This window comes from Hesperophylax consimilis, chromosome 20 (genome assembly GCF_061612785.1).
Source record: "Hesperophylax consimilis isolate HC1 chromosome 20, BYU_Hcon_1.0, whole genome shotgun sequence".
Lineage (NCBI taxonomy): Eukaryota > Metazoa > Arthropoda > Insecta > Trichoptera > Limnephilidae > Hesperophylax > Hesperophylax consimilis.
Window position 1 is genome coordinate 27,693,297 of NC_142855.1, and position 64,609 is coordinate 27,757,905.

General features: G+C 34.9%; 3 protein-coding genes across 3 annotated transcripts; all 3 read right to left on the minus strand.

Annotated features, from left to right (window-relative positions):
• Positions 1 to 6: 6 nt before the first annotated feature.
• On the minus strand, positions 7 to 7,328 carry LOC149414480 (salivary endonuclease-like). Its single transcript, XM_089643819.1, has 6 exons — positions 7,024 to 7,328; positions 4,881 to 5,065; positions 4,277 to 4,568; positions 3,623 to 3,876; positions 1,509 to 1,664; positions 7 to 794 (listed from the first exon to the last, which is right to left on the minus strand). The coding sequence occupies exons 1-6, from the start codon at positions 7,265 to 7,267 to the stop codon at positions 543 to 545; spliced, it is 1,383 nt and encodes a 460-aa protein (XP_089499945.1). The 5' UTR covers positions 7,268 to 7,328; the 3' UTR covers positions 7 to 542.
• Positions 7,329 to 20,603: 13,275 nt separating this feature from the next.
• Positions 20,604 to 26,051, minus strand: LOC149414481 (post-GPI attachment to proteins factor 6-like). Its single transcript, XM_089644191.1, has 4 exons — positions 26,036 to 26,051; positions 24,428 to 24,670; positions 21,955 to 23,082; positions 20,604 to 21,334 (listed from the first exon to the last, which is right to left on the minus strand). The coding sequence occupies exons 1-4, from the start codon at positions 26,049 to 26,051 to the stop codon at positions 20,604 to 20,606; spliced, it is 2,118 nt and encodes a 705-aa protein (XP_089500317.1).
• Positions 26,052 to 34,426: 8,375 nt separating this feature from the next.
• LOC149414482 (ionotropic receptor coreceptor Ir8a-like) lies at positions 34,427 to 54,306 on the minus strand. Its single transcript, XM_089644193.1, has 5 exons — positions 54,130 to 54,306; positions 52,655 to 52,776; positions 48,838 to 49,041; positions 35,040 to 35,263; positions 34,427 to 34,722 (listed from the first exon to the last, which is right to left on the minus strand). Exons 1-5 carry the CDS (start codon positions 54,184 to 54,186, stop codon positions 34,427 to 34,429), a joined length of 903 nt encoding a protein of 300 aa, XP_089500319.1. The 5' UTR covers positions 54,187 to 54,306.
• Between the last annotated feature and the right edge of the window lie 10,303 nt (positions 54,307 to 64,609).

The following is a 64,609-nucleotide window of genomic DNA, read 5'->3' on the forward strand; positions in this document are numbered from 1 at the left end:
GCTTTTTATTGTTAAGAATTCAAGATTATAAAAAATATTTACATTGATATCAGATCAGGTGGTCAATGTTAGAATTTGTAGTAGAAAAAGCCTAATAATGAAAGTTTAGGTTAGGTTGTTCCAACCTTAGGTCAGGTTGCGCAGATGTCCACTTTAAGAGTCCAATGACAGCGGTGATGTCAAGAAACAATGCTAAATACCCACGTAAGAATTCTGCCAGTTGGAAGTGGAGTTTGATTAGGTTGGGTTTCACAAATGTTAGGTTGGGTTGCACAAATCTTAGGTTAGATTTCGCAAACCTCAGGTCGGGTTGAACAGGCGTCTACGAGATAAAGTGTGCCGTTAGCGGTAAAGGCGAGCAGCCTTATGTCTGAGTTAGTTGATTATGCACCGGATGCTGAAGATTGAACCCTCGTCGGTATTCTACCAGTTATAGTTAGGTCGTGTTACACAAATATTAAGTTAGATTGCACAAATCTTAGGTTGAGTTGCAAAAATCTTAGGTTAGGTTTCACAAATCTGAAGTCAGTTTGCACAGACGTCTAGGAGAAAAGTCCGCCGTTAGCGGTGAAGGCGGGCAGGCGGGTGACGACCGCCCTGAAGTCCGCGATATTGCAGCAGATACTGAAGCCCATGCCCACGTTGGTGTTCTGCCAGTTGAGCCAACTGAATGCGGTATTGCCGGCGCACCGGTCGGTGCAGAACGCCAGAGCTCGCGCCTCGGCAAGAGTCACGTGCGGGTTGTTCAGTCCCAGGAAGGCGGTGGCCTTGCCGGTGCTGGGCTCGTGTACTACCTGCAAGTGAGAAGTAGCTTTTAATGTGATGGTGAAATGTTTCGTAGTCAATTGACTGTAATGTGTGTTATCTCGGAAGCCAGGTGCTGATGAATATCAACTACAGTTACTAAATGAAACAGCAATATCAGAACTCTGTCATTTAGATTGTTGCCTGTATCTAGATTGCTGTAGACTGCACTGGATTGTTCAGGATACTGTTGGGGTGACACAGAGATGAATCATCATTGTTCCCGCATAGCCTGCCAAACGTTCAATGGATGCTGGTTAATTGAAAATGGCCTCGCGCACTCCTTTCCACAAATTTCTACCCGGAGCTAACTCATTCGGATTTCGCGGGGACCTGTCGTCCTGCTCACCGCTAGCGGACTCTCCAAACATCCTCAGACATGACAACATGATCAAGGTTCTTCAATGCTATCACACATTCTGCCCTCCTTGCTTTAGCCCCATCATAGCCCTGATGGTTGACAAGGGTCCATGCTCATCAGACGTGACAATTTTTGTTTATATTATATTATAATGCATAGGCCCAGGCAGACGATGTCCTGCCACAGACAGCCTAAAATTAAAAATTGTAGTTGTATGTGTTTTTGGATGAGAAATCTAAAAAATATATATGTTGAGAATTATTTTTTTTTAACTTGACATCAGCACCAATTATCGGGTCCAAAATTTTCACATCTTTATAGAGAGAGATGTGAAATATCTTACCTTGTAGTACCACAGCGGCACAGGGATCTTATTTCCTGAAGGACTGAGGTAAAGGTTCCTTGCAGTTCCACTGTTGTCCTTCAGTTGAAGGATGCCCCAGGTGCCGGTGTAGACCTTAGTCCTTGCGTTTGCAGCCCCAATACGCAATCTCAAGTTCTGAAACATTATGATAGCGACGTTAATGCATTACTTGCGAGATTCTCGTTTTTACATCTCGGCTTTTTGATTTGGTAACTAATTCTACAAATTTATTAAAAAAAATCGTAGGAACCACATTTTTTAGTATATTAAATTTGTTTCGTGCAAGATAACCATCTATTATCCGTCGATTTACCTTGAAAAAAAACGAAAAACCGAAAGACATAAATAAATTATACGTATTATTTTTTAGAAAATTTAGAGTAAGTTCAGCGAGTAGTTTTTGTTTTTTATTATTGTTCCAGCTGTTTCGGCTTTCAAGGCCATTTTTAAACTGTGCTTATAACCACGTTTAGACGACTTATTTATATGGTTCAATTTTACCCCCTACCAATTTAAAATGATTTATTACCGGTTAAACCGATTTACTGATAAAATAATTGTGACAATAGATTTCATATTCTGTGAGGTAATTTGAAGTCTGTTTTCCACACAGTAATGTTATGTTTATTGTTTAATAATGATGTATCTGCTATTAATGTATTTAAATGTGTTATATTGTTTAGGGTTTGTGAAAATACAAAGAAGCGGGGAGTAAATAATTTTCTTTACTTTTTAACTAACGTAATATTAGGGTCATTGGTTCTTTTATTGATTTCTAATTGTCTAGTAAATTTAAACTATTGCCCTTTCTTTCTATATGTAAGGGTTTTAGTTCACTGTTGTCAAGCGGGACGTGATTATTCACTAAAAGACGTTCTGCGAATTTTGAAAAAGTGCTTTTATTATTATTACAAGCACAGAAAAAAATAATGTAAAGGCCTATGAAAACTGCTTTTAAGTTCAAAATCTCCTACTTACGAACCCATTTTCGGTTATGATTTTATTGTATAATGTGGCAAATTAAGTTATTTATAAAATGATTGAAAAAAAAATTAAATATTTATTCCTGAACATCCACAAAATAAAATAAAATGCACTTTTTGGCCATGTTTTTTTCTTGCATAAATCAAAACAGGCGGATGGTGTTAAGCGGGAATTTAAACCTTATCACCATCGACGTAAGGGTTGTTATTGATAGCGGCTCAATTTAAAATATTACACAACGTAGTGCATCGCCTTAAAACAGCGAATGATTTGAGACTAGACTATGTTGTTGTTTTTTAAGTTATTGATTGAATATAGAATTTCCAATATAATCTCCTTGTAAGTATGATTAAAATCTGTAATGATGGATGGCAGCTTAAGATTATTCTTTGAATAAAGTGTATTTCGAGATAGCGTAACGATGGCATGTTTGGTGGGTGTGATTTAAACATAGCGTGCTTACTTTGTGACTACGGGTCGCACAGATTAAATAAAATAACTTAATCTTTGATCTTACGTGATAGAAAATGACTGCGGCCTTCAAACATCTGCAGAAACGGGCGGTGCGTTTGAAATATTCCCCATCTTAACAAACGAATTGCTATCTTTAGGGCATAGGCTTCAGGTGGAGAAAATTCTGTACCTGTTCTACCATTATTTCGATGGAAGATGCTCCGAGGAACTGCGTCATTGATCCCGTCAGCACCAGTGCAAAGTCTGGATATACGATAAACGCTCGTAAACGTTTGTACACTGTTAACATTAAATTGTCACACGAGAACGGGTCGTTTGTTCAACCAAAACCTCTATTTTCACTAAGGAAAACGGCTGCGTGGCCTTCTTTATGCAAAACTTAAATTTCAATATTACCAACATACCCAACAAAATAAAAATAAAATGTTTGACTAAAAGGTATTGCAAATATCTAATACCGATATGTCCTACCTTATTTATTTGTATTTTAAGTTATCAAATTAAGGCTAAGAAATAATTACTTATTAGTATTACGTCATCATATTTTTAAATGAAAATTATTTAAAAAAATATATTTGCCTCATTTTACTAAAGACAGGTAACGTAAAGCTCCATCTTGGATACAGGAAGGTTACCTGTTCCAGAGTGTTCCAGTTGCCTCCGTTGAACGGTTGCCACTGCGGAGCCACGTTAACAAAGGTAAAGGTCGCTCTCTGCGCCGGAGAGAACACATAGTCGGTCTTGGCGGCGAGATGTCCTCGAGCAAGGAAGTAGGTGGTATTGATGTACTTGTTGGCGGCCCCAGAGCCAAGGATTGTGTCGAACGCGGCCTTCTGTGAGACCTGGGTATACAACGTGTCCACACTCAGGCCGGGGTAGAAGGCGCCCTCTATGAAAAAAGAAGACAAAGTCATTTGAAAAGGTTTCCACTGAGTGAATACAAAAACAAAAACAAAAGACTTTGTGAGGTCTGCGAAAACCTAGTTTCCTATTGAGATTTTATAAGATCAGCTGTTCTGACAAGGTTAAGGCCAAAGAGAACAGACCGTCTCCAAAAGGGTCTCTGGAGGTCTAGCACGGACGATGGTCAATACCATATTCAGGAAATCCGTCATCTATCAGTATTAAAATTCCGAAGTACGATTGTTCAATTCGAAGCCAATCACTCAACTCATATTCCAGTTATTAATGCGAGCACTCAAGTCGTCAAAAAAACCCACACAGCATCCCAAAATATGACGCAAGCTGTGTGGGGAACTAATGCAAAATATGATGTTTTTTTAACTCACGTGAGAAGGAAGGTCTATCTACACCAGACATGTATACAGCGTTATCGGGGTTCTGGTCGTAAAGCACATAGAACACCTCTGCCTTGGTCTCGTGGAAGCAGATAGTCATGATGGTGTGCGCCTTGCCTGCGGCGGTCAGACCCACAGTGATGATGGTGCCTCCGTCCACGCAGCTGCTCCCCTTGACCTCGGTGGGCTTGGAGTGTGCTGTACAGGCCACAGTGGAGAAACCGATCGTGCCGGAGAGCCAGCTAGACGCTGAGAAGGAAGTTCCTCCGGTGCAGACGAGATTCTGAAAATAAAATCGAGTTATAGTTTTTGGAGATAAAGCTACAAACAGGGTCGGCCCTAGAACAAACGCTAGTAAAAGAGCGCTGTATTAGATATTAAGTACACGTAGAAAATGATTATTGATAGGTTTCTTGATAAACTTTTAGTAAAAACGAATGTATTATTAAACAAAGTAAATATATCATCTATCATTAGCGCAATCCCTAATACGATATGAAATAACAAATTTTAGCTTAGATCAAAATTTACTTATTATTTAATTTATACCTAACATTAAGATAAACCAAAAAAATAAAATAAAAAAACTTCTCACGGCTTCTACTGGCTTGCTGGTCGTTGAGGAATGGCTCAAGGTACTACTGGGGCAAGCCATGGTGACCACCTGTCCGTCGGAGAAGGCGATACTGCCAGAGTTGCCCGAGGGGGCCAGCAGGGCTCCACCAGTTGCGTACACGGGCTGTGGTTCTGTCAGAGACGACACAGTCACTGAACAGGAGGCTAAAACAGAAAATACATACATAATTAACTCCACACTTGATCATCTGATTAAATTAAAGATTTCCTCGCTAAAGTAGGGGATTTGCGGATACTTATGATCAAAGAAAATAGTTAGGTGCCCTGGAGATGTGCTTCTGGTGAAGAATTCATTCGTAACCTCTCTAGTTCCCTCATAGAATACAGTACAATTTGTGCTGGATGGTGGACGCGAACGTCAACATTTCAAATACGATTCACCTTTTTTCTATATCCAGCAGCGATATCATCCCCAAAACAACAGTAAAACTTCTCGGTGTCAATTAAAATTTGGATTTTTCGTATAAAAGTCAAATAATTAGCACCTAAGACAACTCTAGTCTGTCTGAAGAAACCTTCCTACAGAGGCAACAAAACTACTTATTAACTCTTACGAAGTCTCACGTCTCGATTACTGCAACGAAATTTATTCCAGCCTTCCAAAATATCAAACTGACGAACTTCAATAAATGTTTAATACAGCAGCACGGTTCATAACCGGGGTTTCAAAATATTCGCACATTTCAGAACCCCTTCGTTATCTTCACTGGCTCAAGTGCCCTGAAATAATCTAGTACAAATTGTGCTGGATGGTGTTTAAATCCATCAATGAAATGGGCCCACCCTACATCTCTGAACGTCTATGTGTTCCGGAAAACACTGTTCTGTGGCAGTTAAATCTTAAATCACAACGTCATCAGTTGAATACTAAGTTTGGAGATCGCGCTTTCAGAATATCTGGGCCGGTCTTAAAGACGGTGTCAAAAAGTCAGAGAATTTGTGTGTACTGTGTATATTTCTAAAAACTGTTTTTAAAGTGTGATAAAATACACTTTCAAATTGTATAATTATAAATACCTACACAATTTTTGAAATATTCAAATTCTGAATGAAAACAAGAAAAAGTTTTAAAAATTAACGTTGTCGCGTCTAAATACTGATCTAAAATTACTGATAATAAAAAAAACAACATTTTAAAAAAAATTCTCAAATTGCGGTCGGAACTTTTGGTTTGATAGAGCTTTACATTTTTATTATTATGTGGTTAATTTGTGTATTTGAATTTAAAGCTTGGTGTTTTCTCGTTTTACAGTTCATATTTTTATCTGTGACGGTAAGGAAGATACAAAAATTTCTATTGTTCCATAATATGTGTTGTTTAAAAAATCGAACAAATTGACTGTACGGGTACTACTTGCTTGTTCTCAAATGAACCTGAGTAGTTAAAAATTGACCCAGTTTTCAGGTAAACTAGAACTCACAACCTCCAAACATTACTACAAACCAGTCAAAACCCCGAGCGACGCCGGGACCACGTCACCTCATACAATACAAATCTGCTAAGTATTAATATCATTGTTAATAATCAATAATTGGATTAATCTCCGTATTTAAAATGTCGGGTATCTCCAATTTTAATCAATTGAGATGATAAAAAATATGTGATAAAGTTAAATATAGCAATAATATCGTTTATTAATACTTTTATCAAAATAATCTCATATTAAAAAACATCTCCTCTATTTTTTTTGTTTGTATTGCTTAGTTACATAACTGCGGGGATTTGATCTACTGTTTACAAAAAAACATCTTCTCTTATTCTTGCTTTATTTTGTTTGATTTTCTTAGTTACATAGCTGCGGGGATTTGAAATATTGCTAGCATTGAACTAGTGGATGCATGGAACATACTTCCACAATATGTCCTCCATTCTACCAATATAAATCTATTGAAAGCTCTGTTGGATTCTTATTTGGAGGGAAGAAAGGATTGACTTATTTTCAATGGCAATAACTTAATTACTGTTAAACTTTTTGTGAAATCAGATATGAGTGTATCAACAGGATGCTGCTTGCTCATTAAATTATAATAAAAACCGGACAACGCCGGGGAATATAGCTAGTTACAATATAACGTAGTTTAAAGCAATAAAAATAACTGACCTCTCGAATCAACTTCATCCTGAATAATGGTATTTTTCAGAGTCAATTCCGTCTTCTTTTGTAGCCAGAAGTCCAAATAGTCCTCAAATTCGTCTTCAGACAGTCCGAAAGCTAAGTCCGCTGGAGTCGGCAGTTGCTGGAAGTCCAGAGTGTGCCAGCCGAGAGCCTTGACAGTCTCAGGAACCTCGTATGCATTACACGCCACCAAAAAGGTAAAAAAAATTACACAATTCTTCGTCCACATTTTTTTTGCTTCACCGTGGACCGTTTTGAAAATTGATATGATCCGAAAACCAAAAGGCGCAGATTTAGACGTTTACAAAATAGGTGATTTTAGTTTATTTTCTATTTTGAAACCGTGGAAGTCGGATTCACAATGATATAAATTGATATTGTAGCAGTTTTATATGTTTTGCTTTGAAAATTTGTTATCTTGTTATAATTGTTATCAAATAAATAAAAAGTAATATGTTTTGGAGTGGATTTTATTCAACTTTCTAATTTGGATTGTTATTCATAAATCTGTAATTTTTTTGAAATGTTGCAAACGGCGCAAACAAAAAATTGTCCAATGAAGCGATTTTAACCGCCCACAATGGAGTTCTGTTGCCTACCCTGTTTACCTTTACCCTGATGTATAGCAATGAGGCATGGAACTGCCTCGAAAGTAGATTGAATGCTGTAAAAATGATATCCCTGAGACGTATATGTGTAAAACCAGTGAGAAATGTGGCTTATGTAAGCGTAGTAAGAAAGATATGCTTAAATGGTTTGGACATGTAGATCGAATGAACGAAAAAAGGAGAAAATATGTGACGAGAATGTGAAAGGTAGAAGAAGTTGGAGACGCCCAAGGAAGACATGGAACGATCAAGTTAACCAGATACTTGAGTCTGGCCATGTCAAGAGTCGGAATAACGGAAGAGTATGTATGAGTGTGAATGAAGCAAGTAGTGTGTGCCACCGATCCTTTCTTTCTGCCTACCCCTGCATAAGAAACGGCGTGATTATCTACACTAGCGACGATCGGGGACGCACGATGAAGACATGGCAGGATCAAGTGAACCAAAACTTGAGTCGTGTCATGTCAAGAGTAAGAGGAATTATAGAAGAGTATATGTGGAACGATTTATTAATGTGAACAAGAAAAGAAGTGTGTTCCTAGATCGAGATATTTGGCCTCTCTGCTCACCCCTGTTACTTAGTTACTCAATTTTGTTTCACATTAAATCAAAAGCACACGAACGCCCTTGAGGAAAATAATTCCCTTCAGTGCCTGTGACATATTTAGGAATGCTGTGTGAAGTGTCTTTTGGGAGAGAGCAAGGAGTGAACATAGGTCTTGAAATGGCCCATATTGTAGGAGGAAGAAAACACAACCGAGCTGTTGAACTCAAGAACGAGTCGTAGAAAAGACCATTTTTCGTGTGAAACATGTCAACCGTGATGTCATGTCAAAAAATGTTGGGCAACAATCAGATCTGAATAGCCAGGTACATCCCAACCATCATCTTCCTCCCCTTTCTGTCCAGTTAATTCATATATACTGATACTATATATGTATCGCCTTGTAAAAAACGTTCATAATAAACAACCCGATCTGAGGTAGATACGAATGGAGACTAAAAATTATAAATTATTTAATACTTTCAGTAAAGCTTTTGTGTGAAGACACCGTTTAAAAAAAGAGGATTTTTTTAAATGTACCTAAAATTATAAACTCCTTCCGATGTGAGCCAACCATTGATAATAGAAAGAAAGGAGATGCGCCATATTATATGGCGGACTAGCAAGTGCTCTCAGTTATCTCCTTGGTGAAAGACCACCATTCTGAATCAAAAGTTCATTGAAATGGCTTTATTCGTGTTTGTTGACCAGATCTGAATAGACAGGTACTTTCTGACCTTCCTCTTCCCCATCTCAACGAATTAATAGGTTTTCTGATAAACTTTCAGTAAAATACGAATGTATTAAAAATACTAATATTTTGAAAATTCAATATTTGCAAATGCAGATGCATTCATGTGTTCCCATACATAGGAAATTACTAAAAGTGTATCAGGAAACGGCCTGCAATCCTGATTTTAACAGGATTACAAATAATTTGAAGAGATTTTCAATAAATTTGCATTACTCATTTTTCTCCGTGCAGTCTGCCTTGCTTCAGAAGTTTAAAATAAAATATAGCCATGTTTATTGACTGAGATCTGATTTGCCAGGTACTTCACAACCTTTATCTTCCCCTCTCCCTCTCTTCACTCCATCAGCCGACGTGACCTTCATTCATTAGTAATTAATTAAATCGATTATGTTCCGATACGCATTGGTTTTCCACGTGAAATGAAGCCATCTGATTGTGTGTTCGTGTGATGCTCTGTTATCTCTTAAATATTTTTTTTTAACATATTTATGTTAGAAATATTCTATTTTAACTCGACTATTTATTTTACCGAACATCATAATAACCAGTGATTGGTTTTTCAGAAAATTACGTGATAGATTACAAGATCTAGAAGCAGACAATCTATGCCAGTAGCGCACCCAGGGGCTTTTCATCTCCCAAAATAAAATAAAAATATAATTATAATAATAATCCAGTTTTTCAAGAAGAAAAGGTGTAGATCAAAAAAAGTATACTTCATTTTCCCCATTTTTTTCATAAAATAATTACATTCTATAATCTTTGGTAACAAATGTAAATGTAGGTATATTATAAAATTACATGTATACGAAATATTTATTTATTTATTTTACTCCTATTAAGGCTTTTACATACATATATTACAATATTTAATCCGTCGCATAGGAGTGTGATATTGGGACGTTGATATAGAATTGCTACAATAATATGGTAGATACTGTCTTGTAACCGACCTGCTTGGAGTATGAAAAGAGATTACATGTAATAAATCAGGGGTATCAAACATTGCATTAATGATTTTATACAAACAGGTTAAATCGGAAATGATTCTACGATCAGATAATTTTATTAAATTTTATGAACAAATGATGTTATCGTAATTAAGGTTTTCTCTAGGAATGCCCATTTTAAAATTTACGTATCTTAAAAATTTATTTAGGATTCTTTCAATCACATGTGAATGAACCTTATAATTTGGGGACCAAACTGTGGAATTGTATTCTATATGACTCCTTACTAGTGACATATATAATGTTTTTACAGTATTGACATTGTTGAAATCATTAAATACCCTTAAAATAAATCCCAACATTTTCAAAGCTTTATATATAATATAATCAATCTACGAGGATACATAAAAATTAATGTTTATTTTTTCGTTTGTCCCCTATAGACTAAATAATTACTGTACCGCTGACGCTGAAAATAATGTTGTTATTAGTGTCAGGAGTGCTTAGAGAATGATAGCAGAAGTCGGGGACGCCCGAGGAAAACTGGAATAGGAGAGGGCACCTGGAATGAGACAGTCCAAACCATATTAGAAATAAAGATAAAACTAAATAAATGATAGAGTTAATACCTTTTTTAAGACAGTGTCAGGAACTCATCCATTCCTTAAAGAAGGGTCCCTTTTAAAATAGCCAATGTTGAACACTGATAGTAAAAATGTATAAAGAATTAATTGAATTTATATCGGTGTTGCCAGAATTGTCGTTGAGCGAATGTGGTTCTAGTTTTAGGGCATGTATCCCAGGTTTGATGAAAAGCGGGTGTTTGTTTGATTTCGTGGAAAAACAAGCAGGTTATTTTTCAGTATTTAGCACAAGCTTGGCTTAGTAAATAACTGGCTTACAATAATAACTTACAAGGAGACTAAAAGTAAGCTTGGTTAAAATTACAAAAAAAAACTTTAATTTTTAAGTGCCAAAATTCAGGTTGCGCCTCTGATTTATACTATTTTAAAAGTAAATCAAATTTAACTCAGGTTTCAAATGAACTGATAAGATTTGAATTTCTCCTTACTTTATAGCTTGTACCCATATTCTTAAGATACTCGGCAACTAATAATTACTGTGTTATAATTTAGTGTGCACAGCATGACTTAGATAAGCTTAATGGAAGTCGAATGTTTGAAAGATGTACGTGAGATATTATAGTATTGGTACAAAACCTGTGCCTTGTGGAACACCGTTAATCGTGAGCTTGGGACAATTATAATGAGAGTTGGGAATTGTGAATTTTTCATACTTACCAAAAGAAATACATAATGCTTGACAAAATTTTTAACACATCTTACTTATACTGATAGTTTAACTCTCTGAAATAAATCTAAAAGAATAACACATGTAACAAAAGTTGAGTAATACTTAATATGAACTAACTGACATGTACCCGGCGTTGCTTGATTTTTTCTTCTTTCAATAAATATAATATCTACGTATTATATAAATATATATATATATATATACCTAACTAACCATCACGCCGTTTCCCCGCAGGAGTAGGCAGAGAGGACGGTCCGCCTAACAACTCGGTCTTACATAGTCTCATACATACTCTTCTATTGTTCTCACTCTTGACATGGCTCGACTCAAGTATCTGATTCATTTGGTCGTGCCATGTCTTCCTCGGGCGTCTCCCACTTCTGCTACCATTCACATTTTCATCGTATATTCTCCTTACACTCCTTTCTTCGCTTATTCGCTCTACATGCCCAAACCATCTAAGCGTCCCTTTCTTGATCTTACTCATTACGCTTACATCAGCCTTGCACTCTTTGCGGATCTCCACATTTCTCACACGATCATACATGGTTTTACCACACATACGCCTCATGGATCTCATTTCAACAGCATTCAATCTACTTTCATCCTTTCTTTGCCAGTTCCATGCCTCCCTTCCATAAATCAGGGTAGGTACCAGCACTCCATTATGGACTGCTAACTTCGCTTCTTTGGACATTTTTTCGTTAGCGCCAACTGCGTTCAGTCCTCCATTAATGGAGTTACCTAGTGAAAACCCTATCAAACTCCATTGTATAGTACAAAGCACACAAACAGACAGACGCCGATAGTGACTTAGTTTTATACTATGTAGAGATTAACCAAGTATCGTTGGGTTATTACTCATTTGGGCAATCGGTTCTTGAAGTGATCTATTTCATTATGAATTTATCCACGTTGAATGAATTGAACCTCACAATTGCTTAAAAGGTGTGAAATGGTAACACGAATATAGCTAAAAGGAAAATGAAAGAAAGTTTAAAAAGGCACAATGGTCCAAGTTCCTTTAGTTTAACCAAATGGTGTTAAAAAAAATGTTACAATAATGATTCTACTATCCTACATAATATTTTAAGACAATTTTATGTACATTTTACTTTCGCTTAACATTTTGAAAGGAATTTTATTTCTGAACATTAATTATCAAAATCGTTCGATTCCTAGTTGTAACCGTTATCTTTTTATGTTCTGTGTCTAGTTATGTTTCATGTTTTGTTTAGATTCATCAATGACGGGTATAACCTTCAAAATAAGTTAAAATAAAAAGTGATTCCTGAGTAAAAATTATGTGCGTTAAAAATTTAAATTATGTTAGACCATAGTGGATGGTATATACTACAGTGTACTAACTCACTATTTGACTTAGTTCTCTAGTGATTTAAGAGAAAATTATATACTATTTTTATTTTAATAAACTAATAAAGTACTTACTAGTACAGCAAAAATATTATCATTAGTTTTACTAGAAATATATATTTTTTTTTATTTCAAATTTGAAAAAAATATTTTTTTACATAGATGAGGGAATTCTAGTTCAATTATATATTATGTAAGTACAGGGTGCGCCAGAGAAACTTACTTATTTGAAAAAATTCCCGACCGTTGAGTTGGGCAGGTAGAGGGGCGGGAGGGGGCGCATCTGGAGGGGGACGTCCCCAAGTTTGTTTCCCATTTTCGTCAGTTGCCATTATGCTGTGGTCTAGAGAGCAGCGGGCCTTCGCCGTAGAGAACTTCTTTTGTAACGGTCGCTCAGTAGTTGCTACGCAACGTGCCTTTCGCGCTCGCTTCGAATGATTTTTCATGGATTTGACTCCATGTGATTTTTTTATGGGGTTATTTGAAATCCCTTATTTATGTCGATCGACCACGGACCATAGATCACCTGAAGAACAACATTCGCGATGCTATTGCCAATATTCCGATTGATATGCTGAGAAGAGTGGACGAGAACTTCAAAAAACGATTTAACCAGTGTATGCGCGATTAGGGTCGCCATTTAAAAGATGTAATTTTTAAGACAGTATGAAAAAAACTTGGTACATTGCATTTTCAAATAAAAAAAGAATTACAACAGTAACTACAGTGCTTTTGTTTTTATTGAACTTTCAAATAAGTGAGTTTTTCTGGCGCACCCTGTATTAAAGTAAATAAATTATTAAGAAACCACACAAGATTTAAACAATATTACTTCTAGATGTAAGTAGTGAACGTATTTTGGATTTAAGGTGAAATTCCTGAATATTTTCGGTATTTTTTAAATTTAATGGAAGGTAATTAAAATAAATTATGCCTAGATAAAGATAGGTATTTTGAATGAACTTAGTGTTAAATTTTGGGATTTTAATAGTTTTCTGGTATCTTGCTGATGTATTGAATTGCAAGTTATGAGTATTTGACTGTATTTCTTTGTAAATTTGAAGTATTGAATATTTTTGATACATTTTGTCTACTGTAGGAACTTTGAAAATTGAAAAAAGGATTTCGGTAGAAATCTTTGAACTACTTGAAGTGGGTTCAAAATGTTATTATATGTTCCTCCCCAACCAATAATACCATATTGTAATATAGATTGAACAATCGCATACACTCTTTTTAGGTTTTCTAGTCTAAGAATATTTCTCAGTCTTATAAATATATAAATACATTTCCTTATCCCTTTGACGAGTTCACAAATATGTGTTTTCCATTTAAAATGTTGATCTATATATACACCAAGATATTTGATTTTGGATGTTGGACTAAGGATAGGACAAGTTTGATTGCAGTTAGTTCTGCTACATTTGCGTTGGTGTATTATAATGTTTAACTGTCTTTTAAGATGTCTTCTTTAAAAACTAGTATTTACCTTATTTTTTTGTGTTATTTTAAAACTTTTGCATATTTCATGATTTAGTTTCTTGATTTGCATCTCTACAGTTACTCTTTTAAAATAACTTAAATTTATATTTGATATTGTATCTCCACAACCATAGAAATGAGATAAAAATACTTATAATACCCACACTCAGGCTTCGCCTTCGTGGGATTTTTTTTTTAATTATGAACATTTATTTCAATATTTTTTATACATTTTTAAATATTTTATGTAACCATGTATGTATAGAAAAAAAAATCAATAATAAATAAAAAAAATAAAAAAAACTCTTGTTCTGATTTAAATTTATTGATTGAAAATGGGATAAATTTTGTTTTTTCTGTGTTTAAGGAGAGAAGATTTTTATTGAACCAATTGCACATCATTTCAGAGTGGAAGATACTCTCAGTATCGCCCTGGTGTAAGACCACCATTCAGAATTGAAACGTTGCTTGAAATGGCTTTAGCCGTGTTTGGTGACCAGATCTGAATAGCCAGGTACTTCCCCACCTTCCTCTTCCCCATCTCCCTCCCCTCCCCAATACCCTCAGCCTCACATCATACCCCAATTGGGGATGCCATAGTCTCACTGGCTCCAGACGGGAGCAGTTGGGACTCTTGTGCGGTAATACTGTAAAAAAAAAAAAAAATCATTGTATAGGTTATATATGTTCTTATTTGTTTGATGTTAATACCATCATACGGGAATAAATTTCTCTAGTTAAGGGTATTAAAAAAAATTCTATTAAATAATATGTAACCATGTTACATTGTATATTTTATGATGCATTTTCATTTGAGTTTATTTCTTGGCTATTTTATATTTAATTGTCAGTTTTACGACCTTATGATTTATTGATTTTGGAGGGTGACAGATTTCGCTATAAGTTCAAAGCGTTTTATAGAACTCGTATTGTTCGCCATACAATCCCATACATACCTGTCACACCTAAAATATGATATTTATACGCGTGGCGAAGATATGCGCTGTGATCTGCTAGCCAGGGCTATATTTTAAAATTATACGATTTGTTAAGGGGCCAGAACAATTAACGGAGCGCCGTAATTACGCTACTGTCATTTGTCAAAGTGACAGATCCCATTTAAAGTAATAATTTTCGGCTGCATTTCCCTATTGATCTGACAAAAATATGTGCGCATAATAAAGCGTAATGTGTCTGAGGATTAAAAAAAATGTTATGAAACAATATTTCATAACTATAGAAATATACTGAATTATTAGGAAATTAATTCAATACAGGCAACTCAGAGATGGGCGGAAGGGGGAAAGGCGGGCCGTTTCCGTTGGTACTCTTGTTACGGTTTTGCAGGACACCGAATCAGTAATGACATTCACGGGTGTAATTTCGAAGTAGCCTGCAGTGATGAGGCGTACTATGTAACGATTGGAAAGAATATTTTCCCTGATGGATACGGACGCAAATAAAACATTTGTGCAAATCTCCAACCTTTTGGGCGTTCGAGTTTTACGAGAGAGAAACGTAATGGGGTCATAAGCCGCGTGTCGGTACTTTTAGATTCTCATAGTTATCACGGCCATGTCAGTGTTGTTCCTGGTGGAATTTAATTTTTTGCCTTCCTCTACCTCGGGGGAGTTATTACCTAAAATTCTGGGCGGAATCACGAATAATCCGGATGGCCGGAACCTGGACTAATTCGGCTGGGAAATCAACATGGAAGCCATCTCGCAGCCTACCGTTCCCCAAGGGCGCTGTGGTCCGCTTGGAGGCGGCCAACATCACACCGGCACATACGGAGACTTTCCATCATCATCAGCTTTCTACGGACCTCACCGATGGAGCTCGTCAACGCCAGCATTTTCCACATTCCTTTGCCAGGCCTACGATTATCATAGCTAGATAGATTAACACAATGCTGGATCTCGGGTGAGTCGATTCAATCAAATTATGAAATATGCAATTTTAACTATAATTTCTTGGGATCAATTTAAACTATTTTTCATTTTAAACCTGTTCCCTGACTCCTCTACACGGTGCCCTTAATGATAATCAGAACACTGCCCTCCTCCTGAGAATGGAGTTAATTATTTTGCCCGATTAAAAATTGGGTTTTGGCGCACTAATTATAGGAAAATTTGTCAGATGATTCGTCACCTTATAAAATCGCCGTAACAAAAAGATTGATTATGAGATACTAATTCTCTACAGTTATGGTGTCAAATCACCAGAGATTTGCAAAATGGGTACTCAAAACCATTTGAAATGCAAAATGGAAATGGGTCAAAACTTTTCCATTTGAAAATGCAAAATGGTTTTTAGAAAAGCATTTCAAATGCAAAATACCTATTTTCAAAAAGCAAAATGGTTTCACAGGTCAAACAATTAAAATAATTATAGAATTTTTAAACCATTTTGTCATTTAATAATGGACATCAATGTAGAGCAAACATATTACATGATGGTAAATCCAAAAACACCACGACTACAGATTATGAAACCACAAAAAATTTGCGCGGGACTAATGTTGCCAACGTAACGACATAGAAATTGCTATCAAACATTTAATATTACATGGCCCCATGTTCAGTATTTGAATCAGTATTTTTTTGTAATGGTATCACTCAATTGCCAGGGCTCCTACCAGGGAGCAACTTGACAAATGTAAATTATCTCTCATAGCGAGGTTGAGGACCGACTGATATTTGGGGCTTATGAAAAAAAGATGAGTGGAGATAGTAGGAAGAATGTTGCAAAAAAGCATTTAAAATGCAAAATAGAAAATACCCATTTTGCATTTCCATTTGAAATGGATTTATTTGATATAAAGCACATCTCTGCAAATCACGCAGTATTTAAGTTGGAAACAAATTGCTTTATAATTACATCACAACATCGATCAAGTTATCGATACATTACAAGTATTTCTTGCCGAGACCAATCATCGCTATTTGGTTGATGATAATGATAATACATATTTTATGATATTTCATCATATACCTCCGGCATGCCCAAGATGCTAAACAAAACTTATGTCATATTTTGACTAAAACTACCAACTCACTATCTTCATTTTCTCAACGCATATTTTTACTTGCGGCCATCTCAATGTATGATTGAAAGATTCTTTCCAAACTAAATTACATCAAGATAGTGTCCTCGCTAAATATATATCAACTTTTATTTTGATATGCGACATCTATTGACTTTTTTATAAGTTTGTAGGATGAATATTTTTTCATTTTTTAAATAACTTAATCAGTAAAACCTCAAATTGTAATATTTAATCAATGAAGACAGTATTAACTACTCTCAAACGAATATTTGAAACAGAAAAAGATTCAGTCAAAGCTAGGAATTAAACCCAGGACCTCGCCCTTGCCATGCCGGGGCTTTGCTTTTGGTCCTGGGTTCAATTTGTAGATGCGACTGAATCTTTTTCTGATTTTCTGTATTTTCAAAAAGTTTCAAATTTTTTGTTAAATTCTATCTTTAATGCTTCAACAGAACATTCTGAGGTTTTACTCAATAGGTTATTATAAAAAGCATAAAAGTAGTTTTGCCGGTAGGGGTTACTAATCTACCCCACGTATTTTATTATTTTAATTGCATTTTTTTTAAATTTATTTTTAAATTTGATAGCCATTTATTCACAAGGTTCGCACATTCCGTTTTGAGGGGTGGGTTCAGGCACCGTCGTCCCGGGAACCATTTATTGGACAACCAACACCTCTGCCATAGGTCACTTCAATAGGGGACCCGGGTTCATCCGTGAGGTGTATGGTGCGCCTTTCCAGCAGCTGCGCAACGTGCCAGATCCCTGGATTTGGTAGACCCTTTGACCTCTCCAACTGATCTCTCTTACCCCTTCACCTTCCGCCGTAGCGGGAGGTATTGGTCATTCGTCCGTTAATCCTTCAGAGATTCCTCTAATTCCATTACATACAATTTGTTCTTTTTTCCTGTTCTGATTTAAGTATTAACAGCAGAATAACAGCACGGTTGAATAACATTACAATAACAGCAGAATAACAGCACAAATTAATAACAGCACACCTGAATAATAGAAGAATAACAGCAGAATAACAGAAGAATAACATCAGAATAAGAGCACTATTTAATAACAGGAGTTTCTCTTATTGTCACCATTGATGATGCTCACTCCATGTTTAAATGCAAGTCTAAAAAATATTTCAAAAAACACCTATTTTATATTTAAGTAATTGTATTTTATCAGAACTCCTTATATTATATTGTTATTATCTGAGGTGTTGCTGGCGTTGCTGGGGGTTATCCTTATAATATAGACATATACCAGTGTGGACTTTTCTGTAGGCATTTTTAATATCTACAATTAAGTAGTTGACTATTTTTATTTATCTCATAAGGTTTAGCCAACGTTAGCAATGTACTTTCTATAAATATAATATGCATATATTATATAGATAAACCTTTCGGAAAAAAATTCTAAATGATAGTGAAAACCTATCAAAATCCGATGCGAGTTTAGAAAAACTAAGCGCACAAAAAGACAGACGCGAATATCGGTTTTATTTTATATTATTTAGTGATAAATTTTTCTCTTTTCAATTGGGACTTAGATTTATTGGTCAGTGATCAAATAATTTCTAACACTGTAAAATATGAATGTTTAAGACTATTAAATAAATAAAAAAACGTTTGCCGAATTTACCAAAGTTCATTTCAAAGGCTTATGTATAACTTCAAGAAATCGAAAAACTAATTCGACTCTCTTTATAAACTCTTTTTTTTATAAAATACATTTTCATAAAAAGGTGACCACCTCAATATCGTAATACACGGTATCTGGAAACTTATAGAACAATTGGGAAACTGATAAATCTACATAACATTTGCAGTCGGTTTTGTGGAATGACTTTTTATTAACTTGTAAAAGACTCAGATCAATTGCTGGCAGAATGTACTCATTTCATTTTTTCCTTTAATAATTTATATGTCAGTGGCTGAATCTATTATAAGATATGGATTAAAAATATGGGGAAATACTACTAAAACCAATCTGAAACTAGTCCAAGTTGTTCAAAACGCTATTATAAAATTACTAGTCGTCCCTAATATTTTCAAACAAAGACATAATACACCGTTGCTGTTTCAGAGTGCCAAAATTTTACCTGTTAAGGCTATTCTATGGAAAAAAATTATAATTCAGCATATATTTACCCCGCAGCATAAATAAAAATTAGAACACAAATACAGTACTAGATTCGGAATGACGGGTTAATAGTTCTGAAATTTAATAATAAATGCGGACAGAGAACGTTTGAATACAACATACCGAAGATATTTAATTTAATACCTGACACTATAAAGCAATCTAAGTCTATGAATAAGGTTAAATATATGGTGAAAAATTGGCTATCGGAAAAAAAAATTACTTTAATATGTATGAAAAATTGTATGAAAATCTGTAGATATAAGATGTAAATTATAACTTCTAAAATGTATATGTAACTAAACTTTAAGCACCTGTTGACAAGCCAATTCAATTGGCTTAGCAGGACTTGTTTGTTTATATGTATAAACTATTCATTCAATAAAAAATAAAAATAAATAAAATTAATTAATATTAAAATTTAAATTAAAGCTTTCTTTCTAGTAAATCCAGTCAGAAGTTTTAAAATCAATTTTTAGGGGGCTTATATCAACGGTTTGATGTATTTTATAATGTTTATTTTTTTAAGACAATATAAGCGATTCCTTAACGAAAATCTGAAACAGAAAAATGAGAAAAAGATACGGTCACATCTAGGACTCGAACCAAGGACCCTTGCCTTGCCGGGGCACCGCTCTACCACTGAGCTAATGGGACCCTATCTCCTCCGGTCATATTTAACTGTATCATAATTCGAATAAGAACTATCAACATTGTCTTCATTTTTCTCACCGCACATTTTTATTGGCAACTATCTTTGTGTATGATCACTAGATTCAACCCGAACTAAATGCAATCTAGACAGGGTCTTTAGATAAATATATATTTTTTTTTTAATTTTAATGTGCGACATCTATTGACTTTTCTGCAAGTCTAAGATGAATATTTATTTTTCGGAATAACTTGGAGAGTATAACCTCAAATTGTAATATTTAATTATTAAAGACAATGTAAGCAATTCCTAAACGAAAATCTGAAAGATAAAAATCTAGTTTAGTATGTTTGCAGTACGGAAGATACTTTCAGTGCCGTTCTGGTGAAAGACAACAATTCAGAGTCAAAACGTTGCTTGAATTTACTGAAATGGTTTTGGCTGTATTTGGTGACCAGCTCGGAACAGCCAAGTACAGCCCCACCTTCATCTATCCCATCTCCTTTCCCTCCCATTTACCTTCCGCCTCGCAACATACCCCAATTGGGGATTCAATAGTCTCACTGACTTCAAAAGGTTGGGAACAGATAAAAAGTAGCATAAAAATTTTTAAAAAAATATACCAAGGTTTATAAAAATACATTATTTATTTTTTCATTTTATTTTTAATACCTAAAAAGTTAAGCATCTTTAATGCAATCATAAACTATTAAAATTTTCATCCACGTCGTACAACGTATCATTCCCGTTGATAAAATCCTTCTGCAAATCCGTTGGAGGTAAAAAATACAACTTTGTAGGAAGCAAACAAACAATGCTCAAAGCGATAGTCATGTGCCAAATAGAGTGGACAATGTAATAATTCGAATTTGTCTGCAGAAGCGTGAAACAGAGCAATCCAGTAACTACCAAAATGAGTCCAGAAGGTAGAAAGAACAACCAATACTTCTTAACTGGAAATAAAGCTCGGGTCTTTCTACAACGCAGTCCCCACGCAGTGAAAACAATTACTGAAGCAATAACGATGGGAATCAAAAACACAAGCATTGAGAATTTGTCTAACTCAGTTCCAAAAGCAATTATGACCACGCCAAATATGTGTAAAACTGCCACGATGCGTTTGTCTAATGATGCCATTGCTACAAGAGTAACCCAAAAAGACAGGAGTCCACAAAAGAAGTCACAGTACTGCAGGACTCCCATTCTGACGATGCAGAGGCCATAGGTGATGTTGTCACTCGCATCACATGCGTGGTAGAATGTGGAGAAAAACATAGTTGACAGGTAGACCAAGGCTTCTGCGTAGTAGGCTCTGCGGATGGCAAAGTAGACGGATGGTATGAAGAGGATGTTGCTGATGGTAAGGCAGAGAATTGCGGTGAGGGTTTCACTGGGAGGCGGCGCGTTGGTACCGTCTGAGCAATCTACGCCTGGAATTGAAAAAATACCGTTTAATTAGTGATTATATGTCCGGAATAACGGTAAGAAAGTTGGAATCGCACGCAATTTAGCTTCATACCGCCATTCTGGTCACCTCGAGTGGTTTGCGACGTTTGATGACTGTCAGAGATGTCCGGAACCATGGTATGAGGTTTGTTCAGGTCTTGTGGCGGTCCGGATCGGTAGAGGCCAGGAGGAAGCCGCTTTAACCTTTTTGACTGCAGTGAAAGGGATGGATTCATACGTTTCTCAAGCCTGGACATTGACCCTCAGTTTTCTTTCTGCCCTCACACCTTCACACAGCATTACAAAGATGACATACGACTTAAGTGAAATTATTTTTCTCAAAGCCTCCTGTGTAGAGTTAATGTGTAAAAAATACAGAGCTGTATGACGATATATCCTCTCTGCCTACCTCGGCGCAGAAACGGCGTGATGATTGATTGGCTAGTTGGCTTAGGCAATTTCCAAAAAGTCAGTCCATTCTACAAATATTCGGTGTCATAAGATGAGGGTGAAAGATAAATGTAATATTTGGATATCATACAGTTATTACAACTGTATAATGTATAAGACTTGGTATTACAGCTAAATAAAATGAAAAACTCACCGGAGTAGCCGCCTAAGCAGATGCATTGGGACAGCAGATATCCATTGAACACAAAGGCGTTGCACTCTCCGTATTTCCCGCAAGATCCTTGAATGCAGCTGGCCGAGAAAATGGACACATCTACGTTGGCATTGCAGGAACCTTCTTCAAAGACTTTTACAAAACTATCGTTGGCATTTTTATCATTGACTTTGATCCCTTCATTTATTTGCAATCCAAATTCTGTCATATTGGCATTGATTCTAGCCTTTATTTCATCAGTTAATCCACTGATACAAAACAGTCCAAAAGACACGTACCACGCTCCGGAATCTGGATAAGGTATATGCACCAAATCTTCGAAGGTACTAACGTCACCAGGACTCAATATTATTGTAGCATTCGATGAAATACCGTTGAAATCACAAGATCCAGTTTCTTGAGGAATCATTTTTTTCCCTTGAGCAATGCACACGACAAATTTTCTTGAATCTTCCACATTAACGCTTTGGTTCATACTTAACTTCATTGTTAAAGTGCCCCCAATATCGACAACTGGATTAACAATTAATTTTAACGTTTCTACAATTTCTGAATCAATTTGTAAATATGTTGGTTTGGCTGCATCAGAAGTTGACGGTAGATTGTAATCAATTGCAAAATAGCCTGTTTTCTTTTCTCTGACAAGTTCTGTTACCTTAATTTCCTCAATTTCATTAACTTTTAACACATTCTTACATAATTCTAACTGTTCCTCTTCTAATCTAACATAGCCAAGTTTGCTGTACGTTATAGATATATAATGCCATTCATTAGGAAAATGGTTGATGTTAAATTTAAAATCTAATACATCAGACAAATCTATAGTACAGTCAATTATGTTTTTGGCTTTGTCTTGACTCGGTAAACTTTTTGCTTGAAATCTGAACACGGCCCAATTGCAATTTGTGCATTCGGAAACGATTATCAGTTGCAGTTCTTGGTTCATTTCTTGGTGGTCCAGAAAACACTTATACACGTCTCTGGTATCGTTATTGGCATTATTTCTGAGTGTGAATTTCATGGGTTGTCTGCAATCTATTGTAGAAGTGATAGCTTTCTTCGCTCGTATGTCTGTATATAGAATGGTCCTGCATTGGATGGCGAGACCTGAAAATAATAAATAATTATCATTATTGGTCATATACAATAAGAAAGAATTAAATACTTTTTGTTCTTGTTAAAAGCATCTTTGCACTGGCCAAATTAATATATATTTAAAATCATAAAATGTTAACAATATAAGCCAATGATCAATATATAATATTAAATTGCATCTTCTATCTTCATATTATAATCTGTTTTTTGATTTAGATATTCATCTGTTCTTTATTTTTCATACTCATTCCATAGTTCATAATAATATAATGTGTATCCAAATTGCCTTCAAATATCCAACACCTGCAGTATTTTAAATAAAATTACAAATAAAAATGTACCCAACATCGATCCTTGTGGAAAGCCTAAGTTGTTTCAATTGGCTCTGTTGATGAGTTATATACTACTGATAGTTTAAGAGCCAGATTTGAATGAACAAAGTCCATCTTTTTGATAATTCTATTGAATTTATTACACTGAAAAGAGAATGTCAGACATGGAAATTGACCGTTCCATTGGTACTCGATTATTGCTATTACGTTTAGGAAGGAGGGTTTGAATACCGCCGCCCCGGGTACCATGCATTGGATAAACAATAACTCTGCCATAGGTCACCCCAAGTGGTTAACTACGTTTTGTGAGGTAGCAGGGGCTCAGGTATTGGCGGAGGATGCGTCTGTTTATCAACTGAGAGGTTTGTTGAGTAAGACCCTTTGACCTCTCCACCGGACTCGTAAAACTAATCGCCTTGCACTCTAGTAGGAGAGATAGATTCATAGGTCTGTCATCCCTAGTTTCTAACCCACCACTCATACATTGTAAACTCACATAGTATCTCCTGCTCTGAGAAACTAGCGTCAATGATCCCTTCGGCACCGGTGCGTAGTCGGGATACACGCCAAACGCGCGCTCAACATTTATACACGGTTGACATTTGTCACATGAGAACGGGTCGCTTCTACGATTCGTTCTTAAGTTGAACAGCTCGGCTGTGGAACGAACCGCCGGCCTCTGTGTTTCCTCCCTCCTACAACATGGGACTCTTCAAGACCCATGTTCACTCCTTCGTCTCCACAAAAAGACCCTCCACTCAGCATCCCCAAAGATGACATAGGCCCTGAGGGAATTTTTTTTCTTCAGGGCCTCCTGTGTGGAGTTAATATAAAAAAAGCCATTTCGAGGATAATGGTGGTCTCACACCAGGGCGATACTGGGATTACCTTTCATTCTGTCACTCCCTTATAATATTGTTGTCAGTTTCGAATGAGAGTGGGATTTTACTGTAGAGTTTAGTACAATAGCATAGGCTTTTTTGAATAAATGTTTTATTTGTAGTTGTTCACTGGATAATAATTACCTTGCTGTTCAATTGGGTCCAACTTCGGGTTCGTCCAACTCACGAAGGTGGCTCCGTACCACTCTCCGGGCTCGGGTGCGTCCAACCGTAGCTCCATCGTGTTGGTGTCCGAGCGCAGAAGCACCGCGTGCTGGGCGCGCCCGCCGAGCACGTGCGCCGGCGTGCTGCCGTTGGTAGGATGCACCGTGGGGAACGAGCGCGCTTTCAAGTGCACCTCCACGTCGCGCACCGTGCATTCTCCGGCTGCAAATAAGTTACATCATTAATTGTTTATTGTTTATTGTTTATTGTTTATTGTTTAATGTTTATTGTTTATTGTTTATTGTTTATTGTTTATTGTTTATTGTTTATTGTTTATTGTTTATTGTTTATTTTTCATTGTTTATTGTTTATTGTTTATTGTTTATTGTTTATTGTTTATTGTTTATTGTTTATTGTTTATTGTTTATTGTTTATTTTTTATTGTTTATTGTTTATTGTTTATTGTTTATTGTTTATTGTTTATTGTTTATTGTTTATTGTTTATTGTTTATTGTTTATTGTTTATTGTTTATTGTTTATTGTTTATTGTTTATTGTTTATTGTTTATTGTGTATTGTTTATTGTTTATTGTTTATTGTTTATTGTTTATTGTTTATTGTTTATTGTTTATTGTTTATTGTTTATTGTTTATTGTTTATTGTTTATTGTTTATTGTTTATTGTTTATTTACACCGTAAATTTTTTACGTTAGAATTTTTAACCTCACTAAGACAAGCCTGTGTTGAGGTTAATAATTTTACAAAATAACTAAAAGATTATATATTAAGATAACCACAGACATATGAATATATCATATGTCTATGAAGAGAACAATATAGTTACATAAACGTTTTTACGAATTGGGTAAATATTAATCTAATTCCAGTCAATTCATTACAGTTTAATGTAGTGAACATGTACGATTACCATTATATTTATATATATTATATTGATATTTAATTGCAAAAAAATATAGTAAAACTATTATTTTAAAAAGGAGAGAAGAAAGAAAGAAAAAAAAATACATTATAAAAGGAAAAGGATGAAAAATATACGTTACAACATATAATGCCACAGTTTAAAAGGACAAAGTTAAAAAAATTGGAAATCCTCGATAGCACAAATAATAAATGTAACATTCTTTTAAAAGTACACAAGGAATTTGACAACTTAATGTGATCTGGAAGGCTTTTGAATAGAAGTTAAGCCTGGTACAAATAATGTCTTTGCCCAAATGAGAATTTAGGGTGAATTGCAAAAATGTTAATTCTATGCCTCGATACAAAGGACTGTACCATCAAACATATGGTTTCAACAACTCCCCCATTTAAAAAAAAAATCCCCACTTATTAGAATGAGAACTGGACATTGTTCTTTACCTTTCCATCTTTGAAAAATAACGTGCTTGACCATCCCAGATTTTTCTTTATTCGCTAAATAGCTATCCTCTCTTATATAAAGCCTTATTTAAAATTGTCTCCTCTCCATCTCAACATCATAATTATGCACATTTAAATAAAAAATAATATATGTATAATTAAATATTCACCTACCCTTTCTCCAAATGGAAAATGTCCTATAATATACCTTCAACTTCGGACATTTCTCAACATTGTGATGGCATATGAATGATATGATACGGCATGATATGCTGCACACGCGCTTTTGGTTTTCTTTCATACATTTTAATGTTTTTTTATCTTTTTTTAAAATTAATTCTTAATTATACATTAATAAATTAAAGAAATGGATATCAGACTTCGATTTGACCTCTTTTTTAAGTAAACAAATATTAAAGCGGCTGTTATCTCTGTCTTTGATGGCTTCGAAATTAAAAAAAATGTTATGTATTTACCAGCTGTATCCCGCGACGCGTTGCTGCGGCTCAGTATGTCTGTGCAGATAGAGAAACAATAGCGCGTTTTACTTTTACATCCAACAGATGACACTGGTTTAAAAAAACTTGTGTTCACCTGTCACATGTGACATCTATATAATATACGTAAAAACACACGCGTATTCGAACGCAACGTTGTGTGAAAATTTCAAAGCAAACGTGAAGAACTTGAGGAAATTTAAGATTTTGAACAAACGAACATTTACATTTTACATAGATAGATAATTACGCTTTTCATGTAATCAATAACATTTTATTTGCTAAGATTTTACTAACTTGTTATATTTCACCAAATAACCTATCAACGTTTTTTTGGCATCCTGAAAATGACTCTTGAAATCCTGAAATCCTAAATCCTGAATCCTGAAAATGATTATTTTTGTTGTTTGTAATGATAACGTCCGTAAACTGCAAACAAAGAACCTACTTTTAGGGATAATTTTTGTTATCAGTATTAATATAAATATTTGTTAGGAAGTTTTTTGGGGTATTATGCCGTGTTGCGCAACACGGCATAACACCCGAAAAACAAATAACAAAAATACTTTTGGCCGTGAAAATCTTAAATCATATTTTATGTGTTAGGAAGCGTTAACGTCAATATATTACGCTAGCGCACCTAGCGACTAGAGTTGTTGATACTGCCAATATTTTACTGGAGTTGTACGGATGATTAATATTAGGGTATCTGGTAAAAACGAAGCTCTTTCTTTAATCCATAATAACCCCTCCACTCGACTCCTCATAGAGTATAAGGTCTTAAACATACGACAACTCCACCTAAAATTTTCGCTAATACATTTCCTCTTCAAATATAAAAACAAAACTCTCTTACAACACAACTACACCACCAGAACAATAACCAACGGTCATTACAAAGTACCTTCACTACATACCACGTCAGCTCAAAGACAATTTGTCTATTTTCTTCCTAGCTCCTTAAATATTTATCCTTATCCCTGAAAACCTAAAAACCGCGATTCAACCCCATTCCTTTAAAAAACAAATTACGAAATGGATCCTTACACATGGAATACATTACAACTACAATACCCATTCATTCTACACTTTATAAATTTAATCACCTTCAGAGAAAACATAATATATCCTTATTCCCTAACTTAGAGGTAAAGTATGTAGGTACGTAATTAATTAGTGTTTTTTTTTATATATATGTTTATTCAGTTTTTTTTTATTTGTACATTATTTTCTCTTACTTAGATCCTACAAAACTGATCAATCAGTTTAATTGTAAGAAATCTCTCACTTTTTCTATGTATTAGCTTATAATAATATATTTAATTTGAACTTGATACTTATCTTGATCCACAATATTAATAGTTTTTATGTTTGACGGAGGTAGAACAATCTAATTTTCGTTTTTATTTTTGAATAACATGTCTCATTTTTAATATCTTCTGGTAATGAGTTAAATAATTCCTATGTGTGATCTATTTACTAATAATTTTTAATCTTCTTATAATTCTCTAACTTCTCCATTCTCTTCTTGCAACCCAAACTAGCTATACATCATTTTTCTTATTTTTTTATATATTATAGTAATGTATAGATTCTATGTCCGCAAACTGTAAAATTCACCCGCCATAACACAGGGTTATCCCTAGCATGGAGGGTGAAATATCACAAAAAACCACATGTACTCTCTAAATCAGGGGTGCTCAAACGGTCGATCGCGATCGACCGGTCGATCGCGAGTGCTTTTTGAGTCGATCTCGAGAAAAATTTCCCATTTTTCATGTCTTCTTTTTTATTATGTATTTGTAGCTTGTAGAATTCAAAATATAGCAATCGACTAACTGATGAACATATGTCATCGTGCTTGCGATTAGCACTCGGTAATTACGCACCATCGTATGAAAAGTATGCTGAGGGCATGCAGTGCCACGCTTCAACATCCAAAGTCATTATTTAGTTAAGTTTAGAAACTAGAACTCGTTTGTTTTTCGTAAGAACCAATAAACTTGCGATTTTGAATAAATATAAGTTTTTTCATTGACTTTTCAGTGCAGACCTCCACCTACCTTGACTCAAGAAAATGCATATTGCGAACTAATTTCTGTCGTTCCTCCAAATTCTATGTGGATTCGTGGCCGTGCAATTATGCAACGTCCCTATATATACACTTATACCTGCGCCACGATACACCCTACCTACATAGACGACAATCCTGCATCACACATACTTGCAGCCTCTCAGAGTCGATCGGTCGGAATCTAATAATATTGAGGTAGATCGCCAGCAGTTCAAGTTTGAGCACCCCTGCTCTAAATCATGTAGGTATCCATAAAATAAAATTAATAAATAAAATTGGATAAATAAATAAAAATCAATCAAATCTCTGTACACCCGGAAATTCTTAGTAAAATCTCTTATCTATAAATCGGAATGAATCATATTTATTATCTGAAGTGATTTTATTAGTAACACATTAAAAAATATACATTTACCAACGGAGTTGATTTTCTGTTCACGTGCCACAAAGGTGATGATGGACTCTTCCGTGTCTTGAGGAATAGAATAAAATAACAACGAAATATCAGAGTTTACTCTGAACTGACTTACAAAAGTCACTGGAATTCTGTCAACCACGTAAAAGTCTTCTAAATTTTTTGAAAATTTTGGTTCCCAACTATCATTAATATGAATGGCATTTTTTTTTAACTTTATAGTCCAGTTATTTTTTTCTACTTCAGTAAATCTGTAATTTTCATTGTAGCACTCTTCACCGAAGACATCATAAGCGAAGAAAAACAGGCAGAACGCAATTTTAAAATACATTTTTTGATAAAACACCGGCTTTAACCGTTGAAAAACCCAACTGAACTGTTAATAAAATCAGACGTTTCCAATAAAAATAGAATTAAGATACCTTTACATTACTTTAAATTACAATTTAAAATCACAATAACGATGTTAAACATCACTGAAATGCTGTAAAGATCACTGTCGAATTTAAATCACTTATTTACCACCATGTGGGAACTGAAAACCAATCAAAACACTACATAATTTGTTCTAGATGTTCTCAATTCATTGTAAACATACTCCAAAACAAGCGTTTCAATTTTAAACCACTCTAAATTTATAATTTATCACTTAAATTGTAAAAATCACTTTAAAAATGTGTATTTTTAATATAAAATTCTTCGGTTGAAGCTACGACCAAAAACTGACTAGAAAAACTACAAAATTTCTCGTAAAATTGCCAAAAATTGGAGCAATTTTCTAAAATAATTTTGACATGTGAATATTACGTCGATGACGTTTTGTTTGACAGAAGGAGAATCGTACCTCCATTGTTTATTTTTGATGATTAACCAAATGATAAGGACCTTATCTGGTATCGCACGCAATTTTACCTACTTTAATCAATATTACATTTTTCTTTTTTTATTATCTTATCTCGTTTTGTAAACCTACCTAGACAGAAATCGTCAATTTTATTGAGTAGTTTTTTCACAAAGAGAAAAAAATTTAGAATTTCTTTTCGTGGGACAAGTGATTTTAATTGAACTAACTAACCATCACGCCGTTTCCCCGCAGGAGTGGGCGGAGAGGACGGACCGCCAAACAACTTCTCGCCTCAATCACGTTCATACATCGTCTCATACATACTCTTCTATTATTTTGAATCTTGACATGACCCGACTCGAGTATCTGATTCACTTGATCGTGCCATGTCTTCCTCGGGCGTCCCCGATTTCTGCTACCATTCGCATTGGCATCATTAATTTTCCTTACACTCCTTTGTTCGTTCATTCACTCTACATGCCCAAACCATCTAAGCGTCCCTTTCTGAATCTTATTCGTTACGTTTACGTCAGCCTTGCACTCTTTACGGATCTCCACATGTCTCACTCGATCAAACATGGTTTTACCACACATACGCCTCAGAGATATCATTTCAACAGCGTTCAGTCTACTTTCATCCTTTCTTTGCCAGTTCCATGCCTCACTTCCATACATCAGGGTAGGTACCAGCACTCCATTGTGGACTGCTAACTTCGTTTCTTTGGAAAAGTTATTTATGTTCCCTTAGTTTTAGCGACTTCTGTTGAACGTATTACTAAAATCTCAAATGTTTCTGGAGGGATCCCCACGGACGTAAGTGTTATTTATATTTAAGATAAAATGTGCGATTCTGGCCTCGGACCGCAGATTCAGAACGCCTGTCTTGAATAATCAATAGAATAATGACTACGATAAATAGCTTAAACATTTCGAGAAATACGTAAATGGTATTTGATTAATTTAAAGTATTAGAAACCGTAACATTGATCATCCTGGTTATCTGCGTTATTCTTGCTACTACTCAGAAGTTACTCGATTCGTAATAATGGTTTTATTTAGGGGAACGACGGTATGATTCGTGGATTGAAAATGCGTGTAAAATTAACCCAACGTGACTGAGATCGGGTTTGTCATACCCGAGAAGTTTTTAAATGCAGATTTGTTATGTTATTGTTGCCATGCAAATCCCGTCGTCACTGTAGCTGGATGTAAAGGAGTGGGGGGCGAGGTGCAGTGATGTGTTTAGTGTCGCGCTTGCGCCAATGGATGGGGTCCGTCACATAGTGTTCTTTGATTTATATTTAGACTAAGTCATTTTTTTCTATTTATATAATTAGAATAAACTATAGCAATGTACATAAAATGTTAATATAATCATTTGTTTTGTATAAATTTTTGAATTCATGTTCCTTTACATATTACAATACAAGCCAATCATTTATGGGAATTTCCCGTTACACGCAAATCTCTAAGGACGGGTTGTTTCGGAGAATTTGAACAATTAATCAAATTTCAACGTTCATTTTAGGGTTCTGTGAAAGACTTATTCAAGTTCTGTTTTTATATCATTGTAGGCTAGTTGCTTGACAAAACTGAAATAAAAACAGAACTAGAAAAAATCTTTCACAGAACTTGAAAATGAACGTTGAAATTTGATGAATTTGGTCAGATTCTCCGAAACAACCCGTCCTAAGTTTTAGATTTTTTAAATTTTATAAGAATAATTAGTTGTTTTTTTTTCCAACCAAAAATATGGAAAATCATTAGTAATTGGACAGCGATTTTTAGTGTTATTTGAAGCAGAAAAAGATAAATGTTTTATTTATATGTATATAGAATTTTTAATTTTATTATATAATACATTAATTACTAGATAAAAAAAATTATATTAATATATATATATATCTAATTTTTTTTTCTTTTTTTGGGGACTGGTGTATCATTGTAATAAGCGGCCTCGTAATTGAGGTGTGAGGCTCTCTAGAAATCCGGAGGTCGCGGGTCCATATCCAGCAAGCAAATTTTATTTGATTGATTTGTATTATTTCATAAATTCATCATTTAAAATAATATATGGTTTACAGACGGCACGTTCTAGAGTGGAATATACTCTCAGCATCGCCCCGATGTGAGATCACCATTCAGAATTGAAACGTTGCTTCTAATGGCTTTAGCCGTGGATGGTGACCAGATCTTAACACCTTCAGTGTTTTACAGACGGCACGTTCTAGAGTGGAATATACTCTCAGCATCGCCCCGATGTGAGATCACCATTCAGAATTGAAACGTTGCTTCTAATGGCTTTAGCCGTGGATGGTGACCAGATCTTATTACCTTCAGTGTTTTACAGACGGCACGTTCTAGAGTGGAATATACTCTCAGCATCGCCCCGATGTGAGATCACCATTCAGAATTGAAACGTTGCTTCTAATGGCTTTAGCCGTGGATGGTGACCAGATCTTATTACCTTCAGTGTTTTACAGACGGCACGTTCTAGAGTGGAATATACTCTCAGCATCGCCCCGATGTGAGATCACCATTCAAAATTGAAACGTTGCTTCTAATGGCTTTAGCCGTGGATGGTGACCAGATCTTAACACCTTCAGTGTTTTACAGACGGCACGTTCTAGAGTGGAATATACTCTCAGCATCGCCCCGATGTGAGATCACCATTCAGAATTGAAACGTTGCTTCTAATGGCTTTAGCCGTGGATGGTGACCAGATCTTAACACCTTCAGTGTTTTAAGGTCAAATATGATAGGGCGTCTATATTTTATAAAAGTATTTTTATATATTTTTTTCTATCATTCAGAAATACATAATTGAACAATAATAATTTCCAGTTTCTCTCAAATATTTATACTGGTATCCATTAATAAAATCCTAAAAATATCCAAAATTAAAAACTCTTAATACGCGCCGCTATTGTACTAATTTGTTTTGCAAATTATTTCTTATTTTTTATTATATGAACAAGATTAAAGTGAAGGTACAGTTTTCTAACGAAATACTCAAACAAAATGAATATATTTTCGAAATTATCGAGATCTCCAAATTTAAAGTAAAATATTAAGTAAAAATGTGGTTAGAGTTTCTGAAAACATTTTTCACGTTTGCTATTAAAATTCTAATATTTGGAAATAGTAATTTTTATTTAAAATGCACACATTAGAAATATATTTTTTTATCTTCTTTCTAAAACATGATTTGTTTTTAAGGAAATTAAGAAAATAAGATGTGTTTGAATTACACATAAAATATTGCAAACTGAACAAATGTTTGGAAAGTACTGAAGGGTTAATAACCAGGTACTTCCCAATCTTTCTCTTACCTATCTTCTTCCCTTCCCCAGTACCTTCAGCATCACAACATACCCCAATAGGGGATGCCATAGTCTCACTGGCTCCAGACGATTGGGAGCAGGCCCAAGGAGTCTAATGTACATCGGTTATCTTTCTCTTACCTATCTTCTTCCCTTCCCCAGTACCTTCAGCATCACAACATACCCCAATAGGGGATGCCATAGTCTCACTGGCTCCAGACGATTGGGAGCAGGCCCAAGGAGTCTAATGTACTTGGGTTATCTTTCTCTTACCTATCTTCTTCCCTTCCCCAGTACCTTCAGCATCACAACATACCCCAATAGGGGATGCCATAGTCTCACTGGCTCCAGACGATTGGGAGCAGGCCCAAGGAGTCTAATGTACATCGGTTATCTTTCTCTTACCTATCTTCTTCCCTTCCCCAGTACCTTCAGCATCACAACATACCCCAATAGGGGTTGCCATAGTCTCACTGGCTCCAGACGATTGGGAGCAGGCCCAAGGAGTCTAATGTACATGGGTTATCTTTCTCTTACCTATCTTCTTCCCTTCCCCAGTACCTTCAGCATCACAACATACCCCAATAGGGGATGCCATAGTCTCACTGGCTCCAGACGATTGGGAGCAGGCCCAAGGAGTCTAATGTACATCGGTTATCTTTCTCTTACCTATCTTCTTCCCTTCCCCAGTACCTTTAGCATCACAACATACCCCAATAGGGGATGCCATAGTCTCACTGGCTCCAGACGATTGGTAGCAGGCCCAAGGAGTCTAATGTACATCGGTTATTTTTCAAAGGGCAAAGATCGCAATCTCTAAAAAATATCACTTTATTTTATACGGAAATAAAATACAATAAAAAAATAATTTATGCCTTTTTTATTATTTGCATGAATAAAATATAACTTGGTGCTAAAATATGTGACTCGCAACGCTGCCCAACCGGGTGGCGACATAGCTCCCTACCTTTACACTGTAAAGACAAGGGAGCACTTATGATGTGGGATGAAAAAAATTATAATTATATACATAACAACATAGAAAATCAGTAGGAATTGGACAGCTAAGTTTGATGTGAGGGGTTGAGCGATTACTCGACCGAGTGACCATTGTCTGTCCACATGTGGAAGATTTAAAAAAAAAGTATTTAAAAATACAAAAAAAATTGAAAAATTTTTAAACACAAAAAAAACATCGAAAAAAACACCGGATACCAAAATTTTAATTTACATTTCTTATTCCAAATAATGTCGGGAGACACTTGTTAAAGTAAGTCAACTACGTACCTTAACAACCTGTATAAACATATTAAAAAAGTGGGATATTTGATGTGAAGAGACTTTTTTTCATCCGTTTACAAGTGCTTAAAAGAATATTATTACAATGTTACACCGTGAATTAATATTTCTAATGGATAAATAAAATAAATGTTGAAAATTCCATATTTATGGGTTCCATTGCAACTTTGGTTCTACATTTATGAAGCTGACTTTGTTCTTATTCTTGTTCTTCACAGCTTTGAAGTTATCCCCGAAGGTGATGGTCTTCACGGATTCCTTGGGTTGCTTCTTGTCCTCAGTTCCCTGGCTCTTGAAGGCCTGAATCAGACCCTTCGGTGTCGCAACAGCTATCTTCTTGGTAACCCGCTGAATCTTCTCCTTCCTCTTGTAGTAGAATATCTCCCATACGAGCGTGATGAGAGCAAGGACGAGTCCGAACAGTGTGGCGATGAATACGCCACCTGGAACGTTTAAGAAAATTGGGGTGATGGTTCTTTTTACTCGAAAACGTCTCTCGTCACTGGGAATAATTAATATTTTTCTGGTTAGCTTTAGTTTGCTCGCGAATATGGCAAACTGACCATAGTTGATGGATTTTGTCAATACCGTATTGACAAGGGCTTCGTGGATCGAAATAAAATCATCGGTAGTTACGCCTATCGATTTGTCATTGTAAAGTAATCGATTTGACTGTGCTAAACGCCTTGAAGATGTCTTGCCAAAACGATGGGACTAGAACAAAACTTAATATTTATAAGAAGGACAGAATTCAACCCACCAAGACTGTCAAGGGTGATGCCCTCCGAGTTGTCATTGTCCTCACAGCTGGTGTTCCAGTAGCGGGCAATGAGCGAGTCCAGGAATCTGTCCTTCTGCAGCTGGAGGATGGCTCGGGATAGTTCTTCCTGGATCCTGGAGCCTTGCTGCATGGCCACGGCGAAGGGTCTCTCCCCGAACACCTCGCCCACGACAGTCAGGTTGCAGTTCTTCTTCACATGATACCTGAAGCATAACGGTCTTACTAATAAAAAATCTCTTATTACACATTGTGGAAAGATAGTATGCGTTACACTTTTAATAATGTCTCGCAACATTAAATTTTCAGATTTATGCGCAATACTTACACGGTACTGTTATATTCTACGTGTTCATAGATGGCGTAATTAATTAATTTGATCAAAATTCGCTTTTTGCAAGGTATTGCTTTACAGTATTAAGACAAATTATATGTTTGCGCCCGCATATACGCAATATGAATATGAATAAATAGTTTTTTCTATATAAAAACTCAATTCTATCGAGAAAGGCATGCAAATACAATATTGGATTGAATAATCGGTACAATATTGTATTTGTATGCCTTTCTCGAAAGAATTGAGTTTTTAAACGAACAAAACTATTGATTCATATTCATATTGCGTATATACGGGCGCAAACAAATGATTTTTCTTAATATTGTAAAGAAATACTTTGCAAAAGCGTATTTTAATAAAATTAATTAATTAACGCCATCTATGAACGCGTAGAATATAACAAGCGTTGCGTTTCCCCATAAAAGTGAGTTTCCCAGCAAACGAGTTTTGGTTTGTCATTTTTTATTAAAATTATGTTTTTGTTAACAATTTCGATTCTAATGACCATTATTATATTAGTAATACAATATATGTTATTTTTCGTCAGTTTTTATCCATTGATAATATCATGTGAATATAGTTTTATGCCATCGGAAAAAGCGAAGTTATTTTGACCTTTTAAATTTTTTAATTAACTTTTACTTCCATAAAACTTCCATGATAGTGATGAAAATTAATTTTTCAATTTAAAAAATGCATTTTATATATTTTAAAAGATTACAATTTTGGTGATTTTCTAAACTACCATACTAGGCTCATTCCCGTGGTATGGTAGTCGTACATGATTTATTAAAGAATTAAAGAATAATAAATGTATTTTTGTGAACAAATAATAAAACATAAGGGAAAACGACAGGTTATAGTAAAACAAAAAATACATATTACTTGTCACATAAATATTTGTGACAAGAGAAGTTCTTGCTTAATTGGGTTTATTTTGTCTATGGGTATTTTTTTCGAACTTTGGCAATATTTTGAAGGAAGGAAGGACAGTTTTGTTTATGGTCACTTCCTCCCCGGCCCATTAGGCCGATGGGTCGGTGGATCCAGTCACTCTCCTTTAAAGGGGCTTGAATCTGAGTTAATCATGTGAATAGGAGTTATAATTTCTTTTAAAAAAGGCGCGGGGTGTTTATCCATTCACGTACAGTTCGTGTTTGTTATTATTTTAGTGGGGAATATGGAATCCCGCTTTTATTGAGTGTTGGCCGATGGTCATGTCGGAGTGCTCGTGTTTCGGACTTGAAACCGGGATTGGTTTGGTCCTGGCTGTGGCTGGTTGTTCTTGGCGGAGTGTCCCGCTGCCACTAAGAAAACGGATTGCTGTCTTGGCTCCGTTGAAGAGTCTGGTCGACTACCACGTGCTGCAGGCCTGATGCCCCTGCAGGCGTCCATTGAGGGAGTTGCTGTCCCGCTGCCACTAAGAAAACGGATTGCTGTCTTGGCTCCGTTGAAGAGTCTGGTCGACTACCACGTGCTGCAGGCCTGATGCCCCTGCAGGCGTCCATTGAGGGAGTTGCTGTCCTCCCGCTGCCACCAAGAGAAGGATGTCCTGGCTTTCGACTCGGGTCCGTTCCCCGCTGCCGAGAGCAAGTCTTCGTTCGCCATCCGTTTTCGTTCTTTCGTTTCACGTTAAGTTAGTTTAGTTTAATTCAAGAGTCCATCGGGTATGTGTCTATATTTATTTCTATGGTTACATGTTTATTATCTGTACTCCTTAGTTATAACTTTTGATGTTTCAATATATTTTCCATTAAGAATTCACTTTTTTATTTATGATCACCTAACTTACTTGACAGGAAATTATTCCCACAATCTTGAGATGAGATCTCAGCTCTACCGTTTCCTTTTAAACATTGGAATGCACCTACCTAAAATTGCATTCGTTACATTTGGCGCTCAACGTTTAAAATATTTCGTTTTCGGTGCAGTATCCTTTTTTCTGTCATGTCAAGTTGGGTTTTCATTAATACTAGTTGATAATATTAGAGTTGAATCAATGTGTGTGCACTTAGCATTTGCATACTTACATTCACATCATAATGTCTACTATTGACCTTTAATATTAATGTTATTCAATGTTATGTTCATGTATCCTCATACATAACCTATAATAATTATGTTGTTTGCATTTTGAAATGTCATTGTATTGCAAAGAACTTTTCTTTGTTTGATCATAGACAACTTATTACTGATGAAGTTAGAAGTTTTCGAATGTTTGAGTAAATTAATTATTATTTTTTCTTAAAATATAATATCGATTGTCTATGATTCTCTTGTTGATCTATGAACAAGATTAGTTGTCAAAATTTTGAAGGTTAAACGTCAAACCTTGTTTTGTACGTGTCATAATGATTAATAATAACTTGATTAAACATCTTTGTTTATACGCAATACGAATTGAATAATGATTAGTAAAACCTTTCATTATTATTTGCTACAAAATATAGTTCGGTATATTCTGTATTATCATAATATGTAGTTTTGTTTACGTTCCTGGGTAAATACAAATTCCAACGTAAACACAATTTAAATCTCCTTTTGATACTTTCGAAATACTTTGTTACAAGTTATTCGTAAGTAAATCATAATTATTGATAGTAATATCAATGTAGTGTCAAACATAATACTATGTACTACGTACAATACTTACTTTTTAAATATATTTGCACAGTAATATTCAAGTTTTTATGAATCCAGTACACATTCAAATTACGACTTTGTCAAAAATAAATTACCTACCTTATTATTATCACAATTACTATCAAAACAAATAACTTGTTTACATTCTAAAAATACTATCTGTCAAAATGTGTAGGTACATTGACATTTGTCATCTATCATGATGAAACATAAACATGCAAATAATGTTCAATATTGTTATTTTATAATGAAATACCTTTTTCAAAGAATCTTTTATATGATATTACCATTTCATATACAAAAACTGTAACGAGACTTTTCATGGTTATTTTTCAATGACAGCGCACTTCTGTCATTATTGATTATGTTGTTGTTGTGGTTTCATCTGACATTAGGTACTAGTAATTACTTCATTGTTTACAAACATTGACAACTGTTTTGCGGTTTATTTAATCGAAAATAACGACGTGTAATTTTTAATAAAGAGCATCATCATCATCTACATCAATTATCATAACAATTTGGTTAATTGTTTTCTTTATCAATTATTATAACAATTTGGATAATTGTTTTTTTTTATTAAATTACAATAAAGTAGTTGTCCTTGATTCTTAATTGTACTTGGAGTACTCGTATATCGTCGCTTGGCGGCACTGATTTATTTGGAGAATACGTTGGCGGTACTGTTGTGTCTCGTGTTAATGTATACAATTTATACTTGTCGAGTTGACTTGTACGGGGGGTTTGGTAATTGATGTGTTATAAATAAATTATTATTTATATTTCATTATTACATTTAAGATATTATTCTTATTAAAGAATAATTATTTAATTTCTAATTATCATTTTCTCCTATTTAACAAAGATGGCGATTTCGGATATTAGTGGGGTGACGAAGGAGGAAATGATTAAATTGTTATCGGATGGTAACATCGTTCCGGAAGCTACTCTATCCAGTATGCGCGAACAGGCTCGCTCCTTTAATAAAAGTCTGAAAGTTGGGGGTGGTTCTAATATAGATGTGGGGGATGATAATACAGTTTCTTCAGAAAATACTTAAACTATAATTTTTAATATATCGGTTTTTCTAATATATCGGTTTTTTCTAATATATCGGTTTTTCTAATATATCGGTTGAATTGTTAACCAAAATTATTAAAAATACTCATAATTGGAAAGCCACGGGTTGCGATTGGATACATAATTTTTGGTACAAACGTCTGACTACTTTACATCCTCTTTTGGCAAAAAATCTTTCAAAATTTGTCAGTCAACCTCAAAATTTTCCAAATTTTCTAACTAAGGGCATTACTTATATGTTACCCAAAAGCGAAAATATTAATAATCCCTCTCAGTACAGACCCATTACATGTTTACCGACAATATACAAAATTTTGACCTCTTGTTTAACAGATTTAATATATACTCATTTAGATGAAAAAAATATTTTATCTGAACAACAAAAAGGTTGTCGCAGAAAACATATGGGATGTAAAGAACAATTAGTTATTGATTCTGTAATTCTAAAACAGATTCAAACTCGAAAACGTAATTTACATACTTGCTATATAGACTACCAAAAGGCTTTCGATAGTGTCCCGCACTCGTGGCTGATCAAAGTATTAAATATATATAAAATTAACCCCATTATTATTAACTTTTTGGAAAATATTATGTCCTTTTGGAATACCAATTTACTTATCAATTTAAAAGGTAAGAAAATAGTAATACCGGGCATTTCAATTAAAAGAGGAATTTTTCAAGGAGACTCATTGAGTCCTCTTTGGTTTTGCTTAGCATTGAATCCTCTATCTAAAATGTTAATTAAAAGCAAGTTTGGAATAAAAGTTAAGGGTAATACAGGGGAGAGTAGTACAATTTCGCATTTATTATTTATGGATGACATAAAATTATTTTCGAATTCTGAACAAAATTTAGAGAAAATGATTGAGGTAGTTAAAAACTTTTCAGATGATATCAAAATGACTTTTGGTTTAGATAAATGTAGAACGATCCATATAGAGAAAGGCAAAATTGTAGATGGGGACGAGAGTATATTTAGAAATTTCCAAATTACTAGTATGAAAAGAGATGAGGTTTATAAATATTTAGGATACCCACAATCAAATAGATTAGACCATACTAGTATTAAAAATGATATTAGGATTAAATTTCAAACTAGGATCAGGAAAATTTTAAAATGCAATCTATCTGCGAAAAATTTAGTAAAAGCAATAAATACTTGGGCAATACCTCTATTAACGTACTCATTTGGCATAATTAAATGGTCTAATACAGATTTAGATAACTGAGAAAGATTAATTAGAACTACGCTAACAAAGTTTAATTGCCATCATCCAAATTCAGCTATAGAACGAGTTAATTTACCTAGAAATTTAGGAGGTAGAGGTATAGTCAAAATAACTTCTTTAAAACATAATCAGGTAGAAATGCTAAGAACTTTTTTCCATAGGAAAGCTCATAGCTCAGAAATGCACAAAATAATTTTCAAGGCAGATAGAAATATTACACCTTTAAATTTATGCGATGAGAATGCCAACATTTTTATAAATCCCAACCAGGAATTATTAGATTCCTGGTCAAATAAAATTTTACACGCAAAACACTTCAATTATCTCAACCAAACATATGTTGACAAATTTTCGTCAAACAAATGGTTGAGTATTGGAGAGTTGAGCGCAGAAATAGAAGGATTTATGCTTGCCATTCAGGATAGAGTCATTAATACTAAAAATTATAGAAAGCATATAATCAAAGATACAAATCAAATTGATGATTTGTGTAGAAAATGTTTGGCTTTTCCGGAAACTATAGAACATATTATATCTGGATGTTCTATATTAGCACCGTCCGAGTATACATTTAGGCACAATCAAGTTTTAAAAATAATTCACCAAAATTTGGTAATTAAACATAACTTGATTGACTCCCGTAATATAGTACCATATTATGAATACGAACCAAATTCATTTTTAGAAAACGAATTTTATAAAATATATTATGATAAAACTATACTAACAGACCGAACGATTAGTCATAATAGACCCGATATAGTTTTACATGACAAAATTAAAAAAAATAACTTATATCATTGATGTCGCTATTCCAAATTCCTGTAACATTCAAAAATCTGTCAATGAAAAAATTAGAAAATACACAGATTTAGGAAACGAAATAAAAAGAATTTGGCATTCTCAGACTATAAAAATATTACCATTCGTTATTTCGGCTACTGGCATTATACCTAGCTCTCTCATTAAAAATTTAGGCGTATTAGATCTATCAAAAAATTTATATATAAAGATGCAAAAGTCGGTCATTTTGAATACATGTAGGATAACAAAAGATTTTTTAAATATTTATGTTGAGGGATCAGTAGGATTTATAGGCCCTGTTAGAAGTACTACCGAGCCGAACCCTCTGATATGAAAATATCTGGAGTCGGTGAATTTTTTTTCCCATTTGATCTCTGGTGAGTTGACGTGTTGTTGTTCTTGTATTGTTTTGTATTTATTTTACTTATATAATGCACTTGCATAGTGTTGATTGACTAGCTGATCATTTGTGGAAAAGTGAGTGGAAGGGTTTAGTTTTTCCTATGGGGAAGATTTAACCCGGACAACAAAATCGGAAGCATAAAAATAAAAAATAATTATTATCAGTCGGCTATTCCTTCAACTTCGTCTTCTGTCCATTCTTGGGGTTTAAAATTTTCTGGGTCTTCGGATGTCAGAGATTTCATTTTACGAATTGAAGAACTATCTAGAAGCCGGAAGGTGGAGTTGTCCTCGGTTGTTACCGCCCGCTTTCTCTGACCTCCTAGAGGGAAGAGCTCTTTACTGGTTTAGGACTATTTTTGACGACTCTCTGTCTTGGTCAACTTTGAAAAAGCTCCTCATTTCCCGTTTTGACGTTTGTACCAACCAAACGGAAGCTTTAAAAGCCTTGTTCGCTATGAAGCAAAAGTTTAATCAAGCTGTGGTGGAATATGTTGAAGATGTTCAATTAGCAAACTTGAGGTTGGATGTTCCGCTCTCGGAAGAACAATTGGTAGACTTAGTCTGTGACAGTCTCCTACCTAAATACGCCTTGGCCGTTGCTTATTTCTCGGATAAGAGTCTTTCAGCCCTAGTAAGTGTGTGCAGTAAATTTGATAAACTTTCGGTAGAAAAACCCGCTCCACACTTTAATCCTTCTCCGCGAGTTTCGTTTCCTAAATCGTCGTATTCTAATCGGGTTCCGTGTTCTCAACCGTCGTATTCGCCTCAAGCTCAAGGGTCGTTTTCTCCACGTGTTAAGTATAATCAGGCTTCCTTTTCTCCACGCGCATCTTCATCAAGTTCTTCTTCTAATAGTAAGAAAACTTTTAATTGTTTCTACTGTAAAGAACAGGGACATACGAAACAATTTTGTCAAAAATGGAAAAGGGATTCTTTTAAGCATAACGACGCAAATAAGTATAATTCAAAAAACTAGCCAACGATCTTTTGCATTCTATGTACAGGGGTGTTAAAGGGTCGTCGGCAGTTTCTAGTAATAAATCTAAGTTTAAGTTTTCCACGCGCAACATGGACGCATGTTTGCCGTTATCTGATTGTGGACAAGATGTTAGACCACATGTTAATATTAAAATTAAGAATTTGGTTTTTTCAGGACTTTTGGACAGTGGAGCATCTGTCAGTTGTTTCGGGGGTTCTGTTTATAATTTTTTCATAAGTCTAGGATTTAAGTTAAAGAAATTAGATTCCTACGTTACCACCGCGGATGGCAAACGTCAGGATATAATTGGTACCATGAGAGTATTGGTATTTTATAATAATATTAAAAAATATATTAATTTTTTTATAATTCCGTCTCTGTCCTCTTCAATTGTTTTGGGAGTTGACTTTTGGAAGCAATTTGACGTGGCCCCTCAGTTGTTTCCAAAAGTTGACAGCAATGTTGATTTTGGGAATGTTGTCAGTGAGGTTCGTAAATTAACATCAGCTTCCTTGCTGTCCCCTCAAGACAATCTAAAGTTAAATTCGGTTATATTTAAGTTCAAGTCGATTTCTTTCGAAGAACGAGGTTTAGGAAAAACCCATTTGGTACGTCATAAAATAAAGACAACAGGGGATCCTATTAAGCAGCGTTACTATCCTTTGTCTCAAACTCGTCAGAAGCAACTAGAAGCTCAATTAAAAGAAATGTTGGATTTAGGTGTTGTCCGTCGTTCTCGTTCGGCTTGGTCAAACCCAGTTTTGATTGTCCCTAAGAAGGATGGTTCTGTCAGATTTTGTTTGGACTCAAGGCGCTGGAATAGCGTTACTCTGGCTGATTCCTATCCTCTTCCGTATATTTCACGTATTTTAGATAAACTTAGGGGTGCTCGTTTTATTTCATCAATAGATTTGTCCAAATCGTTTTGGCAGATTCCCTTGGATAAGGAATCCTGTCCTAAAACGGCTTTCGTTGTACCAGGCCACGGTTTATTTGAATTTGTGAGGATGCCATTTGGTCTTAAGAATGCTCCCAGCGAATTGCAGCGTCTTGTGGATGCCCTTTTTGGTCCTGAGTTCGACGAGAATGTATTTTGCTATCTCGATGATTTGATTATTATTTCAGAGAATTTTGAATCACATTTGAAGATTTTGATTAAAATTTATGAACGTTTAAGAGATGCGGGCCTAACAGTTAACCTCAAAAAATGTGAGTTTTGTAAAGAAGAGTTGAAGTATCTAGGTTATATCGTAGACGCGAAAGGTCTTCGTACAGACCCCGTTAAATTAGAATGTATTCGAACTTATCCTACCCCTCAAAATTCTAAACAAATTAAAGCTTTTATAGGTCTGTGCGGTTATTACAGGCGTTTTATTAAAGATTTCTCTACTATTGCGGCCCCGTTGACTAAACTCACTGGTTCTAGAATGGGAATAAGTAATTTTTCATGGTCTCCAGAAGCAGAAAACGCGTTTAAAGAATTAAAAAAAGCTCTTACTTCTGCTCCCGTTATTAGCTGCCCAGATTTTTCTTTGCCCTTTACTATACATTGCGACGCGAGCAACGTTGGTATCGGCGGCGTGCTTACCCAGGTGTTCGACGTTGAAGAACATCCTGTTTCTTTTTTCTCTAGGTGTTTATAGCGTAAATTCAGTGTAAGTGAGGGCTGTTTAACCACCCTTAAGTGAAGCCAAATTGGCCTTGATTTCCTGTGCAAGGAAAAGTGATCTTGTTTTTTTCTTTATTATTAAGAAAATTATTTTTAAGAAATTTAGTTTTTTAAGAAACTTAATTCTAAGTTGTTATTTTAACTACTAATTATTGTTTGTTTTCATTTTTCTAGATACCTGTTGGACTCATAGTTTAGTTTATTAGTGGTCTTAGTTGTTCATGTTTGAGGGCAAACATTTTGTGGGAAGGGGGGAATTGTCACATAAATATTTGTGACAAGAGAAGTTCTTGCTTAATTGGGTTTATTTTGTCTATGGGTATTTTTTTCGAACTTTGGCAATATTTTGAAGGAAGGAAGGACAGTTTTGTTTATGGTCACTTCCTCCCCGGCCCATTAGGCCGATGGGTCGGTGGATCCAGTCACTCTCCTTTAAAGGGGATTGAATCTGAGTTAATCATGTGAATAGGAGTTATAATTTCTTTTAAAAAAGGCGCGGGGTGTTTATCCATTCACGTACAGTTCGTGTTTGTTATTATTTTAGTGGGGAATATGGAATCCCGCTTTTATTGAGTGTTGGCCGATGGTCATGTCGGAGTGCTCGTGTTTCGGACTTGAAACCGGGATTGGTTTGGTCCTGGCTGTGGCTGGTTGTTCTTGGCGGAGTGTCCCGCTGCCACTAAGAAAACGGATTGCTGTCTTGGCTCCGTTGAAGAGTCTGGTCGACTACCACGTGCTGCAGGCCTGATGCCCCTGCAGGCGTCCATTGAGGGAGTTGCTGTCCCGCTGCCACTAAGAAAACGGATTGCTGTCTTGGCTCCGTTGAAGAGTCTGGTCGACTACCACGTGCTGCAGGCCTGATGCCCCTGCAGGCGTCCATTGAGGGAGTTGCTGTCCTCCCGCTGCCACCAAGAGAAGGATGTCCTGGCTTTCGACTCGGGTCCGTTCCCCGCTGCCGAGAGCAAGTCTTCGTTCGCCATCCGTTTTCGTTCTTTCGTTTCACGTTAAGTTAGTTTAGTTTAATTCAAGAGTCCATCGGGTATGTGCCTATATTTATTTCTATGGTTACATGTTTATTATCTGTACTCCTTAGTTATAACTTTTGATGTTTCAATATATTTTCCATTAAGAATTCACTTTTTTATTTATGATCACCTAACTTACTTGACAGGAAATTATTCCCACAATCTTGAGATGAGATCTCAGCTCTACCGTTTCCTTTTAAACATTGGAATGCACCTACCTAAAATTGCATTCGTTACATACTTAGAAACCATATTAGAAATAAAGTAAAGAATAAACTGATTGTTTAAATGATATTTTAAAGAAAATAGAAATAAAAATATTAGAAGTAAGTAAAATTATACTTACCAAATTATTTTATATCATTATTTTTTTATTTAACACAGGTTAATCGTTGTACGTACTTATCTAGAAATGACTTATGCATGTAAACGAAAATACACAAAATGGCAAAATGACCAAATGGATCCAAAATATCTGTTTTTTTTTATAATTCTCTGGAAATCATTATTATACTTTTTAACTGTAAGGACGAGATTTTTATTTTATTTTTTTATTTTTTTTTATTTATTGTAAATTTTTAAAGATACAAGTTTTATGCAGTCCCACAAAGCTGTCACACATGACGGCTTGTCTGTAGGTTCTACAAATAATATATATAAACATTTTTGATTTTTAATACATGTATGACACAGAATTATACAATAAACAATATCACAAAATAATATATATCAAAGTACCTACCTATATACAAATTATTTAGGCAGGTACGTTGAGATGTTCAGGAATACATCAATAATAAAGTTCAGAGATACATTGATTCATCGCTTATTAGCCAACGCTTAGTGTTTTTGGGGCAGGGTCTCTCATTATTCTGAGGTTTAAAAGAATTATTAAATTTATTGAAAATCTCTGGTATTAAATATTTAAGCGTTCGGCTTCCATACTTATTTGTTACTCTTGGAATAATGAGGCCCTTATTTTCAGTGAATCTTGTTGTGTGATTATGCACCGGTTGCTTTTTATATTTGCTATCTCCCTCATTATCCATTATAATAATGTACCAAAGAAGACCCTTTATTGGAAGTAGGCCCTCAGAACCATACAGTAGTTTTAGATTACTTCTTTGTCTGTAAATATTCGGTGGTACAATTTTTTTTATTATGGCAATTTGTAAGTTTTGTATATATTTAATATAAATATTGCTTGAGTGCCCCCAAGTTCGTATGCCATATCTGAGTATGGATTCGACCATAGAAAAATAAATTATTTTAAGAGTACAATGAGGCAAAACAAATTTCAGTTTATAAAAATTACTTGCAAAAGATCGGAGCTGGTTACAGATTTTAGCCACTTGTTTATCCCATTTAAATTTATTGTCTACTATAAGTCCCAGATAAGTATATTCGTTAGTAAAGTCAATTGTTTCACAGTGGCAAATATTTTCAATTTTTCTATGAATACATTCAGAATTATGAGCAATTATTTTGGGTATATTCCATATTCCCAGGCTTGGTGATTTTACATACATACATTTTGTTTTTTTAACATTAATAATTAAACCAACATCATGAGCCCATTTAAGTAGCTCGTTAAAGTCACTTAGCAATTGTTGAATAGCTATGATAGGATTTTCATTGGATACTACAAGTGCAGTATCGTCAGCAAAAATGAATCTAAAGGCCTTTTTAAAGAGTTTTGACATAACAATAACATATATAATGTACAATTTTGGACCTAAAATTGATCCTTGCGGTACTCCTGATTTAATATGTCTTCCTTTACTCATATCATTTAAAATCTTTACGTTCATTTTTCTATTAGTTAAGTAGTTTTTAAAAAATGAGAGGAGTTTACCCCGGATTCCAATGTTTTCAAGAACCTTAATTAATTGTTTATGGCTGAGAGTGTCAAAAGCTTTTGAGTAGTCAATAAAAAGCACCAGTACATGTTTTTTAGAATTAAGTTGAGAATTTATAAAATCAGAAAATTTTTCCAGCAATTTATCATAACTTTTTTTTTTCTGGAACCCGTACTGGCATTCATCTATAATATTCAAATTATTCAAATATTTATCTAAATTTATCGAAATATATTTTTCTAAAATTTTTTCTAATGCCGTGAGAATAGATATTGGTCTGTAATTGTTAATTTCGGAGTGATCTCCATTTTTGAAAATAGGTCTTACAATGCTATTTTTTAATTCATCGGGGATGAGGCTCGTATCGATTATTCTGTTGATAAAGTGAGCAATAACAGGGCTAAGTAATTTGACATGTTTTTTTAAATCAAACATACGAATTAGATCTATGCCCGGTGACTTTGAATTTTTCATACCTCCGATAATATATTCAATTTGCTTAGCATTAGCTCTAGGTAAGTACATTGAATGCGGTAGGGATTCTTGCAAGTGTTTAGACGCTCGGAAATCACATTCATGTAACAACTTATTAACTCCTTCATCAAAAAAGTTAGCAAAATTTTCTGCCACTGCATCAGAAGATTGTGACTTTAGGAAATATTTAGATAAGACTTCATCGCAACCAGATTTATTTTTCCTACCCAAAATTGCATTAATTTCATTCCATGTTTTTTTAATGTCCTTGAAACAGTGATTAAATTTGTTATTATAGTATGCCTTTTTGTGTTTAATATTTGTTTATTAAGTTTATTTCAAGATAAAAAGTAAAGTGACAGCAAATTGCAAAATTTCTCATATAAATGGACTGTTATTTGGAATTTTTAATTCTCTAAAATTTTTCAACGTTTGATTTAGCATATTTATGATTAGCTTTTTCTTAATTCTTTTCATGTTGAAATTAAAATATTGCAATTTTTAAACATTAATGGACATTTAAAATACAAAAATCTAAAAGGTAATTATAGTATTTAGTTTCCAAATTAGTATTAAAATAGGTATAAAAAATATATAGAACATTTAAATTACCTTAAAAAAATTCCGAAATTTGATGGGAAATTATTATTATTTTATGTTTATACGACAGATAAACAACCCTCTTTGACTGGATAAGCAATGTGTTTATATCTTCCCGTGAACTATTTTACGTTTCAATTAGGTACCTAGTAAGGTTTTCACTTACACGGTCGTTTAAAAATTTTAAAAAATTCACCGCGTTTGTTAGTAAGATCGGTTATGAAGTAATAGACAAAGTCAACAAAATGTTGAGACTTCGTATTTCAAAAACTTTGCTCTGTATTGAGTTTGTATCTGACTTTGTATTTCCTTAACGTTAGAAATAAATCTACATTTCCCCATACAACACAAAATTTCACAACCAAAATATTTCATACAACACAAAATTTTAAGTGGGTAGGATTTTCCACCGTTTTCCATCCCTCCCTATATAGTGCAAGGCCGATAGAGTCAGACTGGATAGGTCTTCCTCAACCTGCCTCTCAATCTGGCCTGTACGTGAACAGACGCATCAGCTGCCAAGACCTGGAAAAACTTCACCCCATGATTTCAGGTATCCCTTTTAAGTCACCGACAGGAGCTTCCACATAAGGTGACCTATGGCAGAGATGTTGGTTATCCGACAAATGATATCCAGGGCGGTGGAACCTATATGCAGCAAGCAAGCACTCACTTGATTTCTGAAGAGTCGTGTATGAAGGCAAAGTCAGCCTCGAGGCGCTCGTCCACATTGCGGAAACCCTCCTCGGTGGAAGGCAGTGGGCTGGAGCTATTGATTGCCAGCAGGATGTGTCCGTACTGTTCCCTGACGGGGTAATCCCATACCTGGTACTGTACCTCATCCGAGCTGGCGTTAAGCGTTATCTCCTTCCACACCCTACAATAATGCAAGTTCCTTGAAATACACCTATGTTTATTTACCAAATATAATTTGGCATACTTTAGTTTGGAAGAGTGAGAGAAGTTTCAAGTGTGTGCAAGTTTTAATAAACGGCCATGCTCATTTGGGGTTACGAGTGGCAGGTCTTGTTTGTCGATCGTCGATGACGTGCATTTGACCTCTCCCTGGGACTATAGGCCAGTGCAATTAGCGCCAAAAAGGGGGTCGCGATCGAAGTAATTCCGGTAGTCCCAATTTTTTTATATGTTATATAAACTGATCCCCTGATGTAAAATCTGAGTTTCCGACCTTGGCGCACCTGTGCTCGCGCCGCCATTTTGAAAAAACTGGCCGAAATCGGGCCAAAATCTAGTTTTTCCCAAATATCTCATTTCCAATGCAAATTTCGGCTAAAGTATCTTAAAAGTATAATAGAACATAAAATAACCTACAACTTTTGTAAAATCAAATTTCTTTTATCTCTAATAGGTACCGAGGTAGAAAGTCGTAAAGGTGCGTATATTTTTGAAAAAACGAGTTTTTTGCGCGACTAGGTTTGGTTTTTTATAAATACCTCGTTTCCAGTGGAATTTCATGAAAATTTTATTGATACCAATTATGTAGAACATAAAATTTTTAAAAAAAGTGTGTAGTTTTTATGTTTATATAAGTTTTTTTACCGATATAAAGAATAAACAAATCTAGGTAGGTACGCACAGAAAATCTATCACGGTTTATTATCACGTTATTAGATTTTTGTTTGCATTTTTAAATACATACATCTATAAATTTACTAGAGGGCACTTCGGTATGGGGGAGGACTACCCCCTCACCCTTCTACTCCTCCCCTCCGGTTCCCTTCACAGACAGTTCCATCCTTCGTTGGACTGCTGGATTCGTTTATCTGCATAACATTTATGAGGGTATCGAGTCATTCTGTATGATTGAATCAGGAACGTCAGAGCAACATGTAGAGATGAGGCCTACAAGAATTAAGAGGGAGGATCGAGACGTTCAAACTCTCATTGATTGGTTTGCTTGCCATGAACCATTTCGTAAAACAAACGTGATTATGTCTATTAGCAGTGGCACAATCGGGGATAGCAAAGTCACTTGTCACATGGCTGAAAAGATGGGGAAATTAGCTATGTCTAAAGTTATCAACCAGAACTTTGGAAACCTACACTTAAAACTTAATGATGCTATAGTTTCTCTTGCGGCGGTGACCAGCAGTGTCAAAAGTCAGGGTGTGACTATGGCAATAGATCCATTAATGCTATTCAATATGAACTCTCTCCGGTACCATTGTCTCTTTTCTCAGAGGAAGGAATGCGCAAAGGAACGAAGTCTATATTTTATTCATCATTCAACCCTCTACCAAATAATACAGAACTGGGAAGAAGTAAAATACACGTAATTGATGGAGGATATTTACTGCACAAAGTTGTATGGGGTCGTGCTCAACCTTTTTCGGTAATTTTCCAGCAATATGTCAGGTATGTACAAAATCATTATGGATCCAATGCAGTAGTGGTATTCGATGGATACCCAGATTCTATGGAAAAGAAAAGCACTAAAGGGGTGGAAAGAGCACGGCGTGCCAGAATTACAACTTCTGCTGAAGTTTTGTTTTTTGAAAGCATGCACCCACAAGTGCCACAGGAAAAGTTTCTGGGAAATGAGAAGAACAAGTCTCGTTTTATTTCCCTACTCAGAACCTCATTTGCACGATCCCACATAACGACAGTACAAGCTGAAGAGGATGCTGACGTTCTCATAGTAAATAGTTGTTGTATCTCATAGTTGTCATCTCAACATGATGTAGTCATAATCGTTGGTCAGGATATTGATCTGATGGTACTCCTCACAGCTCTCTCACCTCCCAACGTATATTACCAAAAGTTGGAAAAGGTAAATCACCTAACGCGTTGTACTCGAACAAATGTTTTAAACACATTGAAATAGTTGAAAACATTTTATTCCTTCATGCCATAAGTGGTTGCGATACAACTGGAGCTCCGTTCGATCAAGGCAAACATAAATTTTGTAATATTCTTCTCAAGAACCACTCAGTGAATGAACTTGTTCGTGTATTTCAAGACCCAAAAGCAAAGACAGAAACAATCACTTTGGCTGCCGAACAACTATTTGCACTTTTGTATGGCGGCAACGAGAAATCAAATTTGTAAAATTTAAGGTACATCATTTTTGTCAAAGGAGTAAAAAATAACAAATTCAATTTATCCAGGCTACCACCCACCAAAGATGCAGTCCAGAAACACGCTTCAAGAACATACTTGCAAGTGCAGACTTGGCGTGGTCACGATAAAGATCCGACTGAATGGGGATGGAAAAAGGATGCTGTTGGGTTACTTACTCCAGTAACAATGTTGAAGGAAGCTGCACCTCAGGCCTTGCTGAACTTCATATCATGTCAATGCAAAAAAGGTTGCGCTGGAAAGTGCACCGGCAGAAAGTCGGGTTTGAAATGTTCCCTACTCTGCATTCATTGCAATGGCAACTCCTGCGAGAATGCTGAAGAAGCCTTCGTCGATGACGATGACGAGGAATATGATGACCCAGTCGCCACAAATTTGGGTGATGAGACAGATGAAGAAGCTATTCAGGGCCAGAAATAAGAAACTATACTCAAGGGCTCGTACTTCGGTCTAAACTGATCTACCGTTAATTTTATTTTTTGTTATGCTGACAACTTAACTAATAAAGAAAAGAATGTTAATTTTACGAAAATACCAATTTTTTATCTTTTTTATGTATCATCGAAATTGTATTAATAATCTTAAATGTATGTTGTGATTACGTTGATAGGCATGTCAGACCAAGCTGCGAGCACAAATGTAGTGGCTTGGCCTATTTTAGTGGTCTTCCCATTGGGAATGTATGGCGACCGATATGCTGAAATAGTCTATCTACTATATTTATAGCTAGGTCTGACACAGGCATGACGATTGTTGTCAACGTATATGTTCTTAGAACAATAATTGTTAAAGAAAAATAAAATCAAGGAATGCCAAGTTTAAAACACCTAACCAATGTTTCAATTTTTGGCCTGGTTTTGGTGGATTAGAGTTTGGATACGTAATAGAGATAAAAAAATATAAATTATATACCTATTTCTTTGACGAAATTTTATTTTCTACAAAATTATAAACAATAAATTTTTCACAAAATTGTACTGTAAACGAGGTATTTATAAAAAACCAAACCTAGTCGCGCAAAAAACTTGTTTTTTCAAAAATATACGCACCTTTACGACTTTCTACCTCGGTACCTATTAGAGATAAAAGAAATTTTATTTTGCAAAAAGTGTAGGTTATTTTATGTTCTATTATACGTATTAAGATACTTTAGCCGAAATTTGCATTGGAAATGAGATATTTGGGAAAAACTAGATTTTGGCCCGATTTCGGCCAGTTTTTTCAAAATGGCGGCGCGAGCACAGGTACGCCAAGGTCGGAAACTCAGATTTTACATCAAGGGATCGGTTTATATAACATATTAAAAAAATGGGACTACCGGAATTACTTCGATCGCGAATCGCTAATTGCACTGGCCTACTAGTGTATTGGTAACTGTTATTGTTACTCACCGGTACAGGGTGTCCTCTGCGTTTTTCATGTTCATGAAATATCTGTGCGCCATGCCTCCCTCGACCACCGTGTAGTTGATCCTTGACTGTCGCGCCAATTGCTCCAGAGATGACACTGGCGTCTGTCGAATTAACACACTTGTATTAGCGATGAACCGTCACGTCAGCAATATCATATTGCACATTCTTCGGCAAGGTAATGACCGCCGCCTTTGGCTAATGTACTGAAGCATGGTTTACAAACCATCCAACCCTCTTATTGACGATTTTAGTCACATAAAGTGGCGGCTCGTGACTTTTGAGCCGGATAGAGTGCTACGTTTTAAAAATTCGACACTATTGATGATATTTAGATCAATAACGATTTTTTTTTTTTTTCTAAAATTCGATTTTTTGTATGAATATTTTCAGGAAATTTCAGTTTAGCCGCGCAGATTAGCCGAAAATCTTCAAACAAAAAACCGAATTTTCGAAAAAAAAGTAGTCGTTTCAGTTACAAAAACATCAATATGCCATTTTTTGTAATTTATTAGCACTCTAGTACACACAAGAGATGGCTTATTTCCAACCCGCCAAATAATTGTAATATGTACGTGTAACTCAATCAACAATTACTGCTTATTATATTTTTTCCACCTGTAAACAACCTTTAACTTTATTTTTGTAGGAAAGGCTTTGTTAGTGCTAAATTTCTCACCAGATGGCGTCGAGACAAATGATATCTTCATTTGTTGTTGAAATATTTTTGACTTGTCAAATTTTATTATTTTTTCAATGATAAACTCATGTTTATAAGACAAGGTTTTATGCATAGCATAGCTCAGTGGTTTCAGAGCACCTGACCAAACATCAGAAGGCACGGGTTCGATTCCCGCTGGCGGCATTTATTTTTACTCGGGAGATATTTTCAATTTGTACTGATATTTCAGACGACTAGTTATTTCTTATAATTATTTTAAAATATAACCATTTTATATTTCAGCTACTGGCATTATACCTAGCTCTCTCATTCAAAATTTAGGCGTATTAGATCTGTACAATATTTAAAAATGCAAAAATCAGTTATTTTAAATACATGTAGGATTACGAAAGATTTTTTTAAATATTTATATTGAGGGATCAGTAGAATTAATAGGTCCAGTTAGAAGTTCTACCGAGCTGAACCCTCTGATATGCAAATATCTGGACTCGTCGAATTATTTTCCCATTTGATCTTTGGTGAGTTGACGTGTTGTTCTTGTATTGTTTTGTATTTATTTTGCTTATATAATGCACTTTCATAATGTGGATTGACTAGATGATCATTTGTGGAAAAGTGTGTGGAAGGGTTTATTTTTTCCGGTGGGGAAGATTTAACCCGGACATAAAGTCGGAAAATATATATAGCATTTGTATAGCGTAGTTTAGTGTCATTTCACTTCACGTGCGCTTGTAACTAGATTAATAAATAAGGATACGCTGTTAAGCTGGATTACCTGCATCCTCTCCACTGTAAGGAAGGCTGCAAGGTTAGCCGTGAAGGTGGCCAGCATGAGAACGACAAATAGCCAGTAGGCAGCCACCAGCGCTCGGCTGCTGAGAGCTTTTGGTGCTTCTCCACCTCCCTGTGGCGTGAATGACGTCAGCGCGAACCACAAAGACTCTTTCAGCGTGAACTCCCTGGAATAATTCAGTAGTTGACGAAGTTATAATAATAAAGAAATATTTATTTTTATTTTTTGGAATAACTTAATGAGTAATACCTCAAATTGTAAATAATTTAATTGTAATATAATTGAATAAGTTATTCCAAAAAATTAATATTTATCCTAGACTTGCTGAAGAGTCGCACATTAAGGCTTTAAGTCGCACTTTAACTGAATGTTGGATCAAATCAAATTACACTCACAAACAAATTGCAGGATTTACAGTTTCCAATACACTAAATAACAAGACACAGTCGGATGGAGTAATCGTCTATGTTAAAACCGAGTTAGACCCGACTATATCTGAACTATCCATCGAAAATGCCAACTGCCTTAAAATTAAAATCAACCAAACCACCATTCTTGCACTATACAGGTCACCTAAAGAACAAAATATTTCAACCTTCCTAAAATCTTTAGACGTGGCCTTATTGAACTGTACATCAAATGAAGAACTAATGGTAATCGGTGACATTAACGTAGACTTACTCAAGCCCAGGTCAATACAGACACTCGATTATATAAACCTGATGACTCAGCACGGGCTTGTTTCTCACATTAATGCCCCAACTAGAGTAACCGACATGACTAAATCATGTATTGACCACATATTCCTAAGAACAAAAAAAAATGCAAAAGGAATTGTATATCAATCAACCATTACTGACCACTTCTCAACAGTAATTGGCCTCATGAATAAAAAAACCATTTCCATTTCCCCATGCGAAAATACAATAAAGACTAAGATCAATTTCGAGGAATTGACCTCCAAAATTAAATTGGAAAATTGGCTCTCTACCCTTAATTCGTCAGAAGTAAATGTTGCATTTAATACATTTTCTGAAACACTATTGAAACATATTGAGGCTGTTACAGTTGAATCCCCATTGAATAACTTCAATAATAAAAAACTGAAACCATGGATCACAGATGGCCTAATTTTTTGTATTAAAAAACGGGACAAGCTCCACAAAAATTTACTTAAAAATCCAGATACACAAGCTCAAACATTTTATAAAAAATACAGAAACATATGTAACAATCTCATTAAAATCACTAAAGAAAACTATTATAAACAAAAATTGTTCAGAGCCGGCAATAACAATAAAAAAATTTGGCAAATTATTAAAGAAATATCTGACACTAACCAATCAATACCAACAATCAATAAATTAAATATCAACGGACTAGACACCTCCCTAAAAGACGACCCTGACACTGTGACCAATCATATAAATGAATATTTTTGTAATATCGGAAAAAATTTAGCATCACAAATCTTAAATAAGACATCAACTGATGAAAATTCTCTTGCCGACAAAATCAAAAACTCTGCTTGTGAAACAAATAATTCACTCACACTTAACCCCAACAACTCTACTGAAATTACGCAAACTATCAAACAATTAAAGCCCTCCCATTCATGTAATCATGACAAAATATCCTCAAACATACTCAAAATTATTGAACCTTTTATAAATCAACCACTAGTACATATCATTAACCTCGATCTCAATAAAGGCGTATTTCCGAATAAACTCAAACTTGCTCTGGTTCAACCAATTTTTAAGGCTGGAACTCCAACTGATATTTCAAACTATAGACCTATCTCCATTTTATCATCACTGTCCAAAATTATAGAAAAAATTGTAAAAAAAAGACTTATCGACCATCTTACAAAATACAACATTCTCTCGCCAAACCAGCATGGGTTCAGAGAAGGGCTAAGCACAGACTCAGCTATTCTAGAATTAACATCACACATAACACAAGCCCTAGATAAAGGTGATAAATGTCTGGCAATATTTCTGGACTTGGCTAAGGCATTTGACACAGTCTCTCGTCCAATCCTTCTAGCTAAACTACAGAAAATCGGAATAAAGAATTAGGCATTTGAATGGTTCAAATCATACCTGACAGACAATTGTGACGAGTAATCCGGACGACGAATTAGCCGAAACAATCTACGCTTCGAATCACTATCGAGAATGTGATGGTAGATATGTTGTACCATTATTAACAAAATCTGAAATTGTGCCTTCTCAAAATTTCCTAAAACTTGCGGAATCGCGATTGAACAAACTAGAAATTCGTTTTAAAAGGGATCCCATGTTAGCAATTAATTACGGAAATTTTATACAAGAATATAAAGGTCTGGGACACATGACACGGGTACCTCGGAATTTAGATGCATTCTATTTACCTCATCATTGTGTTTTGAATCCTGACAGTAAAACTACAAAACTACGTGTGGTTTTTGATGGGTCGGCAAAAACCCAACCAAATAACTTATCTCTAAATGACTTATTATTGAACGGTCCAAAATTGCAAACTGAAATTCCACGTATGATTTTAAATTTTCGTTTTCATAAGTATGTATTTACCGCTGATATTTGTAAGATGTATAGGCAAATATTAATTATTCCATCTCAGCGTAAATTCCAAAATATTTTGTGGAGAGAATCTCAGAATGAACCGGTTATTGATTTCGAGTTACAAACTGTAACGTACGGGTTGTCTAGTTCACCATTCTTGGCCATTCGTACCCTTCGTCAGCTAGCACAAGATGAAGGATCAAAGTATCCTGATGCTGCCAAGGTTCTATGCGATGATTTTTATGTAGATGATTTGGTAACAGGGACAGAAACGATTAGCACAGCCCTCAGACTAAAACAAGATATCATTGGATTGTTAAATCTTGGGAAATTAGAACTTAGTAAATGGCAATCTAATACACCTTCACTTTTGGATCACGTTTCGCAAGAGCACCAGCAAGATGGTCATTCTTTTGATAACGCCGGAACTGATCAAATTGTTAAAATATTAGGCATTCAGTGGAGTCCAACGACTGATAGTTTTACCTACAAGGTCGATCTACCTTTAAATGAGATATGCACAAAAAGAACAATTTTATCAACGGTAGCTCGTTTATTCGACCCACTTGGGATCATCACCCCAGTGACATTTTTCGCAAAATGTCTATTACAGGAACTATGGAAGTTAGGTGTCGATTGGGACGATAGTGATGTTCCACCACATATTCATAATACGTGGAGTAAATTTGTAAGTCAACTTTCATTACTTCGAACATTGAATATTCCTAGATATTACAACACGGTGATGACAAGTCGTCTTTTCCTCGTAGGGTTCTGTGACGCTTCACAATTGGGTTATTCAGCAGTAGTATATTTATTAGAGAGGAGTAGCAATACCACTCACATCTTAATGGGAAAATCGAAGGTCGCTCCTTTGAAAACCCTGTCAATTCCACGACTAGAATTATGTGGGGCCGTTCTTCTCACGAAACTTGTAAAGTATATTATGTCATCTGTAAAGTTTGCCGAACAAATAGAAAACGTTTTTCTATTTACAGATTCGACTATTGTACTAGCGTGGCTAAAAACGCCGCCATATTTATTGAAAACATTTGTCGCTAATAGGGTTGTACAAATACTGGAAAATACACCAAATGCTGTTTGGAAGCATGTTGTCTCGGAGGAAAATTGTGCCGATTCTGGTTCAAGAGGGCTTGTCCCAGTAGACATTATATCACACCCTTTGTGGTTTACGGGACCAAAATGGCTTCACCAACCAATAGCACTCTGGCCTTGTTCAGCTGTGTACAATCAATCTGACGGAGAAATACCAGAACTCAAAACATGCAACCTTAAAACGTTTGGATCATCTCAAATAGTACCTAATTCGATTATTAGTAAATATTCTTCATTTTATAAATTGCAACGCGTCGTCGCTTGGATAATGCGTTTCGTAAATAATTGTCAGAAACGTCCTGGTAGTGGAAATTCAAACTCGACTTATCTAAGTTCTCGCGAATTAAATGATTCGCTTATGAAAATCGTACGCATTGAACAGGAAACGTATTTTTCTGTTGATATACGTAATATGCGAAATGGCAGTCCATGTTCAACGCAAATTCAAAACTTGAAACCGTTTCTTGATAGCCACGGTATTATCAGGGTGGGCGGTCGACTCAAGTATTCAAATTTGTCATATGAAAGTAAATTCATTTAGCTTATTTAATTATAGATTATTATCATAAACTATATCTTCATGTTGGGCCACGAAGCCTTCAATTCACTATTCAGCGTAAATTTTGGATAGTGGCTGCACGGAATAAAATTCGCTCACAACTGTCGAAATGCATTGTCTGCTATAAAATGAAATCTTCGGTGCTACCTCCCCTAATGGGTGATTTACCTCCCTCTTGAGTGCAACAAAGCCGTGCTTTTTCTCGAGTTGGTGTAGATTTCGGAGGACCTTTCACTTTGAAAGATCACAAACGTAGGGGAGCAAAAACGTCAAAGGGTTATTTATGTCTATTTGTATGTATGGCGACGAAAGCAGTTCATTTAGAGATCGTGTCTGATTTATCGTCTGAAGCATTTATTGCAGCCCTTAGCCGGTTTACAGATCGTCGAGGGTTATGTTCTGAAATCATAAGCGATAACGGAACCAATTTCGTCAGTGCAAATCGGTACCTACTCGGTATAAATAAATTCTTGGCATCACAGCGTGATGTTATATCTAATCATCTAATTCAGAGCGGCATTATTTGGTCTTTTAACCCTCCAGCGAGTCCTCATTTCGGAGGCTTATTTGAGGCAGGGATAAAATCTGTAAAATACCATTTAAAACGGGTGATAGGTGAGACCGTTCTAACTTATGAAGAATTTGCGACAGTTCTCACTAGAATTGAGGCCATCCTCAACTCCCGCCCTTTGTGTTCAATGAGCTCAGACCCCGAGGATGTGAATGGACTCACCCCGGGCCACTTTTTAATCGGTGGATTCCTACTAGGTTTGCCTGAATATGACTTTCTTGACACCACGTCTAATCGTTTAAGTAGGTGGCAACATCTCCAAAAGATGTCACAACATTTCTGGAAACGTTGGCATTTAGAATATTTAAATACGCTTCAACAACGATCAAAGTGGTGCAAAATAAATCCAAACATTAAATTAGGTCAATTAGTGTTAATAAAGGACGATCGTCTTCCACCGATGAAGTGGGTATTAGGACGAATTATCCACGTTCATCCCGGTAAGGATGGAATAGTTAGGGTAGCTACTGTTAAAACTCAATCTGGTTCCTTGGTTCGACCAGTGATAAAGCTTTGCCCGTTACCGGAAGAATAAAATTATCATTAGTGATAATTCTTCAGATATATATCTAAAATAGAATACGTTTTCATTTTCCAGTTTTGTTGTGTTTTATTTTTATTTTATTTACCATTGGGATGTATATATATTTTTTTGTTGTTGTTTAGATGTCTATACTCTAATTCTCGTTTTGTTTCTTACTCAGATTCTAGACCAAAGGAGTTATTAGCAATTTTAAATATTTTTCAAAACCAAAATTTTTGTTGTGGTCCAGGAACCATTCTTCGAAAAGTTATGCTTAATTTAGTAAAAGTTTTTTTTTTTTTTTTGTTATTGTTTTCTGCGAGGCATTACGGATACAACTTGAATGAACAATTTACCTATGTATATATTTAAATTTACCTTTTATTAAATTTTGTATCATAATTATTAATTTGTTCAAATTAGGTGGGCGGAAATGTTGGCACCTAGCATCGTGCTACCTACCTTTATATCCTTTCTAAAATTATTGTGGCCTATCTACCCAACTCCTCTCCTCTCCTATGCCGACTTTAGTTGAGTTAAAATATTCGTCCTGTCAACATCGTTTGATTACGGAGCCCCCTTTATCGACCGTGTCAAAAATTCAAAGCCATCGTGAGCTCGCGCGTGGTGAAATTTGTGAATTGTTGTGAACCAGCGCAAAGAAGGATTGAAAACCGTGGAAGAATAGAAAAGGGTAAGTCGGCATTCCGAACCTTTCCATTTCCTATGATTCCGCGTTGCGACGGTGCTATATCCGTCCCCAACAGACTGCATAGGTACGCATGTACCTACCAGTTATTTCAATACTGCCCTCCTGCATAGGTACGCCTGTACCTACCAGTTATATCAATCCTGCCTCTTTTCTGGGAGGTATCTGTATTTAAACTAAATTCTAACGGACATATTACAAAAATAAAGTCGTTCCACCCGCTCGTCGGCAAACAACATTCTTAAACATAAAATGTAATGCACTTTACTATCCTAAATAATCAGACGTGACTCAAACGATACAAATATTTTAAAGGGATTATTTTAAGGAAGATGAAACTTTATTTGGAGTTTTTATTACTATGGGACAGGGGTGGGAAAGGTATTGGCAAATATTTTTAGGCATAATGGTTTAACTAGGGTGATCATGAAATGGGGCGAACAGCTCTTGGGTGAAATCCACCGCCGCTTGAAGTAAAATGTCACAAATTCTTAAATCATAAATGATACATAAACAAGACAATATTTTTATAAAAATACCAAGCCAATGAATTGTTTTATTGTAGGGTCAAATGTGCAAATTTGGGAAACTACGCTAACTTAAAATACGAACTGTGGGAACGGGCCTGAAGGCTAAATTTTACTGAGCAATATGTAAAAGTCGCATTCTGGAAGATCCAATGGTTAAATTCACACGAGAAATAGTCTTAGAAGAAATAAAAGCTCTTGACATAAACACGAGCGCGGGGTGTGATGACATTCCATCATGCTTTGTAGCTAATTGTGCCGAAACACTCGCAAAACCTCTCTGCATTATACACGGTGTCCGGAAACTCGTAGTACAAGCGGGAAACTGGTGAATCTACATCACATTTGGAGTCGATTTTGTAGTTTAATTTTTTTTGATTTGTGATTTCGTTTTCGAGTAAATCGAGTCAGAAGTCAAAGAACCCAACTAATTAAAACTATTTAAAAGTCAAACAAATAAAGAAACCTGGATTTAACGCATTATTTTGAAATCACCCTTCATTTAATGCGTTGTAACCATAAAATGTTTCTGCTCTGCAGGGTTAAAACATCTGTTGTTTTAATCTCTGACATATTCGCAAAATATAGCTTTCTCTAGTATGCTGAGTTCAAGTAAAAATATTGTCTTGTTTATGTATCATTTATGATTTAAGAATTTGTGACATTTTACTTCAAGCGGCGGTGAATTTCACCCAAGAGCTGTTCGCCCCATTTCATGATCACCCTAGTTAAACCATTATGCCTAAAAATATTTGCCAATACCTTTCCCACCCCTGTCCCATAGTAATAAAAACTCCAAATAAAGTTTCATCTCCCTTAAAATAATCCCTTTAAAATATTTGTATCGTTTGAGTCACGTCTGATTATTTAGGATAGTAAAGTGCATTCAGTGTCGCCCAAACCTCCAACGGTGTTGGACGCGAGTGAGCGCCGTAAGCGGTGAATAAATAAAATAACACCTTCAATCCAAGACAAATTATATAAATACATAAATTTACGGAAAATATATTTTTTTAACCTGGAAAAATGGAGGAAGCGGTTGATCCGCATGCCTTCATAACAAAGGCGAAACAAAACATAAGTGACTTACATACAATCATCGAAGAAAATAAACTTACCAAAGAAACCAAATCAAAAATGATGAAAGAAATAAATAACATCATGGAAATGATATCGCACATGGCAATAGAATTAGCTAAATTACAAGAAAAGTTTGATATTCAAGAAAAAAACCAAGCACAAAAATACCCTTTTTCATACTCTTCTGCAGTAAAAAATTTAATAACACAAACGCAAGAAAAACGATTTCCTATAATAATTAAAAGCTTAAAAGAAGAAGACACTGAAAAAATAAAAGAGAAAATACAAAAGATTAAAATATCGCAGTTGGGAATTCGAGTATGCGAAATTAAAAAAACAAAAAAAAACCTTATAATAACATGCCCAGAAAAAGAAGACGCAAAAAATTTAAAGATAGATAAATGAAGTCGACAAAACCATAATAGCGGAGGTACTTCTGAAAACGGATCCATGCGTAATATTCAAAGGTCTTGACAAAGACTATACCGAAAAAGAATTCTTAGAAGACATCATTGAACAAAACAACGACATCAAAATGATATGTGAAAAATACCAAGACAAAGAAATATTACAAGTTAAGGCCATCATTACAAACAAAAAAACTAACAGCAAAAACTTAATACTACAAACAAATCCCGAAATGAGACTACATCTTATTAATAAAAAAAAAATTCATCTAGGATTCATGAGAATCTATGTAGAAGACTGCAGTCCTCTTACCCAATGTTTCCACTGTCAAAGATTTGGACACACAGCACAAAAATGCTACAATAGAATGAATAAACCAACATGCAAGCACTGTTCAGAAGATCATCCCATCTCCGAGTGTAAATCCCTGGAACTGCCACCCAAATGCGCTAACTGCAACTCAGCTAACAAGAAGAAAGAAATAAACTCCTTGAACAGTAAAATGAATGAAGTAGACCACCGAACAAACAGCGAAACATGTAAGTTCCGATCTTACATGCTTAAATTAGCCAAAGAAAGAATTAACTACGACATTGAATAAAAAACTTTTAAATAATTTTGTAAAATACAACCGAAAATGCATTAAATGGATGATTTCTTAAGTAACGAATTAGATTTAAATATTAAAATTCAAGAATATGAATGTATATGTACCGATTCGTGTAACAAAATTATTTCTAAAAACATCAATGATATAATTATTATGCACATAAACATCCGTTCAATTCAAAAAAATTTAGATGAATTAATTCTAAAAATAAATAATTTAATTAAAAAACCGGACTTTATAGTGTTATCCGAAACATTTACGAACGCTGAGTCACCGCCTTATCACTTACCTGAGTACAACTATATTTCTACCAAAGTAGACATCAATAAAAATTCGGGAATAATAATATTTGCAAGCAATAAATTTAGTATTGTTAACATAATAGAACATCCAATACACTTAGTAAACTGCATCGAAGTACATTTCAAACTCGGCAAATCCATATACCATCTAATAGCTATCTATAGAACGCATGGCTCGAATATTATTACATTTATTAATGACCTCAAATACATATTATTAAAATTAAAAAATAAACTTTGTTTCGTCGTAGGAGATTTTAACGTTAATATTAATGAAAAAATAGAAAATAATAACAAAAATGAATACATCAATTGTATGACTGAACAAAATTTTATATCTTGCATAAATAAAAATACTAGGGAAATAAAAGAACATACTCCATCTTGTTTAGACCACATTTGGACAAATGTAAACATTAAAGATCTTCACAAAATAAAATCAATTGTTTGGAAAACTAACATAACTGATCATCACTCATGCTTACTTCTGTATAATAATAATATTAAACATAAAAAACATAATTTAATAACCAAAAAATCAACAATAGATATGACTATTCTCTCTGAAAAATTAAAAAAGGAAGATTGGAATAATGTTTTAAACAGTGATGATACTGAAATTTGTTCGACTAACTTCGAAAATATTATGTCACAACACATTAAAAATTCGACAACTGAGATAACAACATACATAAAATCAAAATTAAGATGTTTAAAACCTTGGATTACCAAAGGACTTATTATATCTATCAGAAATAAAGAAAAACTTTACAAAATAACTTTAAAAAATCCCCAAGATGAAAAAGCATATATTTTCTATAAAAAATATAAAAATAAATTAACATCTTATATTAAAAAAAGTAAAGAAGAGTATTTTAAAAATAAAATATTATCTTCAGAAAATAACCATAAACAAATGTGGAAAACTGTTAATTTCGCCATAGAAAATACAAAAAAAACACAAAACATTAAGTACATTGAACATGATAAAAAAATTATAGATGCCAATATACAGCCTAAACAATGTGCAAACATATTTAATTCCTTCTTTGCAAATGTTGGGAAAAATCTTGCGAAAAATATTCATAAGCCTTCAAACCAAGAAAACCATAAAAATAAAAATATACAGAAACGTAATATACTTTCAATGTTTGAAACAACAACAGAATGTGAAATCTCGAAAATAATAGAAAATATGAAAGGAGGTTCGTCCCCCGGTTTTGATTCTATTACGACACACATGTTAAAAACTATGAAACCTCACTTAATAAAACCTATCACTCATTTAATAAACTTAAGTTTAACAAATGGAATTTTTCCAATGAACTACAAAACCACAATAATCTCACCTATTTACAAATCTGGAGATCCACATCAAGCAACGAATTATCGCCCAATATGTCTAATTTCTAATATAGGAAAGATCTTTGAAAAAATAGTAAAAAAACAATTGGTAAATTTTCTAGATAATAATAAAATATTACACAAAA

Bases quoted from the DNA above. Each gene is read 5' to 3' on its own strand.
- LOC149414482 (XM_089644193.1), bottom strand. From the start codon at position 54,186: ATGCTGGCCACCTTCACGGCTAACCTTGCAGCCTTCCTTACAGTGGAG. The intron at 49,042-52,654 runs GTGAGTAACAAT...GCATTATTGTAG, and splicing joins GCAGAGGACACCCTGTACCG to GGTGTGGAAGGAGATAACGC. The intron at 34,723-35,039 runs GTGGGTTGAATT...TAAACGTTCCAG, and splicing joins CATCACCCTTGACAGTCTTG to GTGGCGTATTCATCGCCACA.
- LOC149414480 (XM_089643819.1), bottom strand. From the start codon at position 7,267: ATGTGGACGAAGAATTGTGTAATTTTTTTTACCTTTTTGGTGGCGTGT. The intron at 4,569-4,880 runs GTGAGAAGTTTT...TTTTATTTTCAG, and splicing joins CCAGCAAGCCAGTAGAAGCC to AATCTCGTCTGCACCGGAGG. The intron at 1,665-3,622 runs GTAACCTTCCTG...ATAATGTTTCAG, and splicing joins ACTGGAACACTCTGGAACAG to AACTTGAGATTGCGTATTGG.
- LOC149414481 (XM_089644191.1), bottom strand. The intron at 23,083-24,427 runs GTAATTATTATC...TATTATTTTCAG, and splicing joins GGACCCAATTGAACAGCAAG to GTCTCGCCATCCAATGCAGG. The intron at 21,335-21,954 runs GTGAGTTTTTCA...TTTCAATTCCAG, and splicing joins CTGCTTAGGCGGCTACTCCG to GCGTAGATTGCTCAGACGGT.